Here is a 61291-nt window from a genome sequence, read left to right as displayed (position 1 = left end):
CGACCAAGCTTTAACTTCCTGGCTGATGTATTGAGATGTTGCTTCAATATATCTACATAATTTTCCTCATTCATGCAGCCATCTATTTTGTGAAGTGCACCAGTCCCCCCTGCAGCAAAGCTTTCCCACAACATGATGCTGCCACCCCCGTGCTTCACGGTTGGGATGGTGTTCTTCAGCTTGCAAGCCTCCCCCTTTTTTCTCTAAACATAATGATGGTCATTATGGCCAAACTGTTCCATTTTTGTTTCATCAGACCAGATAATTTCTCCAGAAAGTACAATCGTTGTCCCCATGTGCAGTTTCAAACTGTAGTCTGGCTTTTTTAATGGAGGTTTTGGAGCAGTCAATCAAATGTATTTATAAAGCCCTTCTTACATCAGCTGATGTCACAAAGTGCTGTACATAAATCCAGCCTAAAACCCCAAACAACAAGCATGCAGGTGTAGAAGCACAGTGGCTAGGAAAAACTCCCTAGAAAGGCCAGAACCTAGGAAGAAACCTAGAGATGAACCAAGCTATGAGGGGTGGCCAGTCCTCTTCTGGCTGTGTCCGGTGGAGATTATAACAGAACATGGCCAAGATGTTCAAATGTGGTTGTAGAGGGTGCAACAGGTCAGCACCTCAGAAATAAATGTCAGTTGGCTTTCCATTCAGAGTATCTCTACCGCTCCTGCTGTCTCTAGAGAGTTGAAACCAGCAGGTCTGTGACAGGTAGCACGTCCGGTGAACAGGTCAGGGTTCAGCAGGAAATGACCACGAGGACCAAAAATATAGTAAATGTCACATCCATTAACCTTCAGAACATTTACAATGTTCATTCAACATATTTAATTGATAAGGCGATGTAAAAGTTTGTAATTGTTAATAAGCATAACATTATCAACACAACAAGTTGAACTTGAGAGCCATCGGTTATTGCAATCTCGTTTTTATTAACTTTAAAAAAGGTCAAAGTAACAATTTCCTGTCTGAAGAACAAAACCGTAGCATCATCAACAATCACACAACTCATCGAAAGGACAAGACCGGTGATTACCAGGCCTATAGCTGATTGCCTGTATGAAAAAAAAAACAGCTGTTTAAAAGTCACCTGAGCGAATAGGCCAACCTCCTAGCACCCCCTAGTGGCTCTTTCCAGACATTCTTTCCTCCATTTTGATGAACATTTCAGGTGTCAGCCAACCTCCTGCAGAACTCATTATTTTGTATTGAAACGCTGTTATTCATCGTAAATTGGGCATCAAACTGTAAGTGCTTTATTGCTATTTTCTCATGAGCAGTTTGTGTGTTTAAAAAAAGAAGCAAGCATTAGGGTTGTATCGTTTTGTCCGTAGGTTTCCTTATGCAGGGGGAAAATTGAGAACGTCAATTACTTTTCTCTCAGTTTCTCATGTCAAAAAAAGTCCTGCATGTACCTGCACAAAAAAACTACTTGTGGGGGACATATTTTAATGAGGTAAGCAGAAAGGAACTTACTTTTTTTGCTCTCTATTTTCAGTTGATTTTAGTAAATACTTTCTTACCTGCATTGTTGGTTAAGGGCTTGTAAGTAAACGTTAAGCAGTTCACTGGGTTACACCTGTTGTAATTCGGCGCATGTGACATAACATTTGATTTGACATCGCTGAGAAATTGCATGGGTCGCCAGACCCAGGTGTGGAAATTCTGTGTAATTATACATTGCATGAATGTTCATTAAAAAAAAATCCGACTGTAATATGGACCAAACATTCGACAAAATTGAAAATTAACTTCCGGCAACGTTGGTGTGTAAATACAAGCATTGCTAAAAGCAGCTAGCCTACGCATTTCTGCAACAGTGATACTTTATTTCCCACAAGTGATGCCCCATTCCAAATGTAAAAATCGACATTTTTTGATTTCCACATGTGCGTTATGTAGACTTCATTCTGGCGATGCATTCATTGCGGTTGAACGTTTGCTACGTTCCCGGACGGTTTGTACTGATCGACACATTTCCCCCAAAACGCTTCTGTTTGGGTGTAACTTGCAGCAATTAGTGACGTTTTTAAATGACAGCGGTGCACTTTTAAATCAAACCCAACCCCTCCCCGTTTTTCAGCTGATCTTTAGCACGTTTCCGTTTAATTGAACGTTCCATTACTTTTTTTCGTGCTGAACCCAGCCTTGATGTTAAAGCTCCCCACCTCTCGCGTTCATTTGCACGTGACGTTCAAAACAGATCTTCAGATCGGTGCTTGACTAACCGCCCTTCAAGGAAGTCATGTGAGCCAGGAAATATGGCTACATGAGCAAGTCTATTAGGACCGATCGCTGCATATTATCAATAGGTATCTTTGCGACGATCATCTTGCCACGCTCCGTCGTGACAGGTTATCACAGGCTTCGAAGCCTGCTATTCCCAGGTTTGGTATCGGGGGTTGTTTTCTGTAAGTGATTTGCGTCGTTATTGGAATAGTTTAGGGCGAGTTTATGAAACAACGTTCCCCTTATCATTAACCGAACTGTCAAGTTCCCAGCTAAAGCCTCTGAAAATGAACACCGAGAAAGACTTCTCGCCTTTGACCCCAAATATTGTCAGAGCACTCAACGACAAACTGTACGAGAAGAGGAAGGTTGCTGCTCTAGAGATTGAAAAGTGAGTCGTTCTTGCACATCGTTCTGGTGAAAGTATTTTGTTTTGTGTTTGTAGGGGTTAATATATAGCCTTCCAAAATGACTACTCGTCTGTCTCATGCCTGTGCATGACTGGCAGCGTTTGTAAGAGTCAGCTAGTGGGAATGGTTTGTACTGTAATGTGACCATCACTTCACACACTCCATATAATTTCAAGTAAGCTGGGTTTGCACATGGTAAGTAATCTCCTGAGAAACCATGTGAAATGTGACCCACTGCATTCCAATTATCAGTTGAGATGTTCTGTATTTTGAAAGTTGAGGCCTTTAAGTGAAATTAAATTAGGACGCCTGCTTTCTTTCAGGCACATGATACTGACTTGTTCTTGTATTTCTATTCTTGGGACATGTAAGATGCATCATGTGACACTAAAGTTAAAATGGGAAAGGATTATAGAGCATTAGGTGGTCCTGCCACAGGCCCCTGATTGGGTTATGTTGCTGCATTGTATGATAAGTTGATGGCTGGAGACATACTGTGGGCAGGCTTTGTTCTAGCCAAGTAATAACACTCTTGATTAAACTCATCAATGCCTTTTTTATGATTAAGCCAAGTTGATCAGTGGAGGCTAATGTGTTGGGCCAAAGCCTGCATTGCACACCATGTGTATCCCCAAGATTGAACACTACTCTGATTTTCATGTGTCCTATCTTGCTAGACATTTGTTTATTTTATGTTAATGAACATAACCTTTCTCTGTTGCCTTAATCCACAGACTGGTGAGGGAGTTTGTGGCTCAGAACAACTCTACCCAGATTAGACATGTTATCCAGATACTGGCCTCAGAGTTCGCCCTGTCCCAGCACCCTCACAGCCGCAAAGGAGGCCTCATCGGCCTGGCAGCATGCTCCATTGCCCTGGGAAAGGTAAAGCCTCTGGGCACCCATACACAGATCTGTAATACATTGTACATTATGCAGGGTTGTTTTGCTGTTTCATCCTTGGTTTTTTTATGCCATTGTTAACCCCATTTCAGCAAGTTACACGTTTGTAAGCGTGCCAACATGTCATGTAAATGCATCTACTTAATATACATGTCTGAGAAGACTGCATTTAAGTCATTTAAAAAAAAGTTGAGATTGCATCCCTAACGTTTGGTGTGTCTTGCAGGACTCCGGGCTGTACCTGAAGGAGCTTATCGAGCCTGTACTCACCTGCTTTAATGATTCAGACAGCAGACTGCGGTACTATGCCTGTGAGGCGCTCTACAACATAGTAAAAGTGGCCAGGGGAGCTGTGTTACCCCACTTCAACGTGCTCTTCGACGGCCTCAGCAAGGTAACCAGAGTCTTAATTCTCAGAAGACATGTCTTTAGGCTACCTCTGATGTTGTGTGTTCTCTCCTCCAGCTTGCTGCAGATCCTGACCCCAATGTGAAGAGTGGCTCTGAACTCCTTGACAGACTGTTGAAGGTGAGATTCCAGTAAAAACCATGTTGAGACATTTCCTGGAAGTTTAATGTCAGTTTAGAAGGGGCTTTGGCTAGATGAGGTGGTTAATGATTGGTTAATAGCTGAAGTGACAAACAGTTATACATGAACAGCAGCTAAGGTAAGAGACGAGTTCGGTCATGAACCCTCAAAACAATGACCCTTCTCTGCTTTCACAGGACATTGTGACGGAGAGTAACAAGTTTGACCTGGTGGCGTTTGTCCCCCTGCTGCGTGAGAGAATCTACTCCAATAACCAGTATGCCCGTCAATTCATCATATCCTGGGTGAGTACAACCGATTGCCATGTCACATTAAAACTTATGTCATTGATGAGCAGAATAAGACCTGTTTCTATAATTTTACAGCAATATCATTATTCATCGCTCTTTATGAATTAATATCCATTCTTTAATAGCCATTTAAAGGTTGTTAAAAACTAGTTTTTTTGGCTATCCTATAGCCCACCTAAAAGTGTGTTATGAAAAATGTTATACACTGGTAGTTGTATTAATAGCAGCTGAGGTTGTTATTCTGGTTCTCCCTTGCTACAGATATTAGTTCTGGAATCTGTTCCGGACATCAACCTCCTGGACTACTTGCCAGAAATCCTTGATGGACTCTTCCAGATCTTAGGGGACAGCAGCAAAGAGATTCGGAGGACGTAAGAACCCTTTATTCCTCTTTTCTCTTCGCACGTCCTAACCCGCTGTTCTCCCCTCCTCAGTCTGCTGTACTCTTGGAAGGAAACTGTGACTGTTTCTTGTCTTTCAGGTGTGAAGTTGTCTTGGGCGAGTTCCTGAAGGAGATCAAGAAGACTCCCTCTAGTGTCAAGTTTGCAGAGATGGCCAACATCCTGGTCATCCATTGCCAGGTTTCTGATGAGTCCAAACTCAGTAAGTTTCACATTGGGATCCATCCATTAAATCTTTTAGTTAAACTTGTAAAGTGGAATTTCAGGAATAGGTCATTAGATTGATCTGTAAGCAACTGTTAGGGTTTAACACTACAACTGCTGGGCCTGGAGGTACTCCCCTTCAAGTTAATGAGCAGTCATTCTGACAGTATAATAAATAGATTTCATATATGCCATCACGAAAAAATTATTTGGGTGTTTTTATGAAGGTCTTAAGTATTACTAAAATACGATTTGTATTTCAGATAACACAATAGCATATACATTTGTTGCTGTAGGCTGTATGTCAACCACAAATTCAAATGTTTAATCACTTTTATTTGTGGATTGCCTTTGTTACAACCATGAAACAGAAAGCATATGTGTTGGAACATGGTAACAGCTTCTTTTTATAACAATAAAATAGCCCAGCCACAAAGGCACACTGTCAGCAAGACAGGCGGTCAAGTGATGACAACATCAGTAGCCTAACTAGGGGTGTGAACTTTTAAACGTTAAGATGAAGTTGGGATCCTTAATGTTAAGAAAAATCCCTAACCCGAAAAACTATTTTAGCCCCCCACACACACACTTATTAAAATCACAGTTCAGTTATCACAAAATAATATTTTCTGTGTTATAGGGCTATAAAGGCCTGGGGAATTTGTGTAATTCAAATAAAACCAGAGAAAGAGTTTTGCAAGACAAGACATTGTGAGATTCAGATTACCAAAACATATGAGCATGGTTCTGCCCCTCCCTAACTGGCCTGCCTGCTCTGTCTTTGCTAATGACTCAAGTGTGTCTTCGGTCTGTTGCGTGTAGAATATCCTAGCCTATTCATGGCACGGATGTCTTCGGGCCAGTCTTTGCGAGCATGGCGTAGCCTACTCTTTGTTTCTGCCAAATATTAAATTACAGCAGGCTACCGGTAGCCTGTATCGATAATGCTTTTCAGACATAATGTAATGTTCCCTTGAAAGTGCAACCACATGTTTTTCTGTTAGTGTGGGCTAGACTAGGTTGTTAAAAAAAAATGCAGAAACACAATCTTATCTGGTGATATGAACTGACATTTTACTTGTCTGTAAAGGAATGCTGTTTTCAAAACGGGACTAAAATCGATCATTAGGCAACCAGAACTGTCAATCAAACAAACGGGAGCTATTGCGTGCAGCCTGCTTGCATACGCATTGACCACGCTACTAAAAAGAGTACTTTAAAGTTTAAATATCGTGACTTACTAAGACATTTAGTAGAAATAAAACACAGCTAGCATAAAATAACAAAGCAGCACATCAATTAGCAATGTTTATTGTTAGGGGGAAAAAATACAGAACATTTTATGCCGGAGCAGAATTATACTGTCTGAAAAGGTACAGACCTGATGTGGTAGTTTTTTTTTGTCTGAAAAGTTATCAATTGTCTCTATTGACATGTGACTGTAGCTGTGTTCTATGTCTGTAAAGGGTTGCGGTAGATTACTTAATTGCCCTCCCCAAGCGGTAATGCTTATATAATTGGACCATTATTCTGCATTGTAAATTGACAGGGAATTTTATAATTGTTACTTAGTGTTTTTAATGGAAAACCGATAAACAGCATCATAGATGGTAGTTGGGCTTAGTGTGTGTAAGAGGAACCCAGCATTGAGCTTTCATCACAATATAACCATCACAGGGTTAGTGTGACTCGTTAGACAATGAGGAAATGAGAACTGATCTGCTCTAATGCTGCAATGACATCTGATACTAATGGCAGTGAGCGCTTGCATTACTTTGACCATCTTCTCTTTTTAAATTGACTGTTTAATTTATGTTTTTCTTATCCATTATACAAAATTATGACTTAGTCACAGTTATCCCTAACAGAATGAAGGTTGAAAGCTCAGGAATTATTTGAAATTCACCTGAAAGTTTAACAAGTTATCACAGAACCATTTCCAAGTTTTCTCTATCTTATCAAAGTCCCCACCCGACCCCAAAATGACTCTTTCTGTCCTTCTAGCAAATGACCTAATCCAGTTGACAGCCATGACGTGGATGAGGGAGTTTATCCAGCTGGCAGGGAGGGTGGTCCTGCCCTACTCCTCTGGCATCCTGACTGCTGTCCTGCCCTGCCTGTCCTACGACGACCGCAAAAAGAGTATCCTTCATCAAAAGCTTAGTACAGAAACATCATGGTGTCAGATGGAATGTATAACTTGATGCGTTATCAAAGAATGGTAACTATTAGGCCTTTATCACAGATCAACGTGGTTGTGTATTGTACTGTATGATAGGAGTAGCACGAGCAAGTGCTTATAAAATCTGGTCACCAGATGGCGCCATTGCACTTTCGGGAGGTTTGTGTCCTTCACCGATCCTGTCCAGGCACCAAAGAAGCTGCCAGTGCCTGTAACCACGGCCTGATGAAGCTGGTGACCCCTGAAGATGATGAGGATGAAGAAGAAACTGGAAGCGGTGACAGCCAACCCAGAGAAGACAGCCCGCCAAAGACCGAGGGGGACACTAACGGTAAGTTACCACTTGATGCTTCGTTTTAAGTCGTCCAAATTGGCCTATATGACAAGGATGGTTGTTAATTCCAAGGTGAACAGGGAGGAGTCCTGTTATTGTTTACAGCACTTTGCTGTGATTCAATTTGAAAAAGGGGATTTTTTAAATTTATACCATAGGTCAAAATGTTTACCCTTTTCCTCTTCTGATCACCCTGCTCATTGTCAATTTTGTAGTCATTGTTCTAGTATTGAAAAAGTACTGAAGTTTCAAATACCGTGCACCAGTAGTAAAACAAAAAAGAAGCAGTATTCACACAGAAATTGAGCCTATGCGTTGATTGGTGCTGTTTTTTTTTGCTTCCTGCGTGGTTGAGCCACCCCCTGTTGTTTTAATAGCAGGGGTGGCGCTCGGGGGTTGTGTAGTGAGAAAGACACAGGAGAACTGATTAGGGTTGTGACGGACGGTCCTGTTGTAAAATCTTAAATGCCTTCGCCTGCCGTTTTTCCTCTGAGCAAGGCACCAAATCCTCTACTACAACTGCTCCCCGGACCCCGTAGTACTGTAGTCTCCTGCTCTGACCTCAGAAGACTGTGAGGGACATTTAGCGCTTTCAGAATGTTTTCATACCCCTTATTCCACAATTTGTTACAGCCTGGTTTCAAAATGGATTAAAAAAAAATTCCCTCACCCATCTCCACACAATACGCCATAATGATAAAGTTAATGCCATGTTTTTACTTCAGTATTCACACCCCTGAGTCCATACATGTTAGAATTAACTTTGGCAGCGATTTAACAGTTTATTTTATCTTAAGAGCTTTGCACACCTGGATTGTACAATATTTGCACATTAATTATTTTTTTGAGACTCTTCAAGCTCTGTCAAGTGGATTGTTGATCATTGCTAGACAGCCATTTTCAAGTCTTGCCATAGATTTTCAAGCCAATTTAAGTAATAACTTTAACTAGGCCTTTCATGAGCATTCAGTGTCGTCTTGGTAAGCATCTCCAGTGTATATTTGGCCTTGTGTTTTAGGTTATTGTCCTGCTGAAAGGTACATTTGTCTCCCAGTGTCTGTTAAGTAGACTGAACAAGGTTTTCCAGGATTTTGCCTGTGCTTAGTGCTTCATTTGGATTATTATTTTTTTTACCCTAAAATGACAAGCGTACACGAAACATGATGCAGCCACCACACGCTTGAAAATATGAAGAAAATATGAAGAGTGGTACTTGGTGATGTGTTTTGTTGGATTTGTCCCAAACATAACACTTTGTATTCAAAATATAATGTTAATTTCTTTGCCACTTTCTTTGCAGTTTGACTTTATTGCCTTATTGCAAACAGGATGCATGTTTTGGAATATTATTCTGTACAGGCTTCCTTTTCCCTCTGTCATTTTAGGTTAGTATTGTGTTGAGCCATCCTCAGTTTTCTATCACAGCCATTGAATTCTGTTTTATAGTCACCATTGGCCTCAGTGAAATCCCTGTGCGGTTTCCTTCCTCTCTGGCGACTGAATTGGGAAGGATGCCTGCATCGTTGTAGTGACTGCGTGTATTGATACACCATCCAAAGTGTAATAATTTCACCATGCTCAAAGGGATATTCAATGTCTGTTTTTATTATATATTTATTTTTTCTCCAAAATACCAGAAGGTGCCCTTTTCGAGTAATTGAAAAACCTCCCTGGTCTTTGGTTGAATCTGTTTTGAAATTCACTGCTCGACTGATATGTGAATTGATTGCCCCTCATCTATCTTCAGAGTTCGTTCTGTTAGGTGACCTAAACTGGGATATGCTTAACACCCTGGCAGTCATACAATCTAAGCTAGATGCCCACAATATCAAGGAACCCACCAGGTACAACCCTAAATCTGTAACCATGGGCACCCTCAGATATCATCCTGAGCAACTTGCCCTCTAAATACACCTCTGCTGTCTTCAAACAGGATCAGTGATCACTGCCTCATTTCCTGCATCCGCTATGGGTCCGCCCCTCATCACTGTCAAACGCTCCCTAAAACACTTCTGCGAGCAGGCCTTTCTAATCGACCAGGCCCGGGTATCCTGGAAGGATATTGACCTCACCCCGTCAGTCGGATGCCTGGTCGTTCTTTAAAAGTAATTTCCTCACCATCTTAAATAAGCATGCCCATTTCAAAAAATGTAGAACTAATAACAGCTATAGCCCTTGGTTCACTCCAGACCTGACTGCCCTTGACCACCACAAAAACATCCTGTGGCAGACTGCAATAGCATCGAATAGCCCCCGCAACATGCAACTGTTCAGAGAAGTCAGGAACCAATACACACGCAGTCAGTCAGGAAAGCAAAGGTTAGCTTTTTCAAGCAGACATTTGCATCCTGTAGCTCTAACTCCAAAAAAGTTTTGGGACACTGTAAAGTCCATGGAGAACAAGAGCACCCCCCAGTGGCCCACTGCACTGAGGTTAGGTAACATGGTCACCACAGATAGAACATTTCAATAAGCATTTCTCTACTGCTGGCCATGCTTTCCTCCTGGCTACCCCAACCAAGGCCAACAGAAAAGACAGTAATGTGCAGCAGTCTTTATCGACCTGGCCTAGACTTTCGACTCTGTCAATCACCACATCCTCATCGGCAGACTCAATAGCCTTGGTTTCTCAAATGACTGCCTCGCCTGGTTCACCAACTACTTCTCTGATAGAGTTCAGTGTGTCAAATCGGAGGGCCTGTTGTCTGGACCTCTGGCAGTCTTTATGGGGGTACCACAGGGTTCAATTCTTGGGCCGACTCTTTTCTCTGTATATATCAATGATGTCGCTCTTGCTGCGTGTGATTCCCTGATCCACCTCTATGCAGACGACACCATTCTGTATACATCTGGCCCTTATTTGGACACTGTGTTAACTAACCTCCAAACAAGCTTTGATGCCATACAACACTCCTTCCGTGGCCTCCAGCTGCTCCTAAACACTAGTAATACCAAATGCATGCTTTTCAACCGTTTGCTGCCCGCACCCCTCCCTCCTGACTAGCATCACTACTCTGGATGGTTCTGACCTAGAATATGTGGACAACTACAAATACCTAGTTGTCTGGCTAGACTGTGAACTCTCCTTCCAGACTCCTATTTAAAAAAACATCTCCAATCCAAAATCAAATCTAGAATCGGCTTTCTATTTCGCAACAAAGCCTCATTCACTCATGCCACCAAACTTACCCTAGTAAAACTGACTATCCTACTGATCCTCGACTTCCGCGATGTCATCTACAAAGTAGCTTCCAATACTCTACTCAGACTGCATCCAGTTTGCTATCACAGTGCCGTCCGTTTTGTTACCAAAGCCACTTACACCACCCACCACTGCGACCTGTATGCTCTTGTTAGCTGGCCCTCGCTACATATTCGTTGCCAGACTTACTGGTTCCAGGTCATCTATAAATCTATGCTAGGTAAAGCTCCGCCTTATCTCAGCTCACTGGTCACGATAACACCTAGCACGCGCTCCAGCAGGTATACCTCACTGGTCATCCCCAAAGCCAACACCTCCTTTGGCTGCCTTTCCTTCCAGTTCTCTGCTGCCTGTGACTGGAACGAATTGCAAAAATCGCTGAAGCTGGATACTTATATTTCCTTCACTAACTTTAAACATCAGTTATCTGAGCAGCTAACTGATCGCTGCAGCTGTACATAGTCCATCTGTAAATAGCCCACCCAATCTACCTCATTCCCATATTGTTTTTATTGACTTTTTCCTCTTTTGCCAACCAGTATCTCCACTTGCACACCATCTGCTCATTTATCACTCCAGTGTTAATCTGCTAAATTGAAATTACTTTGCTACTATGGCCTATTTATTGTCTACCTCATCACGTCATTTGCACACACTGTAAATGGACTATTTTTTTATATTGTGTTATTGACTGTACGCTTGCTAATTCCATTAACTCTTGTTATTTTTGTCGCACTGCTTTGCTTTACCTTGGCCAGGTTGCAGTTGTAAATGAACTTGTTCTCAACTAGCTTACAAGGTTAAATAAAGGTGAAATAAAAAGGACCGTCAAGATAATTGTATGTGTGTGGTATAGAGATGAGATAGTTATGTGCCTTGCCATAACAAAGGGGTTGAACACTTATTGACCTATTTAAAAAAATAAAGTATATAAATATAAAAAAATAATACCACTTTGACATTGGTTATTGTGTGTAGGCCAGTGAAAAAAATAATAATTTAGTTTTAAATTGGGATTGGCTCCTAATCCGTGCCCGGATATTTTAGTTCTGAGGCTCCGTATCCGTGATCCGTGTGAAAACTGTCGCGGTATCTCGTGGTAATTTAGGACGTCAGTCAACATGCCGACTCCGGATTAGATGCAGCTAGTTAGATCAGAGTTAAAAGCCAAAACGATGATATCCGCAATGTCGCTAAGTAAAAAAACAACCAAAACAGCAATAGCCACTGCAATGTCAAAACATGATTTTGGTACTGAGTTCAGTACCATTTGCATGATTTTTGTGGACCCATGACTGATGTATCATCATTTGCTAGCAAGCCAGCATTAGCTAGCAAGCTCTTGTCCAGTACTATCCCATGTGCATTACTATGTATGCCTGACTCTCATGCATACTGTCACATATCCTGCCCTATTTATCTGGGTACATTGTTTATTTGGTGTCTTTACATACATACCAATATCTGTCTTTCTGTATTTATTTGCCCAATTTGTTTATGGTTCAAAGTGTTTTCTGTAGAGATTGGAGCTAATCATATTGACATACACCCAATAATATCCACATCTGTGACCTTCTCAAATGGATCCTTGCTTGTAGCTGTACTACAGAGCTATGCTATCGAAATTGTGCCTCTTTTTAGCCCGATAAGAATTGTATTTGACATAAATCACTGACAGCATTTGGAGTGAATATAGCTTTAGAAATATGTAATATTTCACAATTGTTCCTTGAATGCCTTTTCAATGTTTGGTTTATACAGTATTATCGGAAGGCGGAAGCTCTAAAAAAGGTATTCTGCATTGCCTGGGAAACGAACCCGGGCCACCCGGCTCCTGTAGAGCAGGCAAGAGTTGTACCACTGAACCACCCATGCTTAGATGGGGATAGGGTGTATCCTGCTCTTTTGAATGAGGCTGAGAGCCACGTCACTAAGGGGTTTGGCCGGAGAGGGAAGGAGGGTGATGAGTCATTCTTCTCCTAATGCGCTCTGAGCCGTACCTTCCCCCGCCTGCACATGTTGGTCTGCACCCTCGCCTGCCAGCTATGGTGAGTGAGGGTAAGTGGTACATGAAGAATGTGCCATGAGCAGCCATCAGCCAGTTATCATATTAGGCTACTGGTAACTAACCCCTCTCCCTGACCAACAGCAGCTCAACAGCAGGAGTATTTAAGGTACTCATAAAGTCAGTCACTCCAGGGGTCTGTTCTCAATGTACCTTTGTTATACATGCTCATTCAGTCGGAGTCTCTGTGCTGAGAAAGTCTTCCGTCCTGCTTTGAGACACGTTCAGTCACTTGTTTGCTGTGCTCCTCCCCTTCACTCTGGTTGGCGGCCACTCTACGGCTGGATTATTCTGTGGAATGCAGTTCCTTTTTAAGTCATAAGCAGGGAAGTACTAGCATGTAAAGCATTGGTGGTTCAGTGGTAGAATTCTCGCCTGCCACGCGGGAGGCCCGGGTTCGATTCCCGGCCAATGCATGCATTTCCTTTTGCGCTGGTAGTGGATTTGTATAAATGGGTTACACATTTGTCATTGCTATGAATTGTACCATGAACATTTTCAATTAAAGTTACAATGCATTTCCCCACAGAATTGTATATTTTTAGCTTGTCCTCTGATGGTTTTCCAGTGCACAATATTTATAGGCTACAGTAAATACATTGCTCTCGATCATTCAATGCGATCACTGGCAACAATCAATGTATAATTTACATGCAGTGGTGCACCCATTAACATTGGCTACTATTTAGCTTGAAAGGGTTTTTTGGTGGCTCTGACTCTAAACAACCTCTGATTTCAGATATGCTCAACGCGTCACAGGAGTCTGTGGGTTTCAGCAACATCTGCTTCTTCACTCCCACAAGGTATGTGCTAATTGATTTGAATTGTGCAGTTAGTAATTAGCAGAGGTGTGGACTCGTCACATGACTTGGACTCTAGTCTGACTCAAGGTCACAAATTTGACTTCAGGCTCGGCTTGATAAATAAAATGGCTTGCCTTGGAGTTTCAAGACTCAACTTGAAATTATCTGGACAGGTTTTGTCACTCATTTTGTGTCTTTCACTCAGCCAGAGACCGCCGCAGCATCGACTTGCAAAAAACAATAGTGCAACTGATGGGCTAGTTTTCAAAGTGAGGTTTAAACTGAATGGGGGGAAAAGTATTTTTTTAAGTCTACATATAGCCTACAATTTTATATTTGATATATTTGCCTATTTATTTATGACCTCCGAGACATCAAATATGCAAAAGGACGCTATACATTTTAGTTATTTAGCAGACACTCTTAACCTTAATTGCTCCTGTAAGTCACTCTGGATAAGTGTCTTGCTCAATGGCACATCGACAGATTGTTCACCTAGTCTGCTCAGAGATTCAAACCAACGACCTTCCAGTTACTCTCTTAACTGCTAGGCTACCTGGAATTCTATTACACCGGGCTCCTACGCTCCCCTGATGTGTCAGGGCTTGCAGAAGATAATGGATTACAAAGGGATACCCAGCCGTGAGATGCCCAGTGACTCAGAACTCCTAAATGAGCTAACTGCCTTTTTATACTCGCTTCAAGGAAAACAGTCCTGCATGAAAGTCCCTGTTCTGATGACTGTGATCTCTCTCCGTTCCCGACGTGAGTAAAGCTTTTAAACAGGTTAACACTTGCAAGTCCGCCGGGCCAGACGGAATACCAGAGCTCGTTCTCAGAGCATGCGTAGACCAGCTGGCAAGTGTCTTCACGGACATTTTCAATCTTTATTTAACTATTCAAGTCAGTTAAGAACAAATTCTTAATTACAATGACTGCCTACCCCGGCCAAATCCGGATGCTGCTGGGCCAATTGTGCTGCACCCTATGGGACTACCAATCAGGGCCGGATGTGAAATAGCCTGGATTCGAACCAGGGACTGTAGTGACGCCTCTTGCACTGAGATGCATTGCCTTAGACAGCTGTGGCACTCGGGAGCAAATGACTATTGCCCTGTAGCACTTACATCTGTAATTATAAAGTGCTTTGAAAGGTTGGTCATCACACACACCATCATCCCAGACACCCTGGACCTGCTCTAATTTGCATACTGCCTCAACAGATCCACAGATGATTCCATCTCAATTTTTCCTCAATGTCAACACAAAGCAACCACACTCTTGGCTCCTTTAAAAACCTACTGTAAAATATTGTGTGCTATAGCATGGAAAATAAATAACTGACTTTGGATGGCAACATAATGTTGGTCCAACATTCAGGCTTTTCCCTAAAGGTAAATCCGCTTCGTGTTCTGTTTCCTTGCCATGGTACTAATGAGTATCACGATACTGGTCCCGGGCCTAATGTTCATAGACTATAGCTCAGATTTCAACTTGATACTTCCCTCCAAGTTCTAATGCCTAGTCACTTTACCCTGCCTTTATGTACATATCTACCTCAAATACCTTGTACCCGTGTGTGCGTGTGTGTAAACGTCCCTTTTTTAGGACCCTGTCTTTCAAAGATAACTTCACAGATCTTAATTGTAAAGGGTTTAAACACTGTTTCCCATGCTTGTTCAATGAACCATAAACAATTAATGAACATGCACCTGTGGAACAGTCGTGAAGACACTAACAGCTTAGACGGTAGGCAATTAAGGTCACAGTTATGAAAACTTAGGACACTAAAGAGGCCTTTCAACTGACTCTGAAAAACACCAAAAGAAAGATTCCCTGTTCATCTGCGTGGACGTGCCTTAGGCATGCTGCGAGGAGACATGAGGACTGCAGATGTGGCCAGGGCAATAAATTGCAATGTCTGTACTGTGAGACGCCTAAGACAGCGCTACAGGGAGACTGGACGGACAGCTGATCGTCCTCAGTGGCAGACCACGTGTAACACCTGCACGGGATTGGTACATCCAAACATTACACCTGCGGGACAGGTACAGGATGGCAACAACAACTGCATGAGTTACACCAGGAATACACAATCCATCCATCAGTGCTCAGGCTGTCCGCAATAGGCTGAGAGAGGCTGAACTGAGGGCTTGCAGATCCTCAGACATCACCGGCAACAACGTCGCCTATGGGCACAAACCCACCATCGCTGGACCAGACAGGACTGGGAAAAAGTGCTCTTCACTGATGAGTTGCGGTTTTGTCTCACCAGGGGTGATCTTCGGATTTGCGTTCATCGTCAAAGGAATGAGCGTTACAATAAGGCCTGTACTCTGGAGCGGGATCGAGGTGGAGGGTCCGTCATGGGTGGTGTGTCACAGCATCATCGGACTGAGTTTGTCATTGCAGGCAATCGCAACGCTGTGCGTTACAGGAAAGACCTAATCCTCACTCATGTGGTACCCTTCCTGCAGGCTCATCCTGATATGACCCTCCAGCATGACAATGCCACCAGCCATACTGCTCGTTCTGTGCGTGATTTCCTGCAAGACAGGAATGTCATTGTTCTGCCATGGCCAGCGAAGAGCCCGGCTCTCAATCCCATTGAGCACGTCTGGGACCTGTTGGATCGGAGGGTGAGGACTAGGGCCATTCCCCCCCAGAAATATCTGGGAACTTGCAGGTGCCTTGGTGGAAGAGTGGGGTATCTCACAGCAAGAACTGGCAAATCTGGTGCAGTCCATAAGGAGCAGATGCAGTGCTTAATGCAGCTGGTGGCCACCAGATGGTTCAGTTTGTCTCAGTTGTTGAATTTTATGTTCATACAAATATTTACACATGTTAAGTTTGCTGAAAATAAACGCAGTTGACCGTGAGAGGACGTCTTCTTTTTTTGTTGAGTTTATATATACACACACACACATTACCGTTCAAAAGTTTGGGGTCACTTAGAAATGCCTTTGTTTTTCAAAGAAAAGCACTTAAAATATCAAATTGATCAGAAATATAGTGTAGACATTGTTAATGTTGTAAATGCCTATTGTAGCAGGAAACAGCTGATAAAAAAAGGAATATCTACATAGGAATATCTACATAGCCGTACAGAGGCAGGTTAATCATTTTAATAGGCTAATTGGTCATTAGAAAACCCTTTTGCAATTATGTTAGCACAGCTGAAAACTGTTGTGCTGATTTAAGAAGCAATAAAACATATTTTCGCCTAGTCGAGTATCTGTAACATCAGCATTTGTGGGTTTGATTACAGGCTCCAAATGTCCAGAAACAAAGCACTTTCTTCTGAAACTCGTCAGTCTATTCATGTTCTGAGAAATGAAGGCATTGCTGTGTACTACTCCACAGAACAGTGCAAACTGGCCCTAACCAGAATAGAACGAGGAGTGGGAGGCCCCGGTGCACAACTGAGCAAGAGGACAAGTACATTAGTGTCTAGTTTGAGAGACTCCTCACAAGTCCTCAACTGGCAGCTTCATTATAAATGGTACCCGCAAAACACTAGTCTCAACGTCAACATTGAAGAGGCGAACCCGGGATGCTCGAATTCTAGGCAGAAGCATGTGACATAACATTTTATTTGATTGGGTTTCTGATATGGGCCTACGGTATGGTACTAATTTGTCTCAAGCATGCCTGTGCTTCAGAATCCAAAAATAATCAGCTACATTTTGAGAAGTGATTGTGTGCCCATATGGGAGGGGGGGGGTCGCAAGCTTTGAACCACTGCTTTTTGTGGGGGGGTCGCGGGTCAAAGTTGGAGAACCACTGAGCTAGCAGGCAGAGTGCTGATTTGCTGTACAGCAATAGGATCGGGTGCAGAGCCAATGTCAAATTGTAGGGAGTTGATTTCCTGTAAATATCCAGCTACAAAACATTTTGGTAATCAAAAAATTAACTCTTTACTTTGTAAACATACCAGCAATGAGGTATCAAGGCAACAATTACTAGCAGAGGCTTAGCTACTGGTCTTTTGGTATGTCGAAATTGAGAATACACTTATGACACTGACATTTTGAATTTGTTAAAATGTAATTATTACAATCTGTGTTATAGACAAAGTAATACAGTTCTGTCTGGTAGCCTCAAATAAATATTGGTAGTTGAACTAGTCATAGCATGTATAGATAAAAAATGTTTACTTGACTTGCTGTTAGAATGCACGACTTGCACTTGACTCGAGACTCGGCTTGTTCTACTTGGAACTCGACTGGAGACTCGGACCTTGAGACTTGCTTGTGACTGGAATAATAGTGACTTAGTCCCACCTCTGGTAATTACACATTTGATCAGTTTCATCAATTTATAGACTGCCCTCTGCAGCTGAGATTTTATTTAACAATATGTATTTGTATTTCAAATGTACATCTTCCCTGTGGGCATCCCAATATTCACTGGCAGCATGTTCAGAATAAATGCATATGTCCTAGAAAATAAAATATATCCATATTGGTCTTAATAGTAATATATGCCATTTAGCAGACACTTTAATCTGAAGTGATTTAGTCATGCATTCATACATTTTACGTATTGGTGGCCATGGCAACCGGCTGGAATGATTTCCCTTTACGCGGTGTGCCCACACTTAGCCTGCATTTAGCATTCATATGTGATTAACCACAAGTTAGCCTTCTCTTCCCTATGAGACCTCGTAAGAAGTTCCAAAGACCCTTGTTCTGCTCCACTGTGTCCACGGTGACACATCGCCCTGGCCTGAAGAGTACCACAGTCCACCTCCAACTATCCAAGTACTTAGACAACCCTTAGGATGTAGTCTATAAAAACCATTAGGATGTATCCCATACAACCCATCACATATTCAGTCAGGTTCATAATTATTGGCACCCTTGATAAAGATTTGTCAAAATGCTGTACAAAATAAATTATACAAATACTGAGCTATATTGTATGCTTAAAAAAATGTGGGACATTATTAAGTCGGATGACATGAGCTTTTTGACCACGTACACCAGTGGTGGGTTTGGTGTTGAAAAACAGTAGCATATGTGACTTAAGGAAACTAGGCGTATGTTGAACGTCACAGGAGAGGTATCAATGCGTTTTTTAGCAACCTAATTGCTTAGCTTCACCTACCAAATCAAATTTTATTTGTCACATCACATGGTTAGCAGATGTTAATGCGAGTGTAGCGAAATCCTAGTTCAATCAGTAATAACCCCTAACTAATAATTCCAAAACTACTGTCTTATTTAGATGCAATATGTACATAAAGATATATGAATGGCTGATTCCACTGGATGTCAGTATATACATATGGTGTATGTAAACAAATGGCATAGTTTAAAGTGGCTAGTGATACATGTATTACATAAGGATCTAGATGATATAGAGTACAGTATATACGTATGCATATGAGATGAATAATGTAAATGTAACAAATTAGGTAATTGTTTAAAGTGGCTAGTGATATATTTTACATTTCCCATCAATTCCCATTATTAAAGTGGCTGGAGTTGAGTCAGTGTGTTGGCAGCATCCACTCAATGTTAGTGGTGGCTGTTTAACAGTCTGATGGCCTTGAGATAGAAGCTGATTTTCAGTCTCTCGGTCCCAGTTTTGATGCACCTGTACTGACCTCGCCTTCTGGATGTTAGCGGGGTGAACAGGCAGTGGCTCGGCAGATTAATGCATGGTAGTAACATGAGTTGGGATAATGGGTAATTGTTTAGCTAGCTAGCGAAGACTCCACTACACAAGTAACAATTTCACTGTAACGTTTACACTTTCTGTATCCTGTGCATGTGACAAATTTATATTTGATTTGATAGTGTGTGTTTACCAGAGACTGTAATGTGAAGAACATGACTTGCACCAAATTCAAATTAGGATATAATATTAGGCCAACGAGACTGTCCAAGTTCTTAAAATACTGCGATAGAATGCCCTGCTTTTCTGTAATTAGTGCGCCACTAACTTCTAAATTTTCCAATTTGTAAGTCGCTCTGGATAAGAGCGTCTGCTAAATGACTTAAATGTTAAATGTAAAATGTAAATAATGATCTTGTTGGGAGTTTATTTTCCTTTAATTAATACAAATTAGCGTCTACATTTCTTGCCGATTTGGGGTTTTAGGCTTGGTTTCTGTATAAGCACTTTGCCATATGCTGATGTATAAGGGTTTTATAAATAGATGTGATTTGAGCTAAGGTTAAGATGTTGTCAGCTATGATATGGTCATTATTTGAACTGGCTAGCCAGCTAACTTAATGAACCAAAACATTGTTTAGGAAGTTGCTTTTAGTTGCCTGGTTTGCTAGATTGACATATACAAAAATCATTTTTAAATGGATTGGTTTATTGGTGTTAAAATACACCAGTTATACTATTTTGGACCACCAGGCTGCTGTTGTCATTGCAGCCTGTTTTTGTGTTTTATACTTTTTCATAACGACAACGAAAAGTTTGCTCTCAGGTGACGATAGTTTGTTCATGATTTCACTGTGACAATTGTGTACAGACATGTCGATAGACCTAGTATAAACCAACCTTTTAATCTTTGGTTGTTTAGTACACTACCGTACTCAATCTGTTAGCACACGTCCTCACCTGACTCCTTAAAGAGATGGGTGGGGCTAGGGCTGTTGCGGTCAAATTGTCAGCCAGTGATTGTGAAGCAAATAACTGTCTGTCTCACGGTAATTGACCGTTAATTAACATAAATGGGTTCCACACATGCAAGCTGCTGAGGCGGGCTTTTTCAACATCTACATTTTAAGTCCAAAGTGGAATAAATCAATTTAGTTGCCTGTACACTTTATTTTAGGAAGGTCTTATTATATTATGACTTTATTGTAAGAATATAATATAATTTTTCCGAGCTAGTGTGCACATGTAGCCGTTATTGCGTTCAGCTTAAAAAGTGATAATTTAAAACCGGTTATTTATGATTGAGTTATTTGCAACAATGATAGAAACCTTAATGTCTTATGAAGTCAAAACATATGGGCTGCATGATTCCACTATATTGATGTAAAAAAAAAAAAAAAAAAAGGCATACACTATTTGTTGCAGTGTAATTGCCTGTTTCGATTTAAAATGGCCAATTATCAGCTGGGCAGTCTAAAGACCACCAGCATTTATATATTTTTTTCTTTAACTATTCAAGTCAGTTACGAACAAATTCTTATTTACAATGACTGCCAAACCTGGACCATGCTGGGCCAATTGTGCACCGCCCTATGGGACTCCCATTCACGGCTGGGTGTGATACAGCCTGGATTCGAAGTAGGGACTGTAGTGACGCCTCTTGCACTGAGATGCAGTGCCTTAGACCGCTGCGCCACTTGGGAGCCCAACATTTAAGCTTACACACACCTTTTGTTCATGGTCTTCTATTTTTTACTGAAGGCAACAAAAAGCAGCATGGTGACATCAGCATTGTGAGAAATGGTGCCCGTAGGCTACTTAGGCTTTCAAATAGGAATTTTCATAGATATTTTTTGGTTGGTTATTATGTTCATGTAAAAACAATTATGAATAATAACAGTAATACATGTAAAGCCAAAGCACATGTGAGGAATAAAAAATACTTATAATTATGTAAATAAAGACAACTGAAAATAACTATTGCGCTCAAAGCCTCTACAGGATCGGCGGGACGGTTGAGCTAATGTAGGCTGCGATTAGCATGAGGTTGTAAGTAACAAGAAAATTTCCCAGGACAAAGACATATCTATGGGCAGAAAGCTTATTCTTGTTAATCTAACTGCACTGTCCAATTTACAGTAGCTATTACAGTGAAAGAATACCATTCTATTGTTTGAGGAGAGTGCACAGTTATGAACTTAAATGTATTATTTAACCAATTAGGCATATTTGGGCAGTCTTGATACAAAGATTTCAACAGAAATCAGTCTAAAACAATTGCACATTGCTGCTATCTGGTGCCCAAAATTTATCCTGGGCTGGAATAATGCATTATGGCCTTTCTCTTGCATTTCAAAGATGATGGTGCAAAAAAACCCACGTTTTTTTTATTAAAAAAATAAAATATTTGACCAGATCTAATGTGTTATATTCTCCTACATTAATTTCACATTTCCACAAACTTAAGTGTTTCCTTTCAAATTGTATCAAGTATATGCATATCCTTGCTTCAGGTCCTGAGCTACAGGCAGTTACATTTGGGTATGTCATTTTAGTTGAACATTAAAAAAAATGGGCAGATCTTTAAGTGGTTCTGCCTATTCGATTTAAGAAACATGGTGTTTCTTGATCGAAACCTTATAACCGAACTTTGGCGAGTGCGAGCCTATGATAGTGGACTGAAACAATAGCCCGTTTATAGGCAACGGGCAGCTTAACTGTCCTGCAATACACTGCCCATCTTTTTTTTTCTTTTTTGTTAGCTCTTGTTGTGTGTGTCCTGTTAAAAGTTGTAAAATGGGCTTGACTGACGACACTGTCACACAGTTCTCCCCAGATAGGATATCAGTGAAGTCGGGCACAGGCTTCAGTGCGGCATTGATCGTTTGCAGAACATTGACCTGCCATGACTGATCTAAATACTTGTGGTCTCGATCATCAATCAATACCCGTCGTATGGCCAGGACCTGCTCCAAAACTCTTTGTTTGTGTTTTATAATCCTGCAGGATTAAAATATTTATTCCCTTGCATTTCATATAATTTGATGTATACAATTGATTAATCTAGGACCAACATCTTGGTAAAAAATTGTAGCTTGTATTTCATTTAAATAGCCTAAAATTAATAGAATGAAATGTGCACATCATTCAACTAGTAGGACTAATTGTATTTGATTTAAATAGCCAAACATTTATGGAATGCATTAGGCATAATTTCATATACAGTACCAGTCAAAAGTTTGGACACACCTACTCATTCCAGGGTTTCTTTATTTTTACAATTTTCTACATTGTCGAAGGCCCGGGTTGTGTGTTTTGCAACACCTTCTGTGACTGCCAGATGCAGTTTGTGTCCAAAGCAGTTAAGCCATGGCCAAACCAACTGCCTCACCGCGGCCACAATGTTTGCCCTGTTGTCAGTTGTGCTACAGGACACTTTCTTCTCATCCAATGCCCATTCTGCCAACACGGACCGGAGAGCTTCACTCAGGTTGTCCGCAGTATGGTTCTCTGGCATATAGGTTGTCTCAAGACAATGGGGCATATGAGACCAATCACTGGATATGTAGTGAACAGTCAGGCTCATGTATGGGGTCATGTTTACTCTAGACCAAATATCTGTTGTGAGAGAAATTGGGCATGTCTTGAGTTCTTGGAGAATTTCTCCCCTCACTTTCTTATACATATTGGGAACAGCCTTTTGTGAAAAGCATGCTCTCGATGGTAACTCGTACTGATTGTCCTGTATGAAAAGGAACAGACTTTTTTTTTTTTAAATAACCAAAAAATATCACATCTTATTTTGCTACATAAGACTGACTCAAACAGGTCGTTCACATGTGCAGAAAGTACCTCATACTTGCGGTGAAATATGACGATGGATCTTTGTTATTGGGCTATTTTACTTTCACTGGTACTGGGGCCCTTGTTAAGGTCAACAACATCATGAAATTTAACAAGTATTAGGACATTTTAGGCAAAAACTTGGTTGCCTCTGCCAGGAGGATGACACTTGTGGATCTTCCAGCAAGACAATAATCCCAAACACAAATCAAAATTCAAAGAAATTGTTAATTGACCTCAATCAATATTTTGCAATGGCCATCTGTCTCCGGGCTTGAACCCCATTGAAAACCTGTTGTTTGAATTGAAGAGGGAGGTCTATAAGAGCAGACGAAGGGTATCAAGGATCTGGAAAGATTCTGTATGGAGGAATGGTCTAAGATCCCTCCCAACGTGTTCTCCAATCTCATTAAATAAATTAGAATTGGGAGGGTGCTAGAGGATTAAATCATGGTGACAATTTTGCCCCATCTTTTTAAAAATGTATTACTACTTGTTAAACCAAATATCTTTGTCTGCGCATTTATGTAGTAATAAAATGTCCCAAGTCTTTTTTTTTTCTTTCTCAAGGGTGCCAATAATTATGGACCTGACTGTATTCATTATGATAACCCTTAGATTAGTGGTATACTCCATTCAACCTCTACAAATGTGGTGTCCTACAATGCTTAGATTACAGCAAAGCCCTGAGTACAACCTTTAGTGACGTACTGCTCCTTGCAACCCTTATTGTGCATGAAACACATTGAGAATCTCACTGCAGATAGGTACTTATCACAGTGGGAGGCTTTCCTTCTCTTGCTTTAACAAAAGCTCTACCTGCTGCATGATGAACCTGCCGTTTCTACTTGTAGAATCGCAATGCTAGTCAGTAGCCAACAACTTTACTTTGAGCCACTCAATCCTACCAGTTTGTCTGAGCTATTAGATTACTTACAGTGAAGCCTTGTTTTTAACTAGACCTGACGTCTCTGTTTTGCATGGATACGATATGTCATGCTTGTGCCATGCCTCATGACGGGTGCCATGTGTTCAAAATCTTCAAGCTATTGTGATTTGTCTGCGCTTGTGAGGCTGGTTGAACGTGCTGCCAAATTCTCAAAAAATGCCGGAGGCTGCTTATGGTAGAGAAATATAAACATTACAATTCTCTGGCAACAGCTCTGTTGGACATTCCTGCAGTCACCATGCCAACTGCACGCTCCTTCAACTTGAGACATATGTGGCATTGTATTGTTTGACAAAACTGTACATCTTAGAGTGGCCTTTTATTTTCCCCAGCACAGGGTACACCTGGATGGATTATCTTGGCAACAGAGAAAAGCTCACTAACCGGGATGTAAACGAATTTGTGCGTATGGAACACTACATGTTGCGTTTATATTTTTGTTCAGTATAGAAGCTCCAAAAAGTTTGTGCATGCATTGGCTGGGAAACGAACCCGGGCCTGGCAGCGTGAGAATTCTACCACTGAACCACCAATGCTTAGCTGTGAAGAAAAGGGTCCCTCTGTTTCTGAAGGAGAGAAGAATGCCACGGCACAGCAGGGTTGGAAGGGGGGGGGGGATTGGGGAAAGGCAGTCGTAAGTTTGGTGGAATGAACGAACAGACCTGCAGAGAAGCTAGAAGATGTTTGTCTGTGCTCAGATAAACGTTGGGAACTGAGGAGGATCTGTCACGATAAATGTTTGCTCATTCATTTACATGGAGCCAGTTCGGACACACATACAGTGCATTCGGAAAGTATTCAGGCCCCTTCCCTTTCTCCACATTTTGTTACATTAGCCTTATTTTAAGTATGTTTCCCTTATCAAATCTACACACACTACCCCATAATGACCAAGCGCAAACAGATTTAGCCAAATGCATTTAAACTTAGTTTTTCACAATTTCTTGACATTTAATCATAGTAACAATTCCCTGTTTTAGGTCAGTTAGGATCACCAGTTTATTTTAAGAATGTGAAATGTCAGAATAATAGTAGTGATTTATTTCAGCTTTTATTTCTTTTATCCCATTCCCAGTGGGTCAGAAGTTTACATACGCTCAATTAGTATTTGGTAGCATTGCCTTTAAATTGTTTGACTTGGGTTAAATGGTAGTGGCCGGACGGAAGCCACCCTTTGGTAAAAGGCACATGACAGCCCACTTGGAGTTTGTCAAAAGGCACCTAAAGGACTATGAGAAACAAGATTGAATTCTTTGGCCTGAATGCTAAGCATCACGTCTGGAGGAAACCTCACACCATCCCTACTGTGAAGCATGGTGGTGGCAGCATCAGGGGCAGGGGTTTGTTATTCAGTGGCAGGGACAGGCAGGCTAGTCAGGATTGAGGGAAAGATGAACGGAGCAAAGTACAGAGATTATTGATGAAAACCTGCTCCAGAGCGCTCAGAACCTCAGACTGGGGCGAAGGTTCACTTTCCAAGCGGACAATGACCCTAAGCACACAGACAAGACAACGCAGGAGTGGCTTCTAGACAAGTCTCTGAATGTCCATGAGTGGCCCAGTCCAGCCAGAGCCCAGCCAGAACCCGATCGAACATCTCTGGAGAGACCTGAAAATAGCTGTGAAGCAACGCTCCCCATCCAACCTGACAGAGCTTGAGAGGATCTGCAGAGGAATGGAAGAAACTCTCCAAATACAGGTGTGCCAAGCTTGTAGCGTCATACCCAGGAAGACTTGAGGCTGTAAGCTTCAACAAAGTACTATGTGCAGGGTCTGAATACAATTATTTATTTTTTATGTATGTGCAAACATTTCTAAACCTGTTTTTGCTTTGTCATTATGGGGTATTGTGTGTAGATTGATGGGGGGAAAGAACTATTTCATCAATTTTAGAATAAGGCTGTAATGTAGCAAAATGTGGAAAAAGTCAAGTGGTCTGAATACTTTCCGAATGCACTGTAGATAAACTCCAGATTTCCCATAGTTCCTGCTGGCCTAGCTGTGCTGTGTTTCTGAAAGCTTGTGCATTGTGTCCTCTAGTCTAGAGCAATGGTAACTTGCTAAGCTGCTGAATTGCCCAGATCTGTCGTGCAGTCCGACACCTATGTCTCATTTTATGTGGGTCTACTGTTTTCTGTTATACCTGACCATGCCTCAAAGGCCTCTACAGTGTTTGATCTTCCTCTGTATTGTTTCCGTTTCCCTCTGTGGCTTTTTAGTATCTGCTGTTACCTATTTTGGAGTATGTGTTCCCATAACGTTGTCTTGTGTACTTCCTTTCTTACCCGTATTCTCTCTCTGGACAGTGCTGACCGGTCACAGGTGACCCTTGACCTTGATGGGATAGTTCAGGTGCTGGACCGCCACCTGCATGACTCTTCCACCGGCATGATGACCCGCATCGCCGTGCTCAAGTGGCTGTACCACCTCTACATCAAGACACCTCGCAAAGTGGGTCGTATTACCAATGCTGCTCCTTTCTTTGGAGTGTTTTACAGTATGTCTATCAGCACACTGATCTGTGTGTGTCTATTTGTGTGCCTTTGTGACGTGTAGATGTTCCGGCACACAGACAGTCTGTTCCCCATGTTGCTGAAGACCCTCTCTGATGAGTCTGATGAGGTGAGTACTACATGCACCCCCAGTTGAGTATCTCACTAATGTTAAAGGTATACTTAATCCAAGCAGACTATGGACAAGGTTGAACAGCAATCCATGCTTTTGGTTTTGTTTACTTGGCCACTGTTTCAACTGCTTACTTTTGAGAATTTGTGGCAAATCCAATTGGCCAGGTAAAGAACCAAAGCATTGATTGCTGACTTGCCTTGTCCATACACTGGTTTCCTTACGATGTAAGCAATTTGTTATTTGGCTGAACTATCTTTTACAAAAGTAACCAACCTCACCCCATCTATTACTCAGGTCATTCTTAAGGACCTGGAGGTTCTGGCTGAGATTGCGTCATCCCCAGCAGGACAGACCGATTCCTCAGGCTCCTGTGATAATTCTGACAGCAAACTGGAGCTTCGGGTTCCTGATGGGGCCAAGGCAGGCCCACAGACAGTCGTGGGTGAGTAGAAAATGCCTCCGGAACAGTAGTATGATGCATAAAAGTAAATAATGCATTAATTCTCACCCACCTAATGTCTTGTAACCCTGGTTCCAAAATAGGTGACTCGTCGCCCTCCACCCCCAGCATGAACTCTTACTTCTACAAGTTCATGATCAACCTCCTGAAGCGCTTCTGCCTGGAGAGAAAGCTGCTGGAGAACAGAGGAGCCTTCATTATCAGGTAGTGACATATGTGCATCAATGACCTGCGACATTGGTATAGACTCACAGATTCCTGTGAATTTTGTTGTTGCTGAAACTCCAAGTTTCTCGAGACCATGGATTTTTTTTTTTTTCAACCTACTCCACCCCTTTGGGATTGTTTGTAGTTTGTTACCCATCACCTCTCACTCTCCTTGCCCCCCCCAGGCAGTTGTGTCTGCTTCTGCACGCAGAGAACATATTCCACTCCATGGCAGACATCCTGTTGAAGGAAGAGGACCTGAAGTTTGCATCCACCATGGTGCAGACGCTCAACACAATCCTGCTCACCTCTGCAGAGCTCTTTCAGCTGCGCAACCAGCTCAAGGACCTGCGCACACAGGTAATGCCTGGCTGACCACCAATTCCATTTGAAAAATGTGCTGAATTTTAATTCACTTCTTGAACGGGCAGAATTGTAATGGAATTGAACCCAACCCTGTTGACCCAATGAGGTATAGTTTTCCCTGCTGTGTGTATCCTCATGTTAACTGTGTTTTGCACCCCCTGCAGGAGAGTTGTGCCCTGTTCTGCTGCCTGTATCGTTCTTGGTGTCACAACCCTGTGGCCACCGTGTCTCTCTGCTTCCTGACCCAGAACTACCGCCATGCCTATGACCTCATCCAAAAGTTGTATCCTTTCTGGTTGTCTTTGATATACATTTTGCATATCAGCATTGTTGCACCTCGTAGTGTATGCCTATTGGTATATTATGGCAGACCATATTTCCTTAATGTTAGCCATTTAGCGGTGATTTGGAGGTGACTGTAGACTTCCTCATGGAAGTTGACAAGCTGGTACAGTTGATCGAGAGCCCCATCTTTACCTGTAAGTCCCACAGCTCAATATTGGATCAGAACACACAGTCGATCCCAAACCACCCTCTCGCCCCTACCAACTCAAACGGATGGCCCTCCGTTTTCATGTGTTTCTAATGGAACTTTTGAGGGCGACTTAAGAGTTGCGAGGGGGATCAACCCTTCAACTTTGGGACACACTTGTGACTTGAATGATGCAATTCATGTTCCACATGTCAATAATAATAATAATAATACAATAATAAAACAAGCATGAAGTTCAAATGTTTTACAAGATAAAACTTCAGTAACGGTTAAAACATTTAATTTGGGCAGTATTTGTTGTTACATGTGTCAAGCCTTAGACGTAACACACCTCTCCAAACATATCGCTGTGTGTATCGGGAAAGCACTTCGCCCTGGAGCCTGCAGCCTTGCTGGCTAGGCTGAGTTTCTATCGGAAGGTGTAATTAGCCCCTACACCCTCAATTTTGCAGATGTGTGCATGAATGTGTGCATGAATGTGCAAATGGAAGGGGAAGGTACTGATTTGGGATTCAGCTGCACTACAAACACACACACTAGCCAACCAACCGGTCTCTCAACGGTTTGTTTTTATAGACTTGCGTCTCCAACTGCTGGATGTGGAGAACAACCCATACCTGATCAAGGCCCTGTACGGCCTGCTGATGCTGCTGCCCCAGAGCCAGGCCTTCCAGCTGCTCTCCCACCGCCTGCGCTGTGTGCCTAACCCAGAGCTTATGAGGACAGTGTGAGTAGAACTAAACACTGTGTTATTGTGGTGTGCCCACTGTGTGCAGAATTCTATTACCATGGCCATTACAATATTCATCATAACACTTCTCATCGGATGTGCCCCATGCATATGTATTGTTTATAATTTATCTGGAAGCATGTTTTTATGTTGCAGGGATGAGTCAAAGTACATTGAGTCTAAGCCTGTTGGCACCAAGCGTCCGGCCTACACCCACATGGACTACAATGACCTGCTGCAGCACTTTAACCGTGTCCAGAGCAAACACCTGGAGGTACGACACCAGCGCTCAGGCCGCGCTGACCACCCAGACCGGAAGCTGATGCTGTGACGCATTGGGACCATCTTTGACCCCCGAGGCAGGGCACTGCGTCAAGCCTTCTCCCACGCATGCCCATACATGACGACGCAAAACACCCCAACCGGTAACTTAAAGGAACCAAACTGAATGAAGGCGGCTCATCTCTTGTTTAGGAGCACCCTTGTGCTAATACATTTTTTAGCCATTGAGCGTTCTGTAGGAATAAAGGACATCAATTTCGATTTTTATTTTTTAAACAGTATTTTTGTTCAGGTGCTGGAAGTGTTGAGTTGCATACACACACACACACACACACACTGCCCATACATTTGTATTTGACCCTGATTTCTCCAGATGCATGGACAAATTGTTTAGGCCCACCCAACCCTGTTGTAAGAAGTGACACTACCTTATTTTGACTGGAGGACGATCAAAGCTTGATATTAGGTCAGGGGAAACCGCTTGCATGTTATGTTTAGCTTTTTAAATAATGAACACCATCTTTGTTCTCACTATTTAAACTGCTTGATGTTACTTGGCAGGCCCATATTCCACAGTTGTCCCAAAAGACCTGTACGATGGACATGTTCTTCCAACTAGTTTTAGGCTCTTGTTCCACAAAGCTAAACAACTGGACACTCCCTCCCCTGAATTCAAGTCCTGCTTGTGGAACAGTGTTAAATAGATCTCTCTTGGCCCCTGAACTCTCCTCCACCCTTCCCTTCTCATTTCTCTCTTCTCTACAGCCAGTTTCCCCCCCCCTCCCAACTGACTGCTCTGCACCCCTTTTTTCTCTTTTGAACTGTTGTCATTTACTTGTTCTTATTGCTACCATACCTGCTTCCTGACCAGGCCTTCTGTAGACAGACTGACCTTGTGTTATCAAGTGAAACGTATAAAATAAAGTGGACCATGTATAATAATTTGACTTCCTTCTTTTCATTAGCTCCTATAGTCTACTATGCATGTGTATGTAAACAGCAGGTGATGTCAGTCATGCTTTTATGGCTGGTGATTGATCTTTGGGTCCGGTGTTTGGATTCACAAGAACAAATCATTTCAGATTTGATTTTTTAAAGCTTATGAGATTTCATGCCACAAGTTGTTAGTACTTCATCTTGATCAAGGTAATTCTCACTCTCAGCAGATGTAGCTAGCTGAGTTATGTTTTGTCATATATTAGCTACTGTAGCAGCTGGGCAGTAACAGTGGGGCAGGTGTGGGCTTATTTTAGACAAGGCTGATGGTGTGGTACTTGTCAGTTACCATGAATATGCAGTGTTTCAGTTTTGTTTACAGCTGATGCGTTTCGGTGATGCTGCTCAGACCCATTATAAACAAGAAAAGAGCGATCTAACTTGTTATTAGTAGGGATGCACAGATATTACATTTTTTGGGTGGGGCCGATACAGGCTCCGAATGCCGGGGGACGTGTGATGCGCGTTTGGAGCAATGCTGTCTGTTTCCAAGGCTCAGCCAACCGTTCACATAACAGAATGCGACTGAGGAGAAAAGACAGTCAACTTGCTAGTTACAGCATCAGCGCACGCTCTGGAAAGACAGTTTACTGGGGTGTCTCAAAGACTAATAACTAGTTTACCATTTCATTTACAGCAGCGGGTCCCCTGAACGAGAACGAAGAGGTAGGTGAGAAGCCTGACCACGGAGACTGGGTGAGGTGATGAAGCATACTTAATGACCTGTATCCGAAAAACAACTGGCATTTGTAAAGTTTGAGGTGAGGGAGAAAGTGTGGTGGAACAAGTAACGTTAACAGTTATTGTTAGGTATATTGCTGGCTGGAACGAATTATCCTTTAGCTAGCCAGAGAAATGTTGCGCAACATTAGCCACCTTAACTGATAAAATCATTAAGTTTATGGTGTGAAAATTACCTGGCTAATGAAGTCAGACAGCTAAAGTTAAAACATCAGATGAGCTAACGTTAGTAACCCAACCAATTCGCTCTAGTATGAACTGGTAACGTTATACGACTCCTTGCCGTTCCTTACGTTATAACGCTTACTGGACCCTGGCAATCTCAATGAAATGTTAACGAACTAACAACTATCTGTGAATGAATGTTTTCCCTCCACGGTATGTGGTGATTTTCAGAATGAGAGAATTAGGTGAAAATGAGGCGTTACTTGTTAAACCGTTAAGTGGAGCTGGGCCTGGCTTAAGCTAGATGCCACTATAGAGGTGAAAGGAACACCACACTTTCCCTCTTTTTTAATACAGTGTATAAAAAGGGGTATGCCAGGTATACTCTCTGCCTGAAAGAGTTAAATTATGCCAACAAAAGGTATGCTCTGCTGACCGCATTGTAGAACAGATGTCCACAGGAATAATGTGCAGTGCAGCTCAAAGATGTTGCTTTTTTCGTGTTGAACTTGACAGTAACACGTGTGTGTGAGAGGGTGGGGTTATATATATATATATATTTTACTCAGTGAATGTTATTTTTGCACACATTCGTGTGCACTTGATCGATGTCTGCTATAATGGCCACTATAATAGAGCAAAAATATAATGCCGGTTTCATTCTATTTCTACTTAAGATGCCCCCCCACCACCAGAGCTGTTGCCAGAGAATTTAATGTAAATTTATTTATCTGCAATAAGCCTCCTCCGTTTATAGAGAATTTGGCAGTTCGTCCAACCAGCCTCACAAACGCAGACCATGTGTATGGAGTCGTGTGTGCGAGCGGTTTGCGGATGTCATTGTTGTGAAGGTTAAATAAATAAAAACAGTAATGGCGGTGTTATGGGAAGGCATAAGCTACGGACAACAAACACAATTGCATTTTATCGATGGCAATTGGAATACACAGAGACACCGTGACGAGATCGTGACGCCCATTGTCGTGCCATTCATACGCCGACATCACCTCATGTTTCAGCATGATAATGCACGGCCCTATGTCGCAAGGATCTGTACACAATTCCTGGATGCTGAAAATGTCCCAGTTCTTCCATGGCCTGTATACTCACCACACCAGATACTGAGTGGTTTTCTGATCCATGCACCAACCTTTTAAGAGATCTGTATTCCCATTCATGTGAAATCCATAGATTGGGGCCTAATTAATTTCTCAATTGACTGATTTTCTTATACGAACTAACTCAAACGTGAAATTGTTGCTTTTTATGTTCAGTATAAATCCACCCTTCTAGTGGTATCAAAAGTTGGAACTATTGTAATCACTACCTTTTTTGAGTTTTGAAAACGCAAAAAACATTTAATCCTGATTTTAAAAGTCAAATTGGATGACCAAATCCGAATGCCGAAGGATTTTAATATTTTTTTATACCAAATTCTAAGATTTATTCCAATCTGATTGTTGAAATCTATTTCGAAAAGTTTTTGTAAAACTTGCCCCTGGGAACAGTTTTTCAAAAGTTCTGATCAGATTAAATCTCAATTGGGTATTTCAAAACTGAGATGTTTTGTTCTGAATTTCTGGATAGGGATTCGGGAATCTAATCTCACCTTTAAAGATGCACTCCAGCTATTTTTATTTTACTTTTCCCTGTTAAACATTACACATAAATACAGTAATGTACACACAATTCATGGTAACAAAATGTTTTGAGCAAAATAGTGTATTTGTAGACTGCAAACTTAAAGTAGTAGGACATTCAAGGAGTTGGTTTGATGGTGCCCTCTGCCTTCGGCGTCCTCCTTTGCCTTCGGCGTCCTCCTTTGCTTGCGTGAACAATAGACGGGTTGGTTTAGCAACAAAACCAACACGTGCGCAACTATGGCGCAAAACAGAAGTGGTTGACATGTCAATTGTATTTAATCTCAATGTTTATTGAAAACAAATTCATTTGCACAATGAGCACTTCTCTCAAATACATTGTTAGTAGTTTATCTAGCGAATTACATATTAGCATTGACATGGAATCAAAAGACCTCAAAACAAGATGCATGGATCCAAGAACAAGAGAACTGATCCAAGAACAAGAGAACTGAAACAAGCTACCTACAATTCCCCACATGGCAGCTTCTTGTCATTGTTGCTAGCTATCTTACCATTTAGAATCATAACAAAGCACAGCTTCCAGACCCATCGAAGCCTGTGCCTCTTGTTGGTGATGTCAGCCATCCCGTCTAGAGGAGGAATAGAGAACAAAAGTCATGAGGATACCTGGAACACTTTTTATTTTTTGTTTTTTTTAACCTTTTATTTAACCAGGCAAGTCAGTTAAGAACAAGTTCTTATTTTCAATGACGGCCTGGGAACAGTGGGTTTAACTGCCTGTTCAGGGGCAGAACGACAGAGTTGTACCTTGTCAGCTGGGGGGTTTGAACTCACAACCTTCCGGTTACTAGTCCAACCACTAGGCTACCCTGCAGCCCCATTGAGATGTGCCTTAAATAAATCAGGTGAAAAGGGGACTGGAGTGTGACTTTCAAATGCTCCCCTATCGACTTTAAAACCCAGAAAAATAGACTTGATGTGCTCATTGTTGATTCCCAATGCAAACATCTGAATAGACAGGCAGACTTGTTCGAGCTGTGGTAAATATGAATAAGTAAAGTTCCCAACAACTCCACTAGATGGCGGTGAATGCTCATCTCGTCCCTTAAAAGGTCCAATGCAGCCGTTTTTATCTTAACATCAATTTCTGGGTTACAATTAAGTACCTTACTGATTGTTTTAAATTAAAATGGTAGAAAAAAAAGAAAAAAAAACTTCTGAGTGGGGAATGTTATTGGCAGAGGTTTGGCACGCTTAATTTAACTCAATCCCAACAAAACGGGCTCTTGCACTAAAAGGGCATTATCATTTTCAAAATTTCACAGTATTATTCCAACTTCATAAAACACAGGAATGTCAAGTTTCACTGCACTTGGCCTTTTAAGTAAATCATGAGAAATTAAGTGAAAAGGAGACAAGTAAGACTTTAAAATCAGGATTAAATGTCTTTCATGTTTTTCAGAAGGTGATTTAGGATAGTTTATGGTTTTTATGAAAATATGGATAATCTTGAGCAGGCAGAAGGGTGGATTTACAAAGGTGAAAGGCACTACAAGCAAGGCATTTCAAATGTTCTTATGTCTGAAAACCATAGGTTCATTATGTTAAATTGATTGCATTGTATGTGGTCAGTTATATTGAGAAGTGTCAAATGTGTGTACTTCGTGATATAAAGGTAATTTATCCTTGTACCTTTTATGCAATTTACTCATTTCTGTTTCCCTATGACAGTGTAGAAGTAGTACCACAACCTGTCCAGTAGATGGCAAGGTGTAGGCCTGCTCAAAGCCCTGACAATCGAGATCATGTGACCATATCTATCTCGTACCAGTCCAGAGTTTGGACAAACCTACTCAATTTAGGGTATTTATTTATTTTTACTGTATTCTACATTTTAAAAGAATAGTGAAGATATCAAAACTATGAAATAACACGTATGGAATCATGTAGTAACCAACAACAAAGTTCAACGTAGCCACTTGATGAGTGGGTCGCAGTTGTAAATGAGAACTTGTTCTACCTGGTGAAATAAAGGTGAAATAACATAAAAAAAAAAAAAAATGACAGCTTTGCACACTCTTGGCATTCTCTTGAATGAGTAGGTGTCCAGACATGACTGGTACTGTACGTGGACACGTATCATTTCAGCAACTTCGAAAAAACAACGATTTTATATCGGAGTTATGCCTGTTGTTCACACGCGTATCTGCCCACTCATTAGCTAGAATGGTCTCACTTGAGCTCGCCTCCTCGCCTGCCTTCCATCTTTGAGGACATGGATTTCCATTGTTAATGGTCAGTTGACCATCTTGTCAATATAAAAGTATATTTGATATACTTATAGGGCTTGTTAGGGACCATCAGTAAAATGACACAATCTACATGGTAATAAAATGTCCATAGATCCAAATTTCAATGACTTAACCTCAAACCATCTACAAATGCATATACACATATTGAAAGCATTTAAAGATGCACTATGCAGAAATCTCACCAATATTTGCTCAAATTGGAATAATTCACCTAATTTCATTTTGACAAAACATGCAAGTATAGTGTTGAGAATCATTGTGCCATCTAAACCGCTGTGAAATATATTTTCGATAACAAAACGTATTGTATTTTCAGCTGTTTGAATCTGGTGTACAAAACCGTAAAAGTAGTAAACTGAACTTAAGAACGGGTAGCATAGAAATAGCGCACATAGAAGAGGTCTACTGCTTCTTAGACATATTTTGGGTCAGCCAAAATGTTACATATTGCAGCTTTAATGAGACATAATCAATTTACATTGTGTAATGTTTTGACGGTCACCACTAGCCCCACAGTCCAAAGTCAAACCGACTTTTCCACGGTCGCACACTGGCTGGCTGAAGCTAATTGCCAAAATAAGTTGTCTAGCTTACTAGCTAGTCCAGGCTAGGCTATTTCCAGACACTAGACCTGGTTAGACTATTTCAAGTTATCTAGAAGGGTGTGTGACTGTATTGTAATTGTGTACTGTTTTGGCAGAGTGAAAGTATAAACGCTTCCCACGTTTGAACACACACAAACGACACCCACATCAAAGCACGCCTCCAAGGCCAAAATCTCATTCAGTCACATTTCCTAATGAGGAGACTTGAAACCGTGGCTAAATCAGGAAATTCAGCCCCCGTTTAAGTGCACAGACATTGCCGAGAGGGTATGTGGTCTGGCTCAGAGATTTTTTTAAACTTGGGCTTCAATTCACATGTCATGTAAATCAATTTATACCGTATGATCCATTTCCAAGAAAACAAAGCCAGCTTATCAGAGTAAAGGTGCTCTGGAGGTGCTATTCAAAGTCTTACTGAAACATTCAGAGGGGCGGCAAGTAGCCTAGTGGTTAGAGCGGTAGACTTGTAACCGAAAGGTTGCAAGATCAAATCCCTGAGCTGACAAGGTAAAAATCTGTTCTACCCCTGAACAAGGCATCATTGAAAATAAGAATTTGTTAACTGACTTGCCTAATTAAATTCAGTGAAAGTTAAGTTATTGAAAAACCTCAACACTAAGAACAATTAAGAAAACTTTCAATAATGACCATAACTAAATGTTCACAACATTTAGAGAATGTTCTAAAATGTTTATTTAGTTACATTAAAATGACCTGTCATTTCTGTTCTCAGAGCCTTAAAACCTCCCAGGAAAACTTGTTGGTTCACTGCCAGCTTATACTTTATGCAATACTTTAGTCTCATTCTCTCTGAAAGTCCATGGACATACAACATGTGTATGATCATTATCTGAACGCCCCCCTACAGAGATGGAGGATGCGGTTTTGATTCTGTACTTTACCCAAAACTGAATGGGATGTCAATGCTCATCTTTGTCACACATTTACCCCCTGCAGCGATTACACACAGAACACATTACTCAAAGACCGTTTCTGTACAAGTAAAATTAGACAATTACATCTTGCTAAAGCTTGGCTTTCCCAACAAGTTCAGAAGTGAATCAACAGATTCACAAGTAAAGTATTTGTCCCACTTGACAGCCTGTTATAGATAAACACATGCATTTTCCCATAGATATTTTTTGGAATCAATACACTAATATAGAAAGTTATGAGACATCAAATTACAACAAATGGCTGCTGTTTGATCCAGGATACTGCCAGACAAACAATACCCCCACAAATGATATGAAAGTCCTTATGGTTAGGATTATGAATCATTCACTACTCCTAGCCAAATACTAACCACAGTCACTGGTCCATTTTAATCTTGAACAGCCTGATATTGTTTGAACACATGCATTACAAATTCAATGTTGCAGCACACTAACGTCTGCTCAGTGCTCATGTAGTTCAGAGTGATCAATTACTTTTTCAAAATCTGGCTTCCAGTTGAAGCTCGCATCCGCTACAAGACCATGGTGCTTGCCTACGGAGCTGTGAGGGGAACGGCACCTCAGTACCTCCAGGCTCTGATCAGGCCCTACACCCAAACAAGGGCACTGCGTTCATCCACCTCTGGCCTGCTCGCCTCCCTACCACTGAGGAAGTACAGTTCCCGCTCAGCCCAGTCAAAACTGTTCGCTGCTCTGGCCCCCCAATGGTGGAACAAACTCCCTCACGACGCCAGGACAGCGGAGTCAATCACCACCTTCCGGAGACACCTGAAACCCCACCTCTTTAAGGAATACCTAGGATAGGATAAGTAATCCTTCTCACCCCCCTTTAAGATTGAGATGCACTATTGTAAAGTGACTATTCTACTGGATGTCATAAGGTGAATGCACCAATTTGTAAGTCGCTCTGGATAAGAGCGTCTGCTAAATGACTTACATGTAAATCGAAGTTACTTTTGTTTGTCTTGGTCTCACCGAGGTGAGCTGATGTAGTTGGGGAATAATAACCAATCTTCTCAGGATGTTTATCTGTGTACTCCCAGACAGTGGGAGGAAGATGGACTCTGAGGCAACAGTCCATTGAACAGTGACCCAGCAATCACATTTGGTACCTTGGAACATATATTTTTGGTTTCATGTTGGTTGTGGGAAGGACGCCATACGTTTCCTAACTGGTAAAAAACAAAATGTTTTTTTTATTGTTGGTATTTTACCCCCTTTTTCTCCCTAATTTTGATCTTGTCTCATCGATGCAACTCCCCAATCGGCTCGGAGGCGAAGGTCGAGTGGTGCTTCCTCCAAAACATGACTCACCAAACTGCTTCTTAACACCTGCCTGCTTAACCTGGAAGCAGCCGCACCAATATGTTGAAGGAAACACTGTTCAACTGAAGACCGGTGTCAGCCTGCAGGCACTCAGCCTGCCACAAGGAGTCGCTAGAGTGCAATGAGCCAAGTAAAGCTTCCCTGGCCAAACCCTCCTCTAACCCGGACAGCGCTGGGCCAATTGTGCACTGCCCTATGGGACACAGCCTGGGAACCAACCTGGGTCTTTAGTGATGCCTCTAGCACAACGATGCAGTGCCTTAGACCGCTGCGCCACTCGGGAGGCCCTAAACTGAACGTTTTTTTGAATGTTCTGAACAGAAGTGAAAACTTTGCCTGTTCTGGGAATGTTAATGTTAACACATCTAGCTTATTTTGGGTTAAACTGTTCAACTCTGACACCCTCTGGTGGCATTTTCTAAACAATGCATAAATTTGTATACTGTCCTCAAAGTACCTATAAGTCCTACAAACACATGATTAGTACTGTTAGAAAGGTAATTGTGGAATTCTGATAAAGGTCTTTCCATTTTAAAAGTGCAGGGCTTGTGCAACATAATACTTTGTCTTACAGGAATATTTTTCCTCTTACAGAAAGGATATACATATGATGAGAAAGCTGAAGTCTACCTATCCATTGACCTTATTATCCCCTGTCTGATTCCCAGTTCGTCCACTAGATAGCAGTAGCAGATCACAAGACCACTTGAAACCAGTTGCGTCTGGATTGGATAGTGAGTACCTGGGCAAAAATCGTTAAAAGTATTTTCAAGCCTCTTAATATAGTATATATAGTACTCAGGCCTTTCAAGTTATCACGGTTGTAAATTGAAATAAGACACAGACAGGTGAAGAAACTTCAAACTTCTTTTCCAATTCACTTTTCCTATTGTAAACGAGTGAGTGATGAAATCAAATGCCACATGCGTCGAATACAACAGGTGTAGGAAGACTTTACCATAAAATGCTTACTCGTGAGCCCTTAACCAACAATGCAGAGTACCCGTAGCAGTGAGAACAGTCTGACTGGAGTTGGACAATTTTCAGGGCCTTTCTGACAAATTTCAGGCCTATACCAGCCTGGTATAGAAGTCCTGGATGACAGGAAGCTCGGCCCCAGTGAAGTACTTGGCCGTACGCACTACCCTCTGTATCGCCTTATGGTCAAATGCCAAGCGGTTGCCATACCATGAGGTAATGCAACAGGTTAAGCCAACCAGATGGTGCAGCTGCAGAAATTTGAAGATCTGAGGTCCCATGCCAAGTCTTTTCAGCCTCCTGAGGGGGAATAGGCATTGTGGTGCCCTACCACATTGAATCTGGCAGCGCAGAAAATCGACAAAATTACTTCCATTCATAAATGGGCAGCCCGAATCAGAGCAGTAGTCGTGTGGTTCAAGAGATCCTTGATGTCCAAAACAGTCTTGAAGGAAAAGCAGAAGCTCCTTGGTAAGAAGCCAGTTCAATCTATTAAAGTATTATTTAGAAATTCACACATTTAACAATCTAATTCAATATTCAAGTGTGCTGTAATGGGTTGTTGTTGTTGTTTCAGGCCTTCCGCAACACTCACTCATCCTTGATGTCAATATCAGAACTCACTCTAATGATAGAGAGTATCCAGCGATCCAAGCAGCAGCCTTGGACCCACAACTGCGAAAAGCAATGGCCAAGGACAACCTGGACCGTCTGAAGGACAAGAACTTCCATAAAGGCTGAGGAGTTTGTCCAGCTCATGAGAATCCTCTATACATCCACACTGTGTGTCATGTGAAAAGAATGCCACCTGTGGACAGATCATACCCATCCTACACAAACTGGAAGAGCACTTCACTGTGAAGCATGAAGATACGTTTGTGGCAACCATCAAAGAGAAGGTGTGGGAGAACCTCTGAGCGCTATCAGGATGAGGACATTCAAGCCATCCTGCATGAGGCCACAACGGACCCAGATTTATAGAGAGGCCGGTGAGTGACACCACCTGGGACAGGCTGAGGAAGGCAACTGTTGCGGCCAATGTAACAGGAGCAACACCAGGGCTGTCAGAGGAGCTGGAGCAGACAGACACAGCGCACCAGTAGCAGGAGGAGGAGTCTGAAGGAGAGGAAATGGAGGAGACAGTCCCTCCATTGTACAAGACAAGGAGTGCCTTGGAAGAGCTGTTCTCAGAGGAGGACAGAGAGTTGAGGTTGACGATCCAACAGGACACCTCGTCCCTCACCCTCAGCGAGTGTGTTGACCCAGAGGTCGAGCTCTATAAAGGCCTGCCTCCCATCCCCATGGCTAAAGATCCTGTGATGTGGGAGAAGAGTGCCCCTCACAAACATTGCAACAAGCTACCTCTGTGCTCAACCCTCCACCCCTAGCGAGATGGTATTTGACTGCAGGGAACACAATAAGCCAGGAGAGGTTCCGACTTCTGGCAGAGAAGGCAAATATGTTGATCTTTCTCCAGAAGAACTGCTAGACCTTTTGCAGCCTACGTGCATGCTCCACCCGTTTTGCTCTACACAACTATTTTATTTTGCAGGAAATGTTATTTACATTTCCATCACCACAACATAAGTCTATAGTGATTTGTTAAAAAAATTGCTGTTTCTTTTGCTGTAAATTTGATTTGTTTTACATTTCATAAAATAAAGCAATGTTAATTCTGTTCTTAATTTGAGTTTTTCTTTGTAAAAACAACAACAAAAAGAACGGATAAGAATACCGTTAAAGTACCAGATCGATAAGCAGTATCGGTAAGAGTATCAGTAAGAGTAGTAATACCCATCCCTAACAGGGACTATGGTGGTCTGCTTGAAACATGTAGGTATTACAGACTGGGTCAGGAGGTTGAAAATGTCAGTGAAGACACTTGCCAGCTGGTCAATGCATGCTCGGAGTACGTGTCTCGGTAATCCATCTGGCCCTGTGCCCGATTTCAGTTTTTGATTTGTTAAAAAAGTTTGAAATATCCAATAAATGTCGTTCCACTTCATGATTGTGTCCCACTTGTTGTTGATTCTTCACAAAAAAATACAGTTTTATATCTTTATGTTTGAAGCCTGAAATGTGGCAAAAGGTCGCAATGTTCAAGGGGGCCGAATACTTTCGCAAGGCACTGTAGCTCATCTGGTCGGCTTGCATCACTGGGCAGCTCGCAGCTGAGTTTCCCTTTGTAATCTGTGATAACTTGCAAGCCCTGCCAAATCTGACTAGTGTCAGTTGGTGTAGTAGATTTCAATCTTAGTCCTGTATTGACACTTTGCCTGTTTCATGGTTCGTCGGAGGGCATAGCAGAATAAATAAATAGACAGCTACAAAGAATATAGATGAACTCTTGGTAAATAGTGTGGTCGACAAGCTTATCATGAAATACTGTAACTCCAGCAAGCAAAACCTTGAGTCTTCTTATATATTATAGATCGCCCACCAGCTGTTATTGACAAAGACACACACCACCCCTCCGGTCTAACCGGAGGCTGCTGTTCGGTCTTGCCGATGCATGGAAAACCCAGCTAACTGTATATTATCTATGTCCTTGTTCAGCCACGACTCAGTGAAACATAGGATATTACAGTTATTAATGTCCCATTGATAGGATGATCTCGAAAGGAGCTCATCCAGTTTATTCTCACGTTCACCAGTAGAACGGGGGTAAAGGCGGATTATCCACTCACCGACGCGGTCTTGCCAAGCACCAGGCTCTTCGACCTCGGTAACTGCGTCTCCTCTTCATACGAATGACAGCGATTTGTATCTTGTCCTGGAGGAGCAGTATATCCTTTGCGTCCGACTCATTAAAGAAAAACTCCTTATCCAGTTCGAGGAGAGTAATCGGTGTTCTGATGTCCAGAGGCTCTTTTGAAACGATGGCACAAACATTATGTAAAAAAATATATATATATTACAATTGCGCAAAAAATAAACCACACAAACTAGCACAATTGTCCAGGAGCTCGTAATACGGCGGCCATCCCCTCCGGTGCCATTCATTGAATGCCATTCAACGGCTCATGTGAAGGATGCAAACAAGGTCATGTGGATGGAGAAGGAAATGCATTGCTTTACAATGACCATCAGGTTGTGTATCCTTTCCATGCATACTAAATGTTTTCACTTTTGGTGACTTGACCTACATTGCATACTCTGACTATAATCATAGCGCATGATTTATGACCTTCATGGGAGGATTCTTATTACATTGCCAGCAGTAAGACCACTCAGTTAAATTTTTTAGAACTCCAAGCACCGAACACATTTATATTAATTTACTTAGGCATTAATCATAGAAACACTAATCGTTCATTCTCTATCTAGGGAATTAGTCCAGGATAGAGCTTGCATGCCATGTTTTTATGCATACAAATCTGTTCATTTTAGTCTATTCAAACAGACCCCATTTCAAAGGAAACAAGCGCTCATTAAGATCAGGTGTGGCCAATTAGTGGGCAGCACACCTGAACCCACTTAACACATAGAGGATAGAGAGTTTTGTTGATGATGAGAATGGAATGTATATGTTTAACTTTCTCTGAAAAAGTTACAAAAGTTTTGTTTGTGTACTCTGAACAATTTCAAAACATGACTTGAAATAGAACCATGAGGAAACCTTTAGGAAACGTTATGCTGAAGTACTGAAATTCCCACTTGTACTGTATATATATTTTTCAGTCCTTTTTCGCAAGACTGAGACTTGTGCAGTTGGCTGACACACATATGAGTGAATAAACACCTTAAAGAGACATGCCGGTAAAAATATTATATGAAACCAACAGGAAAGGAAAGTAAAGAGAAAAAAAAGAGGGACAGAAGAAAAGAAAACATAATTGAATTTGACCACAAATACCATCCCTGAAGTAGGAATGCAGTGAGATACACACACACATTCTCATAAACCTGTACACAGAGGGGGCATTTAAGTGCGGGCAGGAGAGAGCAAACAAAATCAGTTGTCTCTGAGGAGGTCCAGGGAAGGGTGTGGGGTAAAGCCTCTAGGAGGGGACCAGTGAGGAGCAGTCGATCTGACTGCAAACAGATGGCCTAGATGGAACTACTAATCATCAATTACCAGAGCAATAAGGGAGGGGAGATAATTATTTATTTTTTGGGTAGTGCGGCTGCAGTGCAAATTCAGGCAACTTCATTTTGTTTCTCCTCACACACAATCCCTCAGACTTTCCACCCTCTCGGTTTCTGTTAGGCTAGGTAGGTGGCGAATGGGGCCAAGTGGAGGGGGCTGACAGGCCAGAGGCGGGTGCTTGAGGTGGGGGTAGAGGTGTTGGTGGGGTTCTCTCTCAGCTGCAGCCCCCCGAGGCAGGTTTGACAGGCGTACTCTGGATCTTGAGTACGTGGCCTATCCTCTTCTTGATCTCAGCAACCATGGTCATGAAGGCCTGCTCCACATTGGTGGCGCTCTTGGCACTCGTTTCCAAGAACAGGATGTCCAGGGAGTCTGCAAACTCCTCCACTTTCTTTGTGGCTAAGTCACACTTGTTCCCCACCTTTTTGACATTTTCACTGGCATAGCCACTGCTTGACATTGTTGAAGGATTCCTGGTCTAGACTACAATGATGCTGTGGGCTCCTCTGTAGTAGCTGGATGTGATAGTGCGAAACCTCTCCTGCCCAGCTGTGTCCCAGATTTGAAGTTGAATGGTGTTTCTGTCTAATTCTGTAGTTCGTATTACTCCGATTGTGCATGTGTCATCTGCGAATCGGAATAGAAGACATGACTTTCCAATGCCAGAGTCACCGATTAGGAGCAGCTTGAAATAATCAATCAGGATTCATAATGGATTCATCAAAGTAAATCCCTTCTTGCTCTGAAAAATCTAAGTACTTAGCTAATTCCTTTGATTAAAAAAGTAGCAAGCTAAGTTAACTTGCTGGCAAGGTACTCCTCTAAAACCAGGCTAATTGTCTGAAACTTAAAATGGCTTCCAGTACCAACCAGGAAATAGTAACTCTTTGTTGTTGGAACAACTGAAGAACATGACTATATAGAACCATGAGGAAACCTGTAGGAAACATTATGCTGAAGTACTGACATTTCCACAGAAGAATGTTGTTTAACGTTCTCTTAACTATGAGAATATTCCCAATGTCAAAAATGTTCCTAGAAAATTACCGAAATTGAACCATGTTTGAACTTGTCAAGTTTTTTGGTTGTTGTCAAGTTCCAAAGAATGTTCCAAAGCAAAGCAACTATCCTGTACCATTCTCAGAAAGTTGTGGGAAGGTAGTATGCAAAATAACCATAGGACAATCCTGCTGTCACCCAAGCTCTAAGAAACATGGCGTTATAACTACTATTCCCTGGAGGAGGAAAACGAGGTACAACATACTATTGGGAGTCGCACTCTCGCAACTTTGGTTGAATGTCTACAACATGCCTGACAAGGCCAATGAAATCCGTGTCTCGCTGGAAGCCCCCCCTTTCACAGGCGATAAGCGTGAGACTGATGAATTCCTTCAATTCAATACTGCTCTTCACAGAGCCCATGAACAGATGACACGTGGCTAAACAGGGACAGTAGTTATAACGCCAAGTTCCCTTCAGCATGATCCAATCCACATTGACGGGCTGTAGTAGAGCGGGTCGAAAGCTTCAAGTTCCTCTGTGTCCACATCACTAACACGGAACCCAAACCGGCTGTGCACGTGCACTATCGTGGTTAAATTCATTTTGTCCCCCTACACCAAACGCGATCACGACATGCAGGTTAAAATATCAAAACAACCTCTGAACCAATTACATTAATTTGGGGACAGGTCAAAAAGCATTAAACAAGTATGGCAATTTAGCTAGTTAGCTTGCACTTGCTAGCTAATTTGTCCTATTTAGCTAGCTAATTTGTCCTGGGATATAAACATTGAGTTGTTATTTTACCTGAAATGCACAAGCTCCTCTACTCCACCAATTAATCCACACATAAAACGGCCAACCGAATCGTTTCTAGTAATCTCTCCTCCTTCCAGGCTTTTTCAGCTTTGAATTTATATGGTGATTGGCATCTAAACTTTCATAGTGTTACCACGACTACTGGCAAAACAGTTAGTCTTTCAATCACCCACGTGAGTATAACCAATGAGGAGATGGCACGAGGATACCTGCTTCTATAAACCAATAAGGAGATGGGAGAGGCAGGACTTTCAGCGCGATCTGCGTCAGAAATAGAAAGGAATTCTATTTTAGCCCTTGGCATCGCAGACGCTCGTCATTGAATAATATGGATTCCTACATTCATTTTGCGACGTGTCCGGTCTAGTCAGCATGTAAGGAATTAAAATTACGTATCTCAGAGCATCGTAGCACCATTAGGTGTAAAAACTTTACTTATCCAGTTGCGGCCCACTTCTTGGAGGCAGGCCACTCGATTTCGTCTCTGCCTCCCTAGGAGAGGGGGTGACCTTGATAAATTATTGTTAAAACTAGAGGCTGCCTCGATCTTTAATTTAAAGACCTTGATCTGAAGCCATTCTTGTGATTATTGTGACTTTGCCATTGTAATTGTTTGTAAACTTGTGTAGTCAAATTCATCTATAATCGTATGCTATCCATTTGTTGTTTGTATGCTGTTCTTTGTATGACATTTTAATATTTGATTATTAACCAATGATATTAGGCCACTCTTGGCCATGATTACAGACACCTGTGTCTTTTGACACTATATAAACGAGTCATCCCGCAGTGTTTGTGATTATACCCTGATGAAGACAGCTTGGCTGTCGAAACGTTGGTAATTACATTTTTGCATCTGAGCTCCTAGAGTGTGCGGCTCTCTTTTATTTTCAAGTTTTCTACTCCGCTAGCCAGCACCTCGTCTTAATAGGTGTGCATTTCAAATACAATTTGATAGCCATCTAACTAATTGCTAGAGCCAGGTCAAGCAATTTAAGAATAGCTCATAGTTTGTGATTAAGAAATTTATGAGTACCATACAAAATTCAGCCCACAACATCCAGGGGGTGAGCACGCTTTACCACTAAGGGACAGTTTAGTTGGCGCAACGTAACGATCTCGTGTGCCAATGGTTTGTTTTCATAACGTGAATTGTTCCTCGGAATAATTGAAGGAATTAATCCAAGCCACACGTTCATCATTTGCCTTTTCAGGCGTGATTGTAGCTCCTTCTACCGAAGTCAGGAGAGTGTGACTCCCCATAGTATGTTGTACCGAAGTTGACTGAAATGGAACATATGGTTCTCAGAACGTTACGTGCTAGCTGGGGAGTGTCACTACCCCAGCAGGAGCAGCTCATTGTGACCCTGGTCTAATAACAATTGAGTAGACTACAAGACAACAAACCACAGATGCAGTCCAGTCTGTCCACCGCAGCTTCACCACATCTCATCACTTTCCACTTTGGTGTTGTCAAACAAGCAGAGATTGATCCCTTTCGTGCAGCCGGTGGACATCGATGATCATGTAGGCTTTGATGACGACCATTTTGTTTGATTTTCAGGTGTCTCAGGCTGTGAAGCAGTACCCTGTGACTCATGGCTCGGTGCACTGTAGGTGGTGTTTATCCTCATCAACTGCACAGTATTTTGCAGAGAACACACCATTTCTTCATTATATTGCACTCTAGGAATACTCCTTAATGGAGAACCACAGGGCTTCCAATAAAACATATATCATTTAAATCTTGGTTGTGTGTGCGTGCGTGGTACTTGCCCGATTATGAATCGAGTTGACAGCACATCATAACAGCAAGTGAGTATGTTAACTATACACCATCTTGGAATTGTCACATTTTGTAGAGTTACAAAATGGGATTGAAATAGATTGTATTGTAATTGATCTAAACAAAACTCCATAATGTCAAAGTGAAAAGAAAATTCTACAAATTAAATAACAAAAACATAACACCCCCTTTGTGCCAGCCTAAATTAGTTAACGCGTTACATTTGGCTTAAGAAATCACAAGTTACATGGACTCTGAAATAATGGTGTTGACATTATTTTATTATGAGCTACTCCCTTCCTCTGTCCCCCATACATACCTCAGTCAAGTATTGAATTTCAAGCACAAATGAATCTACAAAGACCAGGGAGCTTTTCAAATCAAATCAAATTTTATTTGTCACATACACATGGTTAGCAGATGTTAATGCGAGTGTAGCGAAATGCTTGTGCTTCTAGTTCCGACAATGCAGTGATAACCAACAAGTAATCTAACTAACAATTCCAAAACTACTGTCTTATACACAGTGTAAGGGGATAAAGAGTATGTACATAAGGATATATGAATGAGTGATGGTACAGGGCAGCATACAGTATACATACAGATGGTATCGAGTACAGTATATACATATGAGATGAGTATGTAGACAAAGTAAACAAAGTGGCATAGTTAAAGTGGCTAGTGATACATGTATTACATAAGGATGCAGTCGATGATATAGAGTACAGTATATACGTATGCATATGAGATGAATAATGTAGGGTAAGTAACATTATATAAGGTAGCATTGTTTAAAGTGGCTAGTAATATATTTACATCATTTCCCATCAATTCCCATTATTAAAGTGGCTGGAGTTGGGTCAGTGTCAATGTCAGTGTGTTGGCAGCAGCCACTCAATGTTAGTGGTGGCTGTTTAACAGTCTGATGGCCTTGAGATAGAAGCTGTTTTTCAGTCTCTCGGTCCCAGCTTTGATGCACCTGTACTGACCTCGCCTTCTGGATGATAGCGGGGTGAACAGGCAGTGGCTCGGGTGGTTGATGTCCTTGATGATCTTTATGGCCTTCCTGTAACATCGTGTGGTGTAGGTGTCCTGGAGGGCAGGTAGTTTGCCCCCGGTGATGCGTTGTGCAGACCTCACTACCCTCTGGAGAGCCTTACGGTTGAGGGCGGAGCAGTTGCCTTACCAGGCGGTGATACAGCCCGCCAGGATGCTCTCGATTGTGCATCTGTAGAAGTTTGTGAGTGCTTTTGGTGACAAGCCAAATTTCTTCAGCCTCCTGAGGTTGAAGAGGCGCTGCTGCGCCTTCTTCACGACGCTGTCAGTGTGAGTGGACCAATTCAGATTGTCTGTGATGTGTATGCTGTCAGTGAACTTAAAACTGAGGAACTTACTTGCTACCCTCTCCACTACTGTTCCATCGATGTGGATAGGGGGTGTTCCCTCTGCTGTTTCCTGAAGTCCACAATCATCTCCTTAGTTTTGTTGACGTTGAGTGTGAGGTTATTTTCCTGACACCACACTCCGAGGGCCCTCACCTCCTCCCTGTAGGCCGTCTCGTCGTTGTTGGTAATCAAGCCTACCACTGTTGTGTCGTCCGCAAACTTGATGATTGAGTTGGAGGCGTGCGTGGCCACGCAGTCGTGGGTGAACAGGGAGTACAGGAGAGGGCTCAGAACGCACCCTTGTAGGGCCCCCGTGTTGAGGATCAGCGGGGAGGAGATGTTGTTGCCTACCCTCACCACCTGGGGGCGGCCCGTCAGGAAGTCCAGTACCCAGTTGCACAGGGCGGGGTCGAGACCCAGGGTCTCGAGCTTGATGACGAGCTTGGAGGGTACTATGGTGTTGAATGCCGAGCTGTAGTCGATGAACAGCATTCTCACATAGGTATTCCTCTTGTCCAGGTGGGTTAGGGCAGTGTGGTTGAGATTGCATCGTCTGTGGACCTATTTGGGCGGTAAGCAAATTGGAGTGGGTCTAGGGTGTCAGGTAGGGTGGAGGTGATATGGTCCTTGACTAGTCTCTCAAAGTACTTCATGATGACGGAAGTGAGTGCTACGGGGCGGTAGTCGTTTAGCTCAGTTACCTTAGCTTTCTTGGGAACAGGAACAATAGTGGCCCTCTTGAAGCATGTGGGAACAGCAGACTGGTATAGGGATTGATTGAATATGTCCGTAAACACACCGGCCAGCTGGTCTGCGCATGCTCTGAGGGCGCGGCTGGGGATGCCGTCTGGGCCTGCAGCCCTGCGAGGGTTAACACGTTTAAATGTCTTACTCACCTCGGCTGCAGTGAAGGAGAGACCGCATGTTTTCGTTGCAGGCCGTGTCAGTGGCACTGTATTGTCCTCAAAGCGGGCAAAAAAATTATTTAGTCTGCCTGGGAGCAAGACATCCTGGTCCGTGACTGGGCTGGGTTTCTTCTTGTAGTCCGCGATTGAATGTAGACCCTCCTACATGCCTCTTGTGTCTGAGCTGTTGAATTGAGCTTCTACTTTGTCTCTGTACTGACGCTTAGCTTGTTTAATAGCCTTGCGGAGGGAATAGCTGCATTGTTTATATTCGGTCATGTTACCAGACACCTTGCCCTGATTAAAAGCAGTGGTTCGCGCTTTCAGTTTCACACGAATGCTGCCATCAATCCACGGTTTCTGGTTAGGGAATGTTTTTATCGTTGCTATGGGAACGACATCTTCAACGCACGTTCTAATGAACTCGCACACCGAATCAGCGTATTCGTCAATATTTTTATCTGACGCAATACGAAACATGTCCCAGTCCACGTGATGGAAGCAGTCTTGGAGTGTGGAGTCAGCTTGGTCGGACCAGCGTTGGACAGACCTCAGCGTGGGAGCCTCTTGTTTAAGTTTCTGTCTGTAGGCAGGGATCAACAAAATGGAGTCGTGGTCAGCTTTTCCGAAAGGGGGGCGGGGCAGGGCCTTATATGCGTCGTGGAAGTTAGAGTAACAATGATCCAAGGTTTTACCACCCCTGGTTGCGCAATCGATATGCTGATAAAATTTTGTGAGTCTTGTTTTCAGATTAGCTTTGTTAAAATCCCCAGCTACAATGAATGCAGCCTCCGGATAAATGGTTTCCAGTTTGCAAAGAGTTAAATAAAGTTTGTTCAGAGCCATCGATGTGTCTGCTTGGGGGGGGGGATATATACGGCTGTGATTATAATTGAAGAGAATTCTCTTGGTAGATAATGCGGTCTACATTTGATTGTGAGGAATTCTAAATCGGGTGAACAGAAGGATTTGAGTTCCTGTATGTTTCTTTCATCACACCATGTCTCGTTAGTCATGAGGCATACGCCCCCGCCACTCTTCTTACCAGAAAGATGTTTGTTTCTGTCAGCGCGATGCGTGGAGAAACCCGTTGGCTGCACCGCCCCGGATTGCGTCTCTCCAGTGAGCCATGTTTCCGTGAAGCAGAGAACGTTACAGTCTCTGATGTCCCTCTGGAATGCTACCCTTGCTCGGATTTCATCAACCTTGTTGTCAAGAGACTGGACATTGGCAAGAAGAATGCTAGGGAGTGGTGCTCGATGTGCCAGTGTCCGGAGTCTGACCAGAAGACCGCTACGTTTCCCTCTTTTACGAAGTCGTTTTTTGGGGTCGCTGCATGGAATCAATTCCGTTGACCTGTTTGTAAGGCAGAACACTGGATCCGCGTCGCGGAAAACATATTCTTGGTCGTACTGATGGTGAGTTGACGCTGATCTTATATTCAGTAGTTCTTCTCGACTGTATGTAATGAAACCTAAGATGACCTGGGGTACTAATGTAAGAAATAACACGTAAAAAAAAAAAAAACTGCATAGTTTCCTAGGAACGCGAAGCGAGGCGGCCATCTCTGTCGGCGCCTCATAAAGGGCAGTGATTTGTAGATGGGTAACAATAACAAAATCAGACATTGAATTTTCCTTTTGGTATGGTCAAGTTAATAATTATGCTGTGTATGATGTATTAAACCACCCAGCCACATCAAAGATACAGTTGTCCCTCTGAACTGAGCTGCAGGACAGGAAGGAAACTGCTCAGGGACGTCACCATGAGGCCATTGGTGATTTTAAAACAGCTATGGAGTTCAATGGCTGTGATGGGAGAAAATTGAGGATGGATCAACATTGTAGTGACTCCAAAATATTGACATAAATTACATAGTGAAAATAAATAAAAAAAATGGCAAAGGAGTACACCTTTTGGCCTAAATGCAAAGTGTTGTGTTTGTGTTGGATTTGCCCCTTCATCATGGTATGGGTATGCTTGACATTGGCAAAGATGGGAGTTTTTCAGGATACAAATAAACGGGGTGAAGTTAAGCACAGGCAAAATACTAGTGAAACACCTGCTTCACTTTGCTTTATATCAGACACTGGGAATGTTTAGGATGCAGAAAGTAACCAGCATAGTGGGTCAGTTTCCGCAACAAGTAAGCACTGAAGCACGAGGCTCAAAGTTACACCAGCTCTGTCAGGAGGAATGGGCCAAAATTCACCCAACTTATTGTGGGAAGCTTGTGGAAGGCTACCCGATTTGACCCAAGTTAAACAATTTAAAGGCAATGCGACCAAATACTAATTGAGTGCATATAAACTTCTGACCCACTGGGAATGTGATGAAATAAATAAAAGCTGAAATAAATTATTCTCTCTACTATTATTCTGACATTTCACATTCTTAAAATAAAGTGGTGATCCTAACTGACCTAAGGCAGGGAATTTTTACTAGGATTAAATGTCAGGAATTGTGAAACAGAGTTGAAATGTAGTTGGCTAAGATGTATGTAACTGTATATTACCGTTTTTAGCATTTTTCTTCCACTTTGACATTAGAGCATTTAAATCCATTTTGATGCCACTTTAACACAATAAAATGTAAAGAAACATAATGGGGATTGAATACTTATGAATCACACTGTACATACTACATACAGTACAGCCCTCTTATCTCCTGGTTCTCCTGTCAGTCAGTAGATGGGGAAAACTCTGAAACTGTGATATACAGTGGGGCAAAAAAGTATTTAGTCAGCCACCAATTGTGCAAGTTCTCCCACTTAAAAAGATGAGGCCTGTAATTTTCATCATAGGTACAGTTCATGACATTAAAAATCCTACAATGTGATTTTCAGGATTTTTTTCTCTCATTTTGTCTGTCATAGTTGAAGTGTACCTATGATGAAAATTACAGGCCTCTCTCATGTTTGTAAGTGAGAGAACTTGCACAATTGGTGGCTGACTAAATACTCTTTTGCCCCACTGTAAGTCATCTGTATACCAATATATTTACTCTATAGAACAACTATTTCCTGCAGCCAATGCATTCAGTGCATTATACTTCACAGAGAAACTTAAATGAAAGCAGACATGTCACAGCAGGCTTTTGTATTGTAGTAATGGGAAAATGTCCCCTTGAAAGCAACTAGTGCTGAAATCCATCTATAGACTTTTTGTTCTAGACAGTTCCTTTGCATTGCAGAGAGAAAAGCTTTTGTATCTGAGGTCGGCCAAAGGGTATTTTATTCTTGAATGATTTTTGAAAGCTTTTGGAACAGATGCTTTACCTTGAATGACTTCAGGAAACTACAAGGTGTACTGAAAACTGTAATTTACATACATGGCAAACATGTTTAAGGGCACTTCACACAATGGTCAGCTCCACATTAGCTATGATAGATCTTATTATGATCATATCAATATATCTGTAAAACTGACCTAGTCACCTTTTTAGTCACTTCTTACAAGACTCATGCCAAACTGACTTCTTCGTTCTATGATCTGCTTTCATCCCCCTTCTGTGGCTTACAGCATACCTTCCTCCTTAGCTTGTCACTGTCAGTCCATCCATTGCCTGTGGGTCAGAGTAGAGCCAAAGCTGGCTATGAACTAGCCTCCACCTTGTAATGCAGCACTTCCTTCCCTTTGTCAAACAAAGACATACCAGGGGGATGTACTGAGTAGGCAGAACAAGAAAACCTCAGCTCACAGAGATCCAAACTCTGGATCCCAATCATTCTATAAAGTACAAAGGAAATATCTAGTAGAAACATTGAGACCAAAAATAAACCCCAACCATCTGAGAGAAAAGAAAAGCAGATCAGAGGGGCTTTTATGGAAAAGTTATTTTTTGAGTCTATTTTTTCCCCCCGCAGACACTTGCTCTTTGCTCCCTCTCAGTAATGCTCCCTCTCAAGTGACATCTCTGTGGGAAATGACTCGTCGATGCTAACACGACTCCTTCGAGTGAAGGACTTGACACGGAGTAAACTTGAGCAATGGGTACTGCAATTTAGAATTTATTGATTGGCCAATCTGACAACATGACAAAAAGAAGTGCGATATCTCTTTCCCTGAAAACATCTGTGGCCCATTTGATTTGGAATGAGATAATGGGACCTGGAAGGCACAAAGTCATTTATTTTCACTGTCATATGACTAGTGTCGCATGATGGGGGTTGCAACGGTTCCCGCTCGCGCAACATGTAGTACCTCAACTTATTGATGAACTCGCACACCTTGCCGACAGTACCATGCCCTGTACTTAGTTATCATTTCCATGCTACGAGAGCAATTGGCTGAGTGTGGGTTAAGGGCGACCTGTCATTCCATTCCTCAGTTGGAGAGACAGGTGAACAGAGTAAATGAACACTGATGTCCATGCTGCCTACTACCTGTTCCAGTCTGCTTTATGACTTTCCCTTCCCTTACATAGACATAGATGTATCCATGGTCTTGGTTGCCATATAGCACAAAGGACACATAGGAGCAATGCTCCTGCAGAGCTTTCTTTGACCAGTAAGGCATCTATTAGTCCATGCGCCAGAGGGGCTGTCGGGCTCACTTGTGCCGACGATGTCTCATAGTGATTTTCTTGAAGGTCTAGCTCCATAGAGTTGGTAAATGTGTGATAGCAGTGTAGAAATGGCAGCTTTCTCTGTGTTATCGCTCTTTCTTTCATCCTCCACCCCATTAATTTGCCCCATAGGGACTTTACCCTGTGACAAACTATGTCAGTATACAACAAGTTATTGCTCACGTATACGCTTTAATCATATATCACTGGAAAGCTTAATTCACAGCTATCAGACACATTTTTGGAATGTTCAGGTAAAAAATAACCTTGACCTTTGACCACTAGGGTACAAATATTTACCTGTATAAATTGCATTTAAAAAATGAAACCTTGATACATTTTAATCTTTGTTTGACGAGTGTTTTTGAAAGGTCATGAAATTACATTTTAAATGATATATAATATAACCAACTTTGAAAGCACCAACTACAACTATTGTTTAGATATAGCCCGTATCTGTGTATCTAAGCTTACAATGATACAGTGGCGTCGGAAAGTATTCACAACCCTAGACTTTGTCCACATTTTGTTGTGCTACAGCCTGAATTTAAAATGGAATAAATTGAGCCTTTTTGTCACTGGCCAACACACAATAACCCACAAGGCCAAAGTGGAATTATGTTTAGACATTTTTACCAATTAATTCAAAACGAAAAGCTGAAATGTCTTGAATCAATAAGTATTCATCCCCTTTGTTATGACAAGCCTAAATATACTGACTAAAAATATAAACACGGGCCTCCTGTGTGGCATAGTGGTCTAAGATACTGCATCGCAGTGCTAGAGGTGTCACTACAGACCTGTTCCCGGGCTGTGTCACGACCGGCTGTGATCGGGAGTTCCATAGGGCAGCGCACAATTGGCCCAGCTTGGCTCATCGCGCTCTAGCGCCTGCAGGATGACCTTGGTCGTCAGTTGAACGGTGTTGAACGTTCGGGTACGCCACCTTCGCCTCCCGAGCCCATTGGGGAGTTGCAGCGAAGAGACAAGATCGAAAAAGGGGGTCGAAAATATATTTATCTCACTGTTGCATCTCCCCAATGGGCTATATATATATAGTGCCAGTCAAAAATTTGGACACCGACTCATTCAAGGGTTTCTTTGTTTTTACATTGTAAAATCATAGTGAAGACATCAAAACTATGAAATAACACATATGGGATCATGTAGTATCCAAAAACATGTTAAACAAATCAAAATATGTTTTTGATTTTAGATTCTTCAAAGTAGCCACCATTTTCCTTGATGACAGCTTTGCACACACTGAATTCTCTTAACCAGCTTCATGTGGTAGTCACCTGGAATGCATTTCAATTAACAGGTGTGCCTGTTCCGTCATCATGAAGTGCTTTGAGAGACTAGTCAAAGACCATATCACCTCCACCCTACCTGACACCCTAGACCCACTCCAATTTGCTTACCGCCCAACTATGTCCACAGACGATGCAATCTCAACCACACTGCACACTGCCCTAACCCAGAGGAATAGCTATGTGAGAATGCTGTTCATCGACTACAGCTCGGCATTCAACACCATAGTACCCTCCAAGCTCGTCATCAAGCTCGAGACCCTGGGTCTCAACCCCGCCCTGTGCAACTGGGTACTGGACTTCCTGACGGGCCGCCCCCCAGGTGGTGAGGGTAGGCAACAACATCTCCACCCCGCTGATCCTCAACACTGGGGCCCCACAAGGGTGCGTTCTGAGCCCTCTCCTGTACTCCCTGTTCACCCACGACTGCGTGGCCACGCACGCCTCCAACTCAATCATCAAGTTTGCGGACGACACAACAGTGGTAGGCTTGATTACCAACAACGATGAGACGGCCTACAGGGAAGAGGTGAGGGCCCTCGGAGTGTGGTGTCAGGAAAATAACCTCACACTCAACGTCAACAAAACTAAGGAGATGATTGTGGACTTCAGGAAACAGCAGAGGGAACACCCCCCTATTCACATCGATGGAACAGTAGTGGAGATGGTAGCAAGTTTTAAGTTCCTTGGCATACACATCACAGACAAACTGAATTGGTCCACTCACACAGACAGCATCGTGAAGAAGGCGCAGCAGCGCCTTTTCAACCTCAGGAGGCTGAAGAAATTTGGCTTGTCACCAAAAGCACTCACAAACTTCTACAGATGCACAATCGAGAGCATCCTGGCGGGCTGTATCACCGCCTGGTACGGCAACTGCTCCGCCCACAACCCTAAGGCTCTCCAGAGGGTAGTGAGGTCTGCACAACGCATCACCGGGGGCAAACTACCTGCCCTCCAGGACACCTACACCACCCGATGTTACAGGAAGGCCATAAAGATCATCAAGGACAACAACCACCCGAGCCACTGCCTGTTCACCCTGCTATCATCCAGAAGGCGAGGTCAGTACAGGTGCATCAAAGCTGGGACCGAGAGACTGAAAAACAGCTTCTATCTCATGGCCATCAGACTATTAAACAGCCACCACTAACATTGAGTGGCTGCTGCCAACACACTGACACTGACACTGACTCAACTCCAGCCACTTTAATAATGGGAATTGATGAGAAATTATGTAAATATATCACTAGCCACTTTAAACAATGCTACCTTATATAATGTTACATACCCTACATTATTCATCTCATATGCATACGTAATACATGTATCACTAGCCACTTTAACTATGCCACTTTGTTTACATACTCATCTCATATGTATATACTGTACTTGATTCCATCTACTGTATCTTGCCTATGCTGCTCTGTACCATCACTCATTCATATATCTTTATGTACATATTCTTTATCCCCGTACACTGTGTATAGGACAGTAGTTTTGGAATTGTTAGTTAGATTACTTGTTGGTTATTACTGCATTGTCGGAACTAGAAGCACAAGCATTTCGCTACACTCGCATTAACATCTGCTTACTGTCACGAGTCCGACCGAGGGTGTTTCCCCTTCCCGGGTGGGTCGCGCTCGGCGGTCGTCGTCACCGGCCTATTAGCTGCCACTGATTGTTTTTCCTCCCCCTCCTTTTATGTTGATTGGTAGCACCTGTTCATGTTTAATTAGTTTGTCTTTATTAGACAGCCGGCCTGCCTGGTTGTTGTGCGGGATTATTTCAATGTAACCTTCGGCTCTGTTGTAGAGGTACGTGTTAGTGCCTGGTCGTGATTTTTTCCATTGTACATTTTTGATTCCCTGTGGTTGGGAACGTAACTTTTGTGAGCACCCTAATGGTGCGTTGGTGCTATTAAAAGACGCACAGCATTGAACTCTGTCTCCTGCATTTGACTCCACACCCACGACACCCGGAGCATTACACTAACCATGTGTATGTGACAAATAAAATTTGATTTTGATTTGATGTGTTTGAGCCAATAAGTTGTGTTGTGACAAGGTAGGGGTGGTATACAGAAGATAGCCCTATTTGGTAAAAGACCAAGTCTATATTATGGCAAGAACAACTAAAATAAGTAAAGAGAAACGACAGTCCATCATCACTTTAAAACATGAAGGTCAGTCAATCCGGAAAATGTCAAGAACCTTGAAAGTGCAGTCGCAACAACCATCAAGCGCTATGATAAAGCTGGCTCTCATGAGGACCGCCACAGGAAAGGAAGACCCAGAGTTACCTCTGCTAAATTCATTAGAGTTAACTGAACCTCAGATTGCAGCCCAAATAAATGCTTCAGACTTCAAGTAACAGACACATCTCAACATCAACTGTTCAGAGACTGCGGGAATCAGGCCTTCATGGTCAAATTGCTGCAAAGAAGTCACTACTAAAGGACACCAATAAGATGCAGAGACTTGCTTGAGCCAAGAAACACGAGCAATGGACATTAGACCGGTGGGAATCTGTCCTTTGGTCTGATGAGTCCAAATTTGACATTATTGATTTCAATTGCCGTGTCTTTGTGGGGCCCCAGAGTAGGTGAAAGGATGATCTCTGCATGTGTGGCTCCCATCTTGAAGCAGGGATGTGGTGTGATGGTGCTTTGCTGGTGACACTGTCAGTGATTTATTTAGAATTCAAGGCACACTTAACCAGCATGGCTACCACAGAATTCTGCAGCGATACGTCATCCCATCTCATCTGGTTTGTGCTTAGTGGGACTATCATTTGTTTTTCAACAGGACAAGGACCCAATACACCTCCAGGCATTGTATGGGCTATTTGACCAAGAAGTGCTCAGCATATGTGGGAACTCCTTCAAGACTGTTGGAAAAGCATTCCAGGTGACTACCTCATGAAGCTGGTTGAGAGAATGCGAAGAGTGCAAATCGGTCATCAAGGCAAAGGGTGGCTACTTTGAAAAATCTCAAATATATATATTTTTTGGGTTACTACATTATTCCATATGTGCTATTTCATAGTTTTGATGTCTTCATTATTATTCTACAGTGTAGAAAATAGTCAAAATAAATAAAAACCCTTGAATGATAAGGTGTCCAAACCTGACTGATAGTGTAGATTAGGGCATAATTAATTAATTTACACTAACTCAGTAAAATCGTTGACAATGTTGTGTTTATTTAAGTTCAGAGGTAAAAATGTTCTTAAAAAGTTACATAAGTTGCATGGACTCACTCACTGTGTGTGCAATAGTTTTTAACATAATTTTTGAATGACTACCTCATCTCTGTACCAATTGCCGTGTCTGTACTGTCCCTCAGTCGAGCAGTGATTCTCAATCAGATTCAACCAAAGACCAGGGAGGTTGTCTAATGCCTCGCAACAGGCACCTACACGATTTATACAAACGTATGTGGACACCCCTTCAAATGAGTGAATTTGAATTTGAATTTTTTACACAGCAATGCAATCTCCATAGACAAACATTGGCAGTAGACAGTGGGCGTTACTGAAGAGCTCAGGGACTTCCAATGTGGCATCTTCATAGGATTTCAACAAGTCAGTGAGTCACATTTTTGCCCTGCTAGAGCTTCCCCGGTCAACAGTAAGTGCTGTTATTGTGAAGTGCAAATGTCTAGGAGTAACAACGGCTCAGCCGCGAAGTGGTAGGCCACACAAGCTCATAGAACGAGACTGTTGAATCACATAGTGTGTAAGAATCGTCTGTTGCAACACTCACTACCGAGTTCCAAACTGCCTCTGGTAGCAACTTCAGCACAATAACTGTTCTTCCGGAGTTTCATGAAATGGGTTTCCATGGCCGAACAGCCGCACACAAGCCTAAGATCACCATGCGCAATGCCAAGCGTCGACTGGAGTGGTGTCAAGCTCACCGCCATTGGACTCTAGAGCAGTGGAAATGCTTTCTCTAGAGTGATGAATCACACTTTGACATCTGGCAGTCCGGCATGAATCTTGGTTTGGCGGATGCCAGGAGAACGCTACATGCCCAAATGCATCTGTGAAGTTTGGTAGATGAGGAATAATGGTCTGGGGATGTTTTTTCATGGTTCAGGCTAGGCCGCTTCGTTCCAGTGAAGGGAAATCTTAAAGCTAGACCATTCTGTGCATCCAATACCCTTTCCTGTTTAGGCATGTGCCCCCGTGCACAAAGCGAGGTCCGTGCAGAAATGATTTGTCGAGATCAGTATGAAAAAACTTGACTGGTTTGCACAGAGCTCTGACCACAACCCCATCGAACACCTTTGGGATGAATTGCAACGCCGACTGCAAACCAGTTCTAATCGTCCAACATCAGTGCCCAACCTCACTAATGCTCTTGTGGCTGAATGGAAGCAAGTCCCCACAGCAATGTTCCAACATCTAGTGGCAAGCCTTGCCAGAAGAGGGGAGGTTGTTATAGCAGCAAAGGGGGGCCAACTCCATATTAATGCCAATCATTTTAGTATAAGATGTTCGACGAGCAGGTGTCCACATACTTTTGGTCATGTAGTGTATTTGTAGACAAAAAAAAGCAGATATTGAATATTCCTTTGAGCATGGTAAAGTTATTAATTACACTTTGGACAGTGTAGCAAAATACACAGTCACTACAAAGATACAGCCGTCCTTCTTAACTCGGAGAGGAAGGAAACCGCTCAGGGATTTTCTTATGAGGCCAATGGTGACTTTACAACAGTTAGAGTTTAATGGCTGTGATTGGAGAAAACTGAGGATGGATCAACAACTTTGTAGTTATTCCACAATACTAACCTAATGACAGAGTGAAAAGAAGGAAGCCTGTATAGAATTAAAATATTCCAAAACATGCATCCTGTTTGCAATAAGGCACTGAAGTCAAAATAACAAAATAGAAAAGAAATGGACTTTATCCTTAATACAAAGCGTTATGTTTGTTGAAAATCCAACACGTCACTGAGTACCACTTTTCGTCTTTTCAAGCATGGTGGTGGCTGAATCATGTTATGGGTATGCTTGTCATTGGCAAGGACTAGGGAGTTTTTTGGGGGTTAGAAAGAAACGGAATAGAACTAAGCCCAGGCAAAATCCTAGAGGAAAATTTGGTTCACTCGCCTTTCCAACAGACATTGGGAGACAAATTCACCTTCCAGCAGGACAAAAACCTAAAACACAAGGCCAAATATACTGTACCTTGGAGTTGCTTAACAAGATGACATTGAATGTTCCTGAGTGGCCTAGTTAAAGTTTTTGGCTTCAATCGGCTTGAAAATCTATGTCAGGACTTAAAAATGGCTGTCTAGCAATGTTAAAACTACCAACTTGACAGAGTTTTAAGACATTTGTAAAGAATGTGCAAATATTGTACAATCCAGTTGTGCAAAGCTCTCAGAGACTTACCCAGAAAGATTCACAGTAATCGCTGCCAAAGGTGATTCTGTGCCTCAACACAATCCTGTCTCAGAGCTCTATGGACAATTCCTTCGACCTCATGGCTTGGTTTCTGCTCTGACTTGCACTGTCAACTGGTGGAACCTTATATAGACAGGTGTGTACCTTTACAAATCATGTCCAATCAATTTAATTTACCACAAGTGTACTCCAATCAAGTTGTAGAAACATCTCAAGGATGATCAATGTACACAGGATGCACCTGAGCTCAATTTAGAGTTGCATAGCAAAGGGTCTGAATACTTATATAAATATGGTATATATTTTTTTTTTAATACATTTGCCAAATATTCTAAAAACCTGTTTTCACTTTGTCGTTCACTTTGTCGTCGGCCCAAATTTGGGGGTCTGGCTCATGGACTAAATGGGCTCACAGTCCATAGCGTTCACTGGCTGATGAGTTGTTGAACAAAAGGCTATTTAGTGAACATAATTTAATGTCATAAATTAGGATAGCAGCTACTCGCCTGTGACATCCCACTGGACACAGACATCAGTTCAACGTCTAGTTTGGATTTACATTCAATTCCGTTTTCAATTAACATGAATTTAATATGAAATCAACAAGTGACTTTTTATGACTTTTTGCAAATCCAAACATTTTTTCCACATTGATTCAACGTCATCATAGATTTTTTTGGTTGTTGAAATAATGTTGATTCAACCAGTTTTTCCCAGTGGGATGCTGTGCTAACCTTACTTCACGTTACTTATGGTATTTATCAACTCTTACCCAAGGTGAACTGTGTCTCAGTTGGGAAACCTTTTGAACAACACCATCTACTGTGAGGACTTATTTGATGAAACTACTGTCTGTGTGGGGATCTGTATTATTCATCCTAAATTTGAATCCCATTGTCTAAAATGCCCGAGGGTAGTTGGAGGCTTACAGACAGAATATAACAAGGAAAAGGACTATTTTGACTTTTTAAATTCTATTTTAGAAAATAATCCTCCCATTTAACATTACAAAACCCATCAACTGCCCTAATGTGTACAGAGGCATTGGTGTATTTGTGATGCACTAGGAAAAATCAATTTTGCACAATGGCAATTTCATCCTTAATCATCTGAACACTATTATATGTAAAATCGACTAAGGATTTCTAAGGGTTTCTCTAGACCTGGTCGAT

At 42.2% G+C, this 61291-nt stretch overlaps 1 protein-coding gene, 1 non-coding gene and 1 pseudogene across 3 annotated transcripts; 2 read left to right on the top strand and 1 right to left on the bottom strand.

Moving 5' to 3' along the window:
- Positions 1-1110: 1110 nt before the first annotated feature.
- On the top strand, positions 1111-30091 carry vac14 (vac14 homolog (S. cerevisiae)). Of its 2 annotated transcripts, XM_035798175.2 has the most exons (20): positions 1111-1250; positions 1338-1459; positions 3377-3527; positions 3772-3939; positions 4011-4073; positions 4271-4378; positions 4646-4755; positions 4866-4987; positions 6994-7131; positions 7359-7502; positions 13512-13575; positions 26296-26440; positions 26546-26611; positions 26912-27059; positions 27161-27281; positions 27470-27644; positions 27815-27933; positions 28050-28129; positions 28720-28870; positions 29030-30091. In XM_035798175.2, the coding sequence occupies exons 2-20, from the start codon at positions 1413-1415 to the stop codon at positions 29202-29204; spliced, it is 2295 nt and encodes a 764-aa protein (XP_035654068.1). In that variant the 5' UTR covers positions 1111-1250; positions 1338-1412; the 3' UTR covers positions 29205-30091. The 2 variants fall into 2 exon arrangements, with proteins under 2 accessions (XP_035654068.1, XP_035654067.1); XM_035798174.2 differs by lacking the exons at positions 1111-1250; positions 1338-1459 and adding an exon at positions 2204-2623.
- On the top strand, positions 13118-13188 carry trnag-gcc (transfer RNA glycine (anticodon GCC)). Its single transcript has one exon. It is a non-coding gene; the product is annotated as a tRNA-Gly (tRNA).
- A 13051-nt stretch (positions 30092-43142) lies between the features above and the next one.
- Positions 43143-43619, bottom strand: LOC118400740 (ras-related protein Rab-1A-like; annotated as a pseudogene).
- Positions 43620-61291: the final 17672 nt, after the last annotated feature.

This window comes from Oncorhynchus keta, chromosome 22, assembly GCF_023373465.1.
Source record: "Oncorhynchus keta strain PuntledgeMale-10-30-2019 chromosome 22, Oket_V2, whole genome shotgun sequence".
Taxonomy (NCBI): Eukaryota; Metazoa; Chordata; class Actinopteri; order Salmoniformes; family Salmonidae; genus Oncorhynchus; species Oncorhynchus keta.
This window is presented reverse-complemented; position numbering and strand designations above follow the sequence as displayed.

Bases quoted from the DNA above. Each gene is read 5' to 3' on its own strand.
- vac14 (XM_035798174.2), top strand. From the start codon at position 2,520: ATGAACACCGAGAAAGACTTCTCGCCTTTGACCCCAAATATTGTCAGA. The intron at 26,441-26,545 runs GTGGGTCGTATT...TGTGACGTGTAG, and splicing joins ACATCAAGACACCTCGCAAA to ATGTTCCGGCACACAGACAG. The intron at 26,612-26,911 runs GTGAGTACTACA...TCTATTACTCAG, and splicing joins TCTCTGATGAGTCTGATGAG to GTCATTCTTAAGGACCTGGA.